This window comes from Arachis ipaensis, chromosome B1, assembly GCF_059453495.1.
Source record: "Arachis ipaensis isolate K30076 ecotype BB chromosome B1, ASM5945349v1, whole genome shotgun sequence".
Lineage (NCBI taxonomy): Eukaryota > Viridiplantae > Streptophyta > Magnoliopsida > Fabales > Fabaceae > Arachis > Arachis ipaensis.
Genome location: NC_142436.1, coordinates 96800125 through 96872213, shown reverse-complemented (window position 1 = coordinate 96872213; position 72089 = coordinate 96800125). Strand labels below are relative to the sequence as shown.

Genomic DNA, 72089 nt, shown 5'->3' with positions numbered 1-72089 from the left:
GGAAGAAGAGGAGTATTTTAAACCAGACATGGATGAGAATATGGAGAACCATCATGAAGAAGAGGCTCACAACCATGGCAGAGAAGGCCTAGTGCATAATGTTGGGCAAGAGAGAAGAGTTCTAGGATCCTACATCAATCCAAACCCAGGAAACTGTGGAAGTAGCATCCAAAAGCCAACCATACATGCCAACAACTTTGAACTAAAGCCACAGCTCATCACCCTTGTTCAGAACAACTGTTCATTCGGAGGAAGTGTTCAAGAAGATCCCAATCAGCATCTAACCACCTTGTTGAGGATATGTGACACTGTGAAGTCTAATGGTGTTCATCCTGACACCTACAGACTACTTCTATTCCCCTTCTCACTCAAGGACAAGGCATCTAAATGGCTGGAATCCTTCCCGAAGGAAAGCTTAACAACCTGGGAAGATGTGGTGAATAAATTCTTGGCAATATTCTATCCTCCTCAAAGAATCAACAGGTTGATAGCTGAGGTTCAAACTTTCAGGCAACAAGATGGTGAGACTCTCTACGAAGCATGTGAGAGGTTTAAGGATCTGACAAGAAGGTGCCTGCCAGATATGTTCAATGAATGGGTACAGCTACACATTTTCTATGAAGGTCTTTCTTATGAATCAAAGAAGGCAGTAGACCACTCATCTGGGGGATCTCTGAACAAGAAGAAGATCATTGAAGAAGCCATAGATGTCATTGAGACTGTAGCTGAGAATGACTACTTCTACGCTTCTGAAAGAGGCAACACTAGAGGAGTGATGGAACTGAACAATGTGGAAGCACTGCTAGCTCAAAATAAGATGATTACCAAGCAGTTGGCTGATCTTACCAAGAAGACGGAGAGGAATCAAGTAGCAGCAATCACCACTTCAGCAGCAACTCAAGAAGGAGTGAATGAAGAGGCAGAGGGTAGTCAGGAGCAAGCCAACTATATTGGAAATTCACCTAGGCAGAACCATGACCCATACTCCAAAACGTATAATCCTGGTTGGAGGAACCACCCAAACATTGGGTGGGGAAACCAACAAGACCAAGGCCAAGATCAGAGATGTCACAACCCCAACAACCATGTGGCTCACCAACATTCCACACAGAGATCATATCAGCACCCACTTAACAACACACCTCAACATCCAAATCAAAGCCAAAATGGCCCTTCTCATCCCTCCAATCTCAACTCACTATCATCGGAAGAAAGACTATCAAGAATTGAGACCTTACTTGAAGTCATATGTAAGGAGGTCCAGGACAGTAAAGTGTTCTGAGAGGAAGTGCGGTCCAACATGCATAATCAAGATGCTGCCATCAAGAAACTTGAGACACAAATTGGCTACCTATTTCAGCACGCTCCCAGCCATGACCTTCGCAGTAACATTGAACCAAACCCAAGGGAGGAGTGCCATGCTATCACCCTCAGAAGTGGAAAGGAATTGAAGGAGGCGTCCAAGCAACCACAAGAAAAAGATTCAATTGGAAGGAAGGAGGAACAAGATGAAGTTCAAGTCCCCACCTCCAATTCACATCAAAAGGGAGAAGAGTTGAAGCCATATGTTCCAAAAGCCCCATATCCTCAACAATTGAGGAAGGATGACAGCCGATTCTCCAGATTTTTAGAAATCTTCAAGAAACTATAGATTAACATACCCTTTGCTAAAGCAATAGAGCAAATGCCGCTCTATGCCAAGTTCTTGAAGGAATTGATGACCAAGAAGAGAAGGTGGAAGAACAACGATACTGTGATACTAACCGAAGAATGTAGTGCCATCATTCAGCATAATTGCCCCAGAAATTGAAGGATCCTGGGAGCTTCTAGATTCTTTGTATTATAGGAGAAATAACAGTGGAAAAGGCTCTATGTGATTTAGGAGCCAGCATAAATCTGATGTCTGTAGCTATGATGAGACAAATAAAGAATGAGGAGGCCAAACCAACAAAAATGACCTTACAACTGGCAGACCGATCATTCAAGTTCCCTCATGGCATAGTGGAAAACTTGCTAGTGAAGGTAAGAGACTTCATCTTCCCAGCAGACTTTATAGTGCTGGACATGCAGGAGGAAGCCAAAGCCTCCATCATCCTGGGTAGACCGTTCTTGGCTACTGCTGGAGCTATCATTGACGTTTAAAAAGGTGAACTCACCCTGAGATTATATGATGAAAAGATGACATTCAATGTGTTCAAGGCCATGAGTTACCCACCAGAACCATTGGGAGAATGTATGAGGTTGGATTCACTGGAAGATGCAGTACAGGAGATTTTTGAAGAAGAAGATCTTGAAGGGTTAACAGAGGAGGAATCAACATCTAGCGAAGAGGCTGCAACAGCAGAGATTCATATACAGGGTGCACCAAAGGAAGAGAATGAAAAGATAGAAGCACCCAAACTTGAACTCAAAGCTCTGCCACCCACTCTCAAAACTGGAATTGAAGCTCCAGACTCATCAATTCTTCAGGCCCAATCCCATAAACCATGATATTCAATTGGGTTTCATACCATAATACGTTTAAGTTAATGTTTGTGCTCAAATGCTAACTTAAACTTAAATATATTTGGCCCAGAAACCCTTTCAAAAAGTGGCGTTTAAGTTGAAGTTTAAGTTTCAGTTTAAGGTTAAACTGAAACTTAAACGTGGAAATGGAAGAAAGCAACCCAGGAGTGTGAAATGTCGAACACGTTTAAGCTTCAGTTTAAGGTTAAACTGAAGCTTAAACGTGGAAATGAAGAAAGCAACCCTGGAGGAGCAATTGGGTCGAACACGTTTAAGCTTCAGTTTAAGGTTAAACTGAAGCTTAAACGTGGAAATGAAGAAAGCAACCCTGGAGGAGAGAAATAGTCGAACACGTTTAAGCTCCAGTTTAAGCTTAAACTGGAGCTTAAACGTGGAAATGCTATTGGTGCCTTTCTTACTTCTGGCGTTTAACCTCCAGTTTAAGGTTAAACTGGAGGTTAAACGTGGAAATGCTTCCTGGTGAGAAATGTGTCGAACACGTTTAAGCTCCAGTTTAAGGTTAAACTGGTGCTTAAACGTGGAAATGCTCCCTTGGTGAAATTCTCATTCTGGCGTTTAACTTCCAGTTTAAGGTTAAACTGGAGGTTAAACGCCAGTTCCAGCATTTCTTAGCCTTCATGATTCTGGCGTTTAAGCTCCAGTTTAGGCTTAAACTGGAAGTTAAACGCCATTTCCAGCATTATATGGTTTGGTAGTTTAAGTTCCAGTTTAAGCTTAAACTGGAACTTAAACTCCACATGTGATATTCAAGCTTCCTTTATTGATTTTGTTGCTTCCTTGCCTAGCCTCTTCTTCCCTGAAATCATCCAAACAATTGCATCAAAGTCTTGCAAAATTTCATGAGAAATCTTCCATTCATAGCATTCAAGTAATATAACTAAAAACTCATGGAATTTGCATCAAAATCATACTGTTTGGATGGTTCATTGCTTTGTTATTCATTTAACCATTCTTGGTTACTTTAAGCTCAAGAAAATGCATAAAACAACTAAAACTAACAGAAAAATGCTAGTGAAACTAGCCTAAGATGCCTTGGCATCACATACTTAGGAAAGAGTGAAAGTTACCCAGTGATCATAAACTCATCCCTCAGCCGAGATCAAGAGGATGAATTACTCTAAGTATTGCGAAAGCATAAGGATGCCATTGGATGGACCCTCGCTGACCTGAAAGGAATCAGTTCGGCCATATGCATGCATAAGATACTGTTGGAAGATGATGCCAAACCATCCATTCAACCCCAAAGGAGGCTAAATCTAGTCATGAAGGAAGTGGTACAGAAAGAAGTTATGAAGTTATGGCAGGGAGGGGTAATCTACCCGATCTCCAACAGCCCATGGGTCAGCCCCGTGCAAGTTGTCCCAAAAAAGGGAGGAATCACTGTATTCCCCAATGAGAAGAACGAACTAATCCCTGCAAGGACCGTCACAGGATGGCGGATGTGCATAGACTACAGAAAACTCAATGAAGCTACAAGAAAAGATCATTTCCCCCTTCCTTTCATGGATCAGATGCTGCAAAGACTTGCAAGACACGCATATTACTGTTTTCTTGATGGTTATTCAGGATATAAACAAATAGTGGTTGATCCGATAGACCAAGAGAAAACCTCATTCACTTGCCCATATGGAGTGTTTGCCTACAGGCGCATGCCATTTGGGCTATGTAATGCACCTGCAACTTTCCAACGCTGCATGCTCTCCATTTTCTCAGATATGATAGAAAAATTCATTGAAGTCTTTATGGATGACTTTTCGGTATTCGGAGATTCCTTCACTAATTGCCTAAATCACTTGGCCCTGGTATTAAAAAGATGTCAAGAGACTAACTTGGTCTTGAACTGGGAGAAATGTCACTTTATAGTGACAGGGGGAATAGTTCTTGGCCATAAGGTTTCTAACCAAGGCATTGAGGTATATAGAGCTAAGGTGGAACTCATTGAAAAATTACCCCCACCAAGTGATGTCAAGGCAATTAGGAGCTTTTTAGGGCATGCCGGCTTTTACAGAAGGTTTATTAAAGATTTTTCAAAGATAACCAAGCCCTTTAGCAATCCCCTTGTATCTGATGCACCATTTGTCTTTGATGAAAAATACATGCTAGCATTCGAAAACTTGAAAAAGAGGCTGTCCTCTGCCCCTATCATTTCCCCACCTGATTGGAACTTACTATTTGAACTGATGTGTGATGCATCTGATTTTGCAGTAGGGGCAGTGTTAGGGCAGAGGAAAGATAACTTAGTCCATGCGATATACTATGCCAGCAAAGTCCTCAATGACACTCAAAGAAATGACACCACCACTGAAAAGAAGTTGCTGGCAATAATTTTTGCATTTGACAAGTTTAGATCATACCTCATTGGTGCCAAAGTGATTGTTTTCACAGACCACATAGTACTTAAATACTTGTTTGCCAAGCAAGAGTCAAAACCAAGACTGATAAGGTGGATCTTATTGTTGCAGGAATTCAATATTGAGATTATAGACAAGAAAGGAGTGGAGAACAAGGTAGCCGATCACCTATCCAGGATCCCTCATGAAAAAGGTAGAACACATGATACAAGTGTAAATGAATGTTTCCCAGATGAGCAGCTAATGACGGTTCACAAAGCACCCTGGTTTGCAAACATTGCTAATTTCAAGGCAACTGGGGCTTTACCTCCAGAGATCAACAAACATCAAAAGGGAAAGCTCATCAATGACACAAAGTATTTTGTTGGGATGAACCATATCTCTTCAAGAAGTGTTCAGATGGAATCCTGAGAAGATGTGTTTCGGAAGAAGAGGGACGAGAAGTCTTGTGGAACTGCCACGGCTCGTGTTATGGAGGCCATTTTGGAGGGGATAGATGTAACAACCCTAGTTTTTGAAAATCAAATAATTAGTTATTTGTGATTTTTTTTAAGAAAATTATTTTGCTAAAGGTAATTAAATGGAGTTTCATGAAAATTGAAGTTTAAATTAATTAGAATTTTTATATAATCTTTATTGGATATTTGGTATAATTGAAATTATAAGTTTGATAATTGAAAAATTAGAATAATTGTATAATTTAATTTAAATAAATTCTATTTTGAATGAATTATATTATTAACTTGAACCCTTAGAAATTATTTTATTAGAAATGATTAGATTGATATTTATAAATACTTTATGTTTAAGTCAATTAATATTTATGTACAAATTTATTATAATTAATTATTTTATAAATTGAAATTAAAGTTTCAGAGATAGAAAAATAATAGAGATTTGTATGATTTAATCTAGAAAATTGATATTTGAATTTAAAATATACTTTACAAAATATAATTAACATATTCATTTTATAATGTAAATTAGAAATAATTGATTGCACTTAGCCATATGTTGATAAATAATATTCCTAAATATTTTTGATAAAGTATATTTGATTTTAAAATTACTTTACTATTCTATTTTATCAAAATATCTATTCATATCTATCCATATTACTTTATAAAATCCTAATTTCTAACCCTAATTTCCCAAATTAGAAATCCTTATTTCAAATACCCTAACCCTAATCCCTTTACCCTCTACAGCCGCCACCCTCAAACCCTAGTTTCCTAATTCCAGTGCTGTCACCCCACCCCTCACAGACAGGAACCTCAGTAAGTAAAAAAAAAAAGAAGAACGGGAATAGAAAGGAAAGGGGGACCGAGGAAGGAAGGAGAAGGGGGGAGAAGAGAGAGGCGGCGCGGTGGGTGCCACTGCCACCGTCGCCGCCGTTGCTAGCAGAGGGGAGGGGAGATCTGAGCGAGGAGAGAGATCGACCCACGCCTCGCCGCCGCGCCAACGTCCCAGTGCCGCCATCGCGTCATTGTCGAACTGGAGGGAAGAGCTGCTGCCGCCACGCCTCGCCGTCGAGCTGCATCATGGCGCCGTCCTGTTCATGGAGCCACAAGCTTGCATCACTGCCGATCCGTCTAGTTGCCAACGCCGTTGCGGGGGAAGACCATAGCCGAGGCAAGGAGCAGCGCCGAGAGGAAGAGAAGGAGCTGCGCCACATCGTCGTCCAGCCACTGTCAGACCCGCCATCACCGGCGTTTCGCTGCCGTCACTGCAGAGGCCAAACGCCATCGAACTTTCTGCCACCAACTTGGGGTCCGTCGTTGTCAATACCTTTAGGAGAGAGAGACAGGGCCGATCCTATGCGTCCGAGAGAAAAGGGTGGATGCTGTTCGCACTGTCGTACCATCACCACGGCCAGGATCCATCGCCACCGCCGTGAGCCGTCCCTGTTGTCTTGGTGGTCGCCATCACCATGAGTAAATTCTGCTACTGGTATTAGTTGAGACTGCCGAAGTTGCTGCTTTGATTCAGATGCAATTGGTGCCAGTTCCTGCTCACCGTTGTCCTTTGTTCTGCCTCTGCTTTTGATTTTTGCAGTACCAGAACCTCTGCCGCCGTGGATATTGCTGTTGGGGTCATTGGGAACCAATGTTGGAGCCGCTCTTGATGATTCTGATGCTGCTACGTAGGTCCCGAGCTGCTGTGTTGTTGCCAGAGGAAGGGAACTCATAGGAAAAACGTCACCGAGGCTGCTGCTTGGTTTAATTGCGTTGTTAATGCGACATTGAGGTAGGGGATTTAACGTTTTTAATTTAGAATGCCTACAAAGATATTGGATAAGTGCAAATGGTTAATAATAGTTAAGAATTTCTTAATTGACAAGAATGACTTAAAATGTGCTTGAGAATGGTTAGCTATTGTGATTTTTCTGAGTTATGATTCGAATTAAATGTGGTTGTGAATGGTGATTAAACTGGTAATATTGATTTTGATTTGAGGCTGTAATTATTACCGATTTTCTAATTGTTTGGAATTATTGAGAATCCTGTTATTTGATTATGTTGAGCTGGTTGCCATAAGCTGTTTTGCTTGATGGTTGTAAACGGACTGAAATTCTTATCTTTGACGGATTTATATTGAATTGAATGATGTGCTGATTATTTGATATAGTGTAACGGTCGTGGATTTGTTGGAAATTCTGATCTTATGTGATATTGCTGAATTGGTTGAAATCTGGTTGTGAATTGTATTTTGGATTACTGATTTTCTTGTGATGAGTTGACTGAGATTTTGATCTTGAATGAATTACTTTGAATTGTTTGATATTGAATTAGAAATTTAATATATTGGGATGGCTGTAAAATGGATTTGTGACAGGTTGGAATTGGTTGAACTGTGGCTGCGATTAGTGGTTTATTTAAGTTTACTTATTAAATTAAGATTTGAAGAGTTAATCATTAAGTGAAATGTATTTGAGAAGAGTTAGTTGTGGTGATTATTCTGAGTTATGATTGGAGTTGGATGCGAATGTGAATTGAGTTTGGGTTATGGCTGTGATATTAACTGGTTTCGTTGTCGTGAGTAATTAATTGATGAGATTTGCTTTAGTTTGAAGCTGTAATTGATATTGGTGTTTTCTGATTTTGATGGGATTATTGAAAAGTTCTGATTCCATGTGAATATACTTAATTAGTTGAGTTGTGTGGCTGTATTCTGGTTATGGAGAGTAAGTGTTTGTTGTTGTTTTTAGTTATTTGATGTTTCGGAATGGCTGTGAAAATGACTTGTGACTGGTTGGAACTGGTTTTGGTAGTTGTTAATGTTGGTTCATGATTAATTAGAATTAAGTTTGAGAACTGTTAACAGATTGAAGCTTGATTATTAAATTTATCTTATGAAATCTGAATTTAAAGATAAGAACAGTAACTCTAAAAGTATAAGGATAACTTGTAATAATTGGGAATTATATGGAGCAGAATTTTTGGGTGAACATATTATAAGAGAACTGGAATTATGTAAATAATACATACTCTGTGTAATTTCTGTTTGATTGAGAATATTCTGTATGATAGTTATTGAGAAAAGGACTGATGAATTGTTGAGAAAGGTTTGATGAGATGTGAAGGAAGAGGGAACCCGTAAGGGTGGTTAAGTCCGAGTTTTAGGGGAGGTGCTGCCAAAATTTTATAAAAATCTGAGGTTTCATTTGAAAAGTTATTTTAGAAGCTTTGAATTTGGAAAATTATATTACTTGAGCTTTATTTAGTAAAGAAAAGAATTATTCTATTTTAATTTTGACTTACCAAAGAAAGGTTTATGTTTCAAAATTAAATTATTTAAGAAAGAAACTATGTTTTGAGATTGATTCAATATGAAAAGAATTATGTTTTGGGCTTGAAATAAAGGGTTACTTTTTAGAAGTTTGATGAATTTATAATATTTGAATTTGAATAGTAAAGAGAGATGATTTTGAATCTTTGGAAAATTAGTAAACTTGAGAAAGAGTTTTATTTGATTACTTCTAATAAAAGGTTGTGTTTTGAAAAGTGTTTAATGAATTTAAAATAAATGATTTTCTTGAGTCTTTGATAGAGAACTAAGCTGAAAGATAGTTTAAAAGTTGGCTTGAGTCAAGATTGCTAAAGTAGAGATTATGACTGGCTTGATGGTTAAGATTTTTATGGATAAATGCCTGAGAAAGTTAAGAAAGGTTTAAAGAAAAATGTTAAGAACTAAAAGGGAAAGAGAGAATGAAGAATTGATATGTGGATTGTTGTGATTTAGAAAGGAAAATGAAAAGTGATAAAATACGGGAAAACCCCACGAACTGTTAGTTGTTTAACTACGAGGAAAACCCATGAATTGATAATTGGTACAATTTGGGAAGTACCCACGAACTGAATGATCATTGATCTCGGGGAAACCTATAGATTATTATTTGATTTATATGCGGGAAAAACCCACGGACTGATAATCATTGATTACGGGAATAACCCATGAATTATTGTGTATTGATCTCGGGTATAACCCACGAACTGAAGATCTCTGTTTGTTTGTGAGTTGATCTCGGGGACGCCCACGAACTGAGAATCACTGTTTCCCCTTGTGCGTATATTATGGGGTCGGGCTTTGCGCCGACTGCCGGTAGTCACGAAGGAGCGGTATTCTTACCACCGACACATATGCACTAAGGACACAAAGGGAAGCCATATCTAGGACTTCTTCCTAGGTAGTGTCGGGCTACAGGGTGTAAACCGACACATGAGCTCATGGCCTGCTTAGGACAGACATGCATCATATTGGTTGTGCATTTGCATTTGGTTGTGTTTGCTTATATTACTTCTCTGTGATTGTGTTGTTTATTTTATTGTGATTTGTTTGTGTGTTTAATTGAGTTTTTTACTTGTGCTAGTAATTTGTGAATGTATAGAGATGATTAATAACTGTTTGTTGTGACTGAGAATCAATTATGTGGCTGAAAGATATTTAATATGTCAAATTTTGTGATTGAGATCTGTTTTGGGTTTAGGAATCTAAAGAAAGTAACTATTTATCTAAAGTAAGATTAAAAAGTATTTCAAAGGGTTGACAAAGAATGTTTATTAAGCAAAGTTAATTATTTGCATGTTAATCATTACTTTTACGGCATTCCCATTTCCTACTGAGAACGTGTGGTTTGTTCTCACCCCAAAATCTTCCACCATTTCAGTGACCCAGGTTCGAAGATACAGTTTGAAGCTGCGGGCGATTATAGAATTTATTCATGAGTTAAGTGTATGAGTTAATTTGCTTTTATAGAGTTCCCTCGCCCTTATTGCTTAAGATTTTTATTTTATACAGAGGGATAGGATTTGTATCTGAGTTTTATTTAAAATATTTTGTATGACAGATATTAATATTAATAATTATGTGATTACTATTGCTTGTTGATTCTTTGACATGATTTTAATAAACAAAAACAAAATTTTTCTAGAATTTTCTACAAAACTGAATCGCGATATCGAACTAAAGGCTCAATAGTAAATAGTTAATAAAGGAAAACAGGTTAGTAACGCCTTACTTTCGGTACGATCATGACGTTCTGGAAGTTGGGTCGTTACAATATGGTATCATAGCAGTTTGTTCCTGTTAGAGCCTTGGGAATGGACTGACTATGCTTCATTGCACACTCTGAGTGTCTGTCATGCTTTGTTACTTGTTCTGATAACAAGAGTTTGAGTTTTATATGCATGACTGTTTGATGATTAACGCTGTTAGTTTACCATTGCACTCCTCATGGTATTAGGTCTGGCCAACTTAATACTAATGATCTATGTACATGGCAACACTAATGGGTTATCATAGACGAAATAGAAGAATAGGTAATGCGATTTATGGGGTGTGGGAGCGTTAGAGGTTATGAAGTTAGCTTCGATTCGACGTATAATCTTTATTCTTGCCACATGAACTCGTGCCATCTTCTTCTTCATTACTTTTATTGGAATTCTCTGGTTTGAATTTCTCCCTAGAAAGTGATATGATTGTTTCCCAACCATACCTTGTCATTCTTGTATACCTTTGCTTGTCTATGAATCTGATTGCTTACTTAACTCTTTGAATATTCATCCTTGACATTGCCTATACTTTTGTCCATATATTCTGCTTTCTTTGATTTCACTTTGAACTTATTTTATTCTAACAATTTTCGAGAGCAAAAATTTTTCTAAGGTAGGTAGAATGTAACAACCCTAGTTTTTGAAAATCAAATAATTAGTTATTTGTGATTTATTTTAAGAAAATTATTTTGCTAAAGGTAATTTAATGGAGTTTCTTGATAATTGAAGTTTAAATTAATTAGAATTTTTATATAATCTTTATTGGATATTTGGTATAATTGAAGTTATAAGTTTGATAATTGAAAAATTAGAATAATTGTATAATTTAATTTAAATAAATTCTATTTTGAATGAATTATATTATTAACTTGAACTCTTAGAAATTATTTTATTAGAAATGATTAGATTGATATTTATAAATACTTTAAGTTTAAGTCAATTAATATTTATGTACAACTTTATTATAATTAATTATTTTATAAATTGAAATTAAAGTTTCAGAGATAGAAAAATAATAGAGATTTGTATGATTTAATCTCGAAAATTGATATTTGAATTTAAAATATACTTTACAAAATATAATTAACTTGTTCATTTTATAATGTAAATTAGAAATAATTGATTGCACTTAGCCATATGTTGATAAATAATATTCCTAAATATTTTTGATAAAGTATATTTGATTTTAAAAATACTCTACTATTCTATTTTATCAAAATATCTATTCATATCTATCCATATTACTTTCTAAAATCCTAATTTCTAACCCTAATTTCCCAAATTAGAAATCCTGATTTCAAATACCCTAACACTAATCCCCTTACCCTCTACAGCCGCCACCCTCAAACCCTAGTTTCCTAATTCCAGCGCTGTCACCCCACCCCTCACAGACAGGAACCTCAGTAAGTAAAAAAAAAAGAAGAACGGGAATAGAAAGGAAAGGGGGACCGAGGAAGGAAGGAGAGGAGGGAGAAGATAGAGGCGGCGCGGTGGGTGCCACTGCCACCGTCGCCGCCGTTGCTAGCAGAGGGGACGGGAGATCTGAGCAAGGAGAGAGATCGACCCACGCCTCGCCGCCGCGCTAACGTCCCAGTGCCGCCGTCGCGTCATCGTCGAACTGGAGGGAAGAGCTGCTGCCGCCACGCCTCGCCGTCGAGCTGCATCACGGCGCCGTCCTGTTCATGGAGCCACAAGCTCGCATCACTGCTGATCCGTCTAGTCGCCAACGCCGTTGCGGGGGAAGACCAGAGAGAGGCAAGGAGCAGCACCGAGAGGAAGAGAAGGAGCTGCGCCACATCGTCGTCCAGCCACTGTCCGACCCGCCATCACCGGCGTTTCGCTGCCGTCGCTGCAGAGGCCAAAGGCCATCGAACTTTCTGCCACCAACTTGGGGTCCGTCGTTGTCAAGACCGTTAGGAGAGAGAGATAGGGCCGAACCTGTGCGTCCGAGAGAGAAGGGTGGATGCTGTTCGCACTGTCGTACCATCACCACGGCCAGGATCCGTCGCTACCGCCGTGAGCCGTCCCTGTTGTCTTGGTGGTCGCCATCACCATGAGTAAAGTCTGCTGCTGGTATTAGTTGAGACTGCCGAAGTTGCTGCTTTGATTCAGATGCAATTGGTGCTAGTTCCTGCTCACCGTTGTCCTTTGTTCTGCCTCTGCTTTTGATTTTTGCAGTACCAGAACTTCTGCCGCCGTGGATATTGCTGTTGTGGTCATTGGGAACCAATGTTGGAGCCGCTCTTGATGATTCTGATGCTGCTACGTAGGTCCCGAGCTGCTGTGTTGTTGCCAGAGGAAGGGAACTCATAGGAAAAACGTCACCGAGGCTGCTGCTTGGTTTAATTGCGTTGTTAATGTGACATTGAGGTAGGGGATTTAACATTTTTAATTTAGAATGCCTACAAAGTTATCGGATAAGTGCAAATGGTTAATAATAGTTAATAATTTCTTAATTGACAAGAATGACTTGAAATGTGCTTGAGAATGGTTAGCTATTGTGATTTTTCTGAGTTATGATTCGAATTAAATGTGGTTGTGAATGGTGATTAAACTGGTAATATTGATTTTGATTTGAGGCTGTAATTATTACCGATTTTCTAATTGTTTGGAATTATTGAGAATCCTGTTATTTTATTATGTTGAGCTGGTTGCCATAAGCTGTTTTGCTTGATGGTTGCAAACGGACTGAAATTCTGATCTTTGACGGATTTATATTGAATTGAATGATGTGCTGGTTATTTGATATAGTGTAACAGTCGTGGATTTGTTGGAAATTCTGATCTTATGTGATATTGCTGAATTGGTTGAAATCTGGTTGTGAATTGTATTTTGGATTACTGATTTTCTTGTGATGAGTTGGCTGAGATTTTGATCTTGAATGAATTACTTTGAATTGTTTGATATTGAATTAGAAATTTAATATATTGGGATGGCTGTAAAATGGATTTATGACAGGTTGGAATTGGTTGAACTGTGGCTGCGATTAGTGGTTTATTTAAGTTTACTTATTAAATTGAGATTTGAAGAGTTAATCATTAAGTGAAATGTATTTGAGAAGAGTTAGTTGTGGTGATTATTCTGAGTTATGATTGGAGTTGGATGCGAATGTGAATTGAGTTTGGGTTATGGCTGTGATATTAACTGGTTTCGTTGTCGTGAGTAATTAATTGATGAGATTTGCTTTAGTTTGAAGCTGTAATTGATATTGGTGTTTTCTGATTTTGATGGGATTATTGAAAAGTTCTGATTCCATGTGAATATACTTAATTAGTTGAGTTGCGTGGCTGTATTCTTATTATGGAGAGTAAGTGTTTGTTGTTGTTTTTAGTTATTTGATGTTTCGGAATGGCTGTGAAAATGACTTGTGACTGGTTGGAACTGGTTTTGGTAGTTGTTAATGTTGGTTCATGATTAATTAGAATTAAGTTTGAGAACTGTTAACAGATTGAAGCTTGATTATTAAATTTATCTTATGAAATCTGAATTTAAAGATAAGAACAGTAACTCTAAAAGTATACGGATAACTTGTAATAATTGGGAATTATATGGAGCAGAATTTTCGGGTGAACATATTATAAGAGAACTGGAATTATGTAAATAATACATACTCTGTGTTTTGGTATCAATATTGCTAAGATTTTGGTCAAGTTAGGTGATAATATATTTTGGGAATTCGGAAAGTGAAAAACTGTTAGTCCTTTGGTTAAAATAATTGATGAATTGATACAATGGAAGTTATTAACGGATTATGTGGAAATTAGTTATGAATTGATAAGAAATGAATTGAATTAATGGATTATGTGGAAATCACAGAGTATAATCGAACTACTATTTATTATGAGATGTGAATTTCTGTTTGATTGAGAATATTCTGTATGATAGTTATTGAGAAAAGGACTGATGAATTGTTGAGAAAGGTTTGATGAGATGTGAAGGAAGAGGGAACCCGTAAGGGTGGTTAAGTCCGAGTTTTAGGGGAGGTGCTGCCGAAATTTTATAAAAATCTGAGGTTTCATTTGAAAAGTTATTTTAGAAGCTTTGAATTTGGAAAATTATATTACTTGAGCTTTATTTAGTAAAGAAAAGAATTATTCTATTTTAATTTTGACTTACCAAAGAAAGGTTTATGTTTCAAAATTAAATTATTTAAGAAAGAAACTATGTTTTGAGATTGATTCAATATGAAAAGAATTATGTTTTGGGCTTGAAATAAAGGGTTACTTTTTAGAAGTTTGATGAATTTATAATATTTGAATTTGAATAGTAAAGAGAGATGATTTTGAATCTTTGGAAAATTAGTAAACTTGAAAAAGAGTTTTATTTGATTACTTCTAATAAAAGGTTATGTTTTGAAAAGTGTTTAATGAATTTAAAATAAATGATTTTCTTGAGTCTTTGATAGAGAACTAAGCTGAAAGATAGTTTAAAAGTTAGCTTGAGTCAAGATTGCTAAAGTAGAGATTATGACTGGCTTGATGGTTAAGATTTTTATGGATAAATGCTTGAGAAAGTTAAGAAAGGTTTAAAGAAAAATGTTAAGAACTAAAAGGGAAAGAGAGAATGAAGAATTGATATGTGGATTGTTGTGATTTAGAAAGGAAAATGAAAAGTGATAAAATACGGGAAAACCCCACGAACTGTTAGTTGTTTAACTACGAGGAAAACCCATGAATTGATAATTGGTACAATTTGGGAAGTACCCACGAACTGAATGATCATTGATCTCGGGGAAACCTATAGATTGTTATTTGATTTATATGCGGGAAAAACCCACGGACTGATAATCATTGATTACGGGAATAACCCATGAATTATTGTGTATTGATCTCGGGTATAACCCACGAACTGAAGATCTCTGTTGGTTTGTGAATTGATCTCGGGGACGCCCACGAACTGAGAATCACTGTTTCCCCTTGTGCGTATATTATGGGGTCGGGCTTTGCGCCGACTGCCGGTAGTCACGAAGGAGCGGTATTCTTACCACCGACACATATGCACTAAGGACACAAAGGGAAGCCATATCTGGAACTTCTTCCTAGGTAGTGTCGGGCTACAGGGTGTAAACCGACACGTGAGCTCATGGCCTGCTTAGGACAGACATGCATCATATTGGTTGTGCATTTGCATTTGGTTGTGTTTGCTTATATTACTTCTCTGTGATTGTGTTGTTTGTTTTATTGTGATTTGTTTGTGTGTTTAATTAAGTTTCTTACTTGTGCTAGTAATTTGTGAATGTATAGAGATGATTGATAACTGTTTGTTGTGACTGAGAATCAATTATGTGGCTGAAAGATATTTAATATGTCAAATTTTGTGATTGAGATCTGTTTTGGGTTTAGGAATCTAAAGAAAGTAACTATTTATCTAAAGTAAGATTAAAAAGTATTTCAAAGGGTTGACAAAGAATGTTTATTAAGCAAAGTTAATTATTTGCATGTTAATCATTACTTTTACGGCATTCCCATTCCCTACTGAGAACGTGTGGTTTGTTCTCACCCCAAAATCTTCCACCATTTCAGTGACCCAAGTTTGAAGACACAGTTTGAAGCTGCGGGCGATTATAGAATTTATTCATGAGTTAAGTGTATGAGTTAATTTGCTTTTATAGAGTTCCCTCGCCCTTATTGCTTAAGATTTTTATTTTATACAGAGGGATAGGATTTGTATCTGAGTTTTATTTAAAATCTTTTGTATGATAGATATTAATATTAATAATTATGTGATTACTATTGCTTATTGATTCTTTGACATGATTTTAATAAACAAAAACAAAATTTTTCTAGAATTTTCTACAAAACTGAATCGCGATATCGAACTAAAGGCTCAATAGTAAATAGTTAATAAAGGAAAACATGTTAGTAACGCTTTACTTTTGGTACGATCATGACGTTCTGGAAGTTGGGTCGTTACAATATGGTATCAGAGCAGTTTGTTCCTGTTAGAGCCTTGGGAATGGACTGACTATGCTTCATTGCATACTCTGAGTGTCTGTCATGCTTTGTTACTTGTTCTGATAACAAGAGTTTGAGTTTTATATGCATGACTGTCTGATGATTAACGCTGTTAGTTTACCATTGCATTCCTCATGGTATTAGGTCTGGCCAACTTAATACTAATGATCTATGTACATGGCAACACTAATGGGTTATCATAGACGAAATAGAAGAATAGGTAATGCGATTTATGGGGTTTGGGAGCGTTAGAGGTTATGAAGTTAGCTTCGATTCGACGTATAATCTTTATTCGTGCCACATGAACTCGTGCCGTCTTCTTCTTCATTGCTTTTATTGGAATTCTCTGGTTTGAATTTCTCCTTAGAAAGTGATATGATTGTTTCCCAACCATACCTTGTCATTCTTGTATACCTTTGCTCGTCTATGAATCTGATTGCTTACTTAACTCTTTGAATATTCATCCTTGACATTGCCTATACTTTTGTCCATATATTCTGTTTTCTTTGATTTCACTTTGAACTTATTTTATTCTAACAATGTTCGAGGGCGAAAATTTTTCTAAGGTAGGTAGAATGTAACAACCCTAGTTTTTGAGAATCAAATAATTAGTTATTTGTGATTTATTTTAAGAAAATTATTTTGCTAAAGGTAATTAAATGGAGTTTCATGATAATTGAAGTTTAAATTAATTAGAATTTTTATATAATCTTTATTGGATATTTGGTATAATTGAAATTATAAGTTTGATAATTGAAAAATTAGAATAATTGTATAATTTAATTTAAATAAATTCTATTTTGAATGAATTATATTATTAACTTGAACTCTTAGAAATTATTTTATTAGAAATGATTAGATTGATATTTATAAATACTTTAAGTTTAAGTCAATTAATATTTATGTACAACTTTATTATAATTACATATTTTATAAATTGAAATTAAAGTTTCAGAGATAGAAAAATAATAGAGATTTGTATGATTTAATCTAGAAAATTGATATTTGAATTTAAAATATACTTTACAAAATATAATTAACTTGTTCATTTTATAATGTAAATTAGAAATAATTGATTGCACTTAGCCATATGTTGATAAATAATATTCCTAAATATTTTTGATAAAGTATATTTGATTTTAAAATTACTCTACTATTCTATTTTATCAAAATATCTATTCATATCTATCCATATTACTTTATAAAATCCTAATTTCTAACCCTAATTTTCCAAATTAGAAATCCTGATTTCAAATACCCTAACGTTAATACCCTTACCCTCTACAGCCGCCACCCTCAAACCCTAGTTTCCTAATTCCAGTGCTGTCACCCCACCCCTCACAGACAGGAACCTCAGTAAGTAAAAAAAAAAAAAAAGAAGAACGGGAATAGAAAGGAAAGGGGGACCGAGGAAGGAAGGAGAGGGGGGGAGAAGAGAGAGGCAGTGCGGTGGGTGCCTGATGAGCGGATAATTTATACGCTTTTTGGCATTGTTTTTAGTATGTTTTTAGTAGGATCTAGTTACTTTTAGGGATGTTTTCATTAGTTTTTATGTTAAATTCACATTTCTGGACTTTACTATGAGTTTGTGTGTTTTTCTATGATTTCAGGTATTTTCTGGCTGAAATTGAGGGACTTGAGCAGAAATCAGATTCAGAGGTTGAAAAAGGACTGCTGATGCTGTTAGATTCTGACCTCCCTGCACTCAAAGTAGATTTTCTGGAGCTACAGAACTCGAAATGGCGCGTTTCCAGTTGCGTTGGAAAGTAGACATCCAGGGCTTTCCAGCAATATATAATAGTCCATACTTTGGCCAAGAATTGATGACGTAAACTGGCGTTCAACGCCAGCCTTCTGCCCAAATCTGGCGTCCAGCGCCAGAAAAGGATCCAAAACCAGAGTTGAACGCCCAAACTGGCACAGAAACTGGCGTTCAACTCCACAAATGGCCTCTGCACGTGCAACACTTAGGCTCAGCCTAAACACACACCAAGTGGGACCAGGAAGTGGATTTATGCATCAATTACTTACTCATGTAAACCCTAGTAGCTAGTTTATTATAAATAGGACCTTTTACTAGTCTTTTTGAGGATCTTGGAACGCATTGTTCTTAGACCATGGGGGCTGGCCACACGGCCATGCCTGGACCTATCACTTATGTATTTTCAACGGTAGAGTTTCTACACTCCATAGATTAATGTGTGGAGCTCTACTGTTCCTCAAAGATTAATGCAAAGTACTACTGTTTTCTATTCAATTCTTCTTATTTCGCTTCTAAGATATCCATTCGCACCCAAGAACGTGATGAAGGTGATGATTATGTGTGACGCTCATCACCATCTCCCCTATGAACACGTGCCTGACAAACACTTCCGTTCTACATGAAATAAGCTAGAATGAATATCTCTTAGATCTCCTAACCAGAATCTTCGTGGCGTAAGCTAGAATGATGGCGGCATTCAAGAGAATCCGGAAAGTCTAAACCTTGTCTGTGGTATTCCGAGTAAGATTCAATGATTGAATGACTGTGACGAGCTTCAAACTCGCGATTGTTGGGCGTTAGGGACAGACGCAAAAGGAGGGTGAATCCTATTCCAGCATGATCGAGAACCGACAGATGAATAGCCGTGCCGTGACAGGGTGCGTGAGCATATTATTCACTGAGAGGAGGGGATGTAGCCACTGACAACGGTGATGCCCTTGCATAAAGCCATCCATGGAAAGGAGTAAGACTGATTGGATGAAGATAGCAGGAAAGCAGAGGTTCAGAGGAACGAAAGCATCTCCATTCGCTTATCTGAAATTCCTATCAATGAATTACATAAGTGTCTCTATCCCTATTTTATTATTCATTATTCGAAAACCATATCACTGTTTTATATCTGCCTGACTGAGATTTACAAGGTGACCATAGCTTGCTTCATACCAACAATCTCCGTGGGATTCGACCCTTACTCACGTAAGGTATTACTTGGACGACCCAGTGCACTTGCTGGTTAGTTGTATCGAAGTTGTGACAATTATGAATTAAGATCAGAGCACCAAGCTTTGGAGCCATTACCAGGATTTGTTCGAGCCTGGAGATCACAATTTCGTGCACCAAGTTTTTGGCGCCGTTGCCGGGGATTGTTCGAGTATGGACAACTGACGGTTCATCTTGTTGCTCAGATTAGGTAATTTTCTTTTTATTTTGTTTTCAAAAATTTTTCAAAAATATTTCTAAAATTTTCTCATCTGTTTTCGAAAAAAAAAATAATAACAATATTTTCAAAAAAAAAAATAATATGTTTTCAAAAATAAATTATTCTATGGTTTCAGAATTTTTAAGAATGAATTCTAGCGTTTCATGAAGCATGTTGAAGCCTGGCTGGCTGTAAAGCCATGTCTCAATCCTTATACCCAAGAGAAGAGCTTCTTTATCTTTCTTAGCCAATTGGCTGTTGAATGTAAGGAATGTCAGGCGTGTCATGTCTGAGTTACATACTAAAGCTTGGCTGGCTATTGAGCCATGCTTGACCCTTTGATTGGAGCTTTAAGACTAACATGGCAAGATTCCTCGAATTCATATTAAAAATTTTGAAATCCTTATTTTTATTTTTCACAATAATTTTCGAAAAAAAAAATAATAAATAAAAATACAAAAAAATTAGAAAATCATAAAAATCAAAAATATTTTTGTGTTTCTTGTTTGAGTCTTGAGTCATGTTATAAGTTTGGTGTCAATTGCATATGCATCTTGCATTTTTTCGAAAATATCATGCATTCATAGTGTTCTTCATGATCTTCAAGTTGTTCTTGGTAAGTCTTCTTGTTTGATCTTGAAGATTTTTTGATTTGTGTCTTTTCATGTTTATCATATGCATTCTTGACTTCTTAGTGCGTAAGTGTTAAAGAATTCTAAGTTTGGTGTCTTGCATGTTTTCTTTGCATTAAAAATTTTTTCAAAATTGTGTCTATGATGTTCATCTTGACATTCAAAGTGTTCTTGGTGTTCATCTTGACATTCATAGCATTCTTGCATGCATCACATGTTTTGATCTAAAAATTTCATGCATTGCATCTTTTTAGTGTTTTCCCCTCTCATCATAAAAATTCAAAAATAAAAAAAAATATCTTTCCCTTTTTCTCTCTCATAAATTCGAAAATTAGATTTGACTTTTTCAAAAATTTTTAAAATCTAGTTGTTTCTTATGAGTCAAATCAAATTTTCAATTTGAAAATCTTATCTTTTTCAAAATCTTTTTCAAAAATCAAATCTTTTTCAAAATTCTTAGTTATTTTCGAAAATTCCAAAAATATTTTTCAAAAAAAAGAAAAAATCTTTTTTTTTTATTTTTATACCAAATTTTCGAAAATAACATAATCAATTAATGTTTTGATTCAAAAATTTGAAGTTTGTTACTTGCTTGTTAAGAAAGATTCAAACTTTAAGTTCTAGAATCATATCTTGTGATTTCTTATGAATCAAGTCATTAATTGTGATTTTAAAAATCAAATCTTTTTCAAAACTAATTCCTATCATATCTTTTCAAAAATATCTTTCTATCTTATCTTTTTAAAAAAAAAAAATATTTGATTTCAAAATATCTTCTCTAACTTCCTAACTTCCTATCTTTTCAAAAGTTGTTTCAACTAACTAACTAACTTTTTGTTTGTTTCTTAACTTTTTCAAAACTACCTAACTAACTCTCTCTCTCTCATTTTCAAAAATATCTTCCCCCTTTTTCAAAATTTCTTTTTAATTTATTAATTATTTTAATTTTTAAATCTTAATTTTCGAAAATTACTAACATTTTTCAAAAACTATTTTCAAAAATTACTAACTCTTTTTCAAAAATTATTTTCGAAAATTCTCTTCTCTCTCATCTCCTTCTATTTTTTTTATTCATCTACTAACATCTCTCCCTCATTCAAAAAAAAAAAAAAGGGATCTCTATTATTATTATTTTTCTGTGCCTTCTTCTTTGTCATATAAGCAGGAGCAAGGACAAGAATATTCTTGTTGAAGCAGATCCAGAACCTGAAAGGACTCTGAATTACAACTAACCAGTAAGCACCTGTTAGGAATTTTCAAACAAGAAGAGGAGATGGCAGTCGAAAATAATAATAATGCAAGGAGGATGCTTGGTGACTTTACTGCACCTAATTCCAATTTACATGGAAGAAGCATCTCCATTCCTGCCATTGGAGCAAACAAATTTGAGCTGAAACCTCAATTAGTTTCTCTGATGCAGCAGAACTGCAAGTTTCATGGACTTTCATCTGAAGATCCTTTTCAGTTCTTAACCGAATTCTTGCAGATATGTGATACTGTTAAGACTAATGGAGTAGATCCTGAAGTCTACAGGCTCATGCTTTTCCCTTCTGCTGTAAGAGACAAAGCTAGATTATGGTTGGATTCTCAACCCAAAGACAGCCTGAACTCTTGGGATAAGCTGGTCACGGCTTTCTTAGCCAAGTACTTTCCTCCTTAAAAGCTGAGCAAGCTTAGAGCTGATGTTCAAACCTTCAGACAGAAAGAAGGTGAATCCTTCTATGAAGCTTGGGAAAGATACAAACAGTTGACCAAAAAGTGTCCTTCTGACATGCTTTCAGAATGGACCATCCTGGATATATTCTATGATGGTTTATCTGAGCTATCAAAGATGTCACTGGACACTTCTGCAGGTGGATCCATTCACCTAAAGAAAACGCCTGCAGAAGCTCAAGAACTCATTGACATGGTTGCTAATAACCAGTTCATGTACACTTCTGAAAGGAATCCTGTGAGTAATGGGACGCCTATGAAGAAGGGAGTTCTTGAAGTTGATACTCTGAATGCCATATTGGCTCAGAACAAAATATTGACTCAGCAAGTCAATATAATTTCTTAGAGTCTGAATGGAATGCAAGCTGCATCCAACAGTACTCAAGAGGCTTCTCCTGAAGAAGAAGCTTATGATCCTGAGAACCCTGCAATAGTAGAGGTGAACTACATAGGTAAACCTTATGGAAACACCTATAACTCATCATGGAGAAATCATCCAAATTTCTCATGGAAGGATCAAAAGCCTCAACAAGGCTTTAACAATGGTGGAAGAAACAGGTTTAGCAACAGCAAGCCTTTTCCATCATCAACTCAGCAACAGACAGAGAACTCTGAACAAAATGCTTCTAATTTAGCAAATCTAGTCTCTGATCTGTCTAAGGCCACTGTAAGTTTCATGAATGAAACAAGATCTTCCATTAGAAATCTGGAAGCACAAGTGGGCCAGCTGAGTAAAAGGATCACTGAAATCCCTCCCAGTACTCTCCCAAGCAATACAGAAGAGAACCCAAAAGGAGAGTGCAAGGCCATTGACATCAGCACCATGGCCGAACCTACAAGTGGAGTGGAGGACGTGACTCCCAAGGAGGAAGACCTCCTGGGACGTCCAGTGATCGATAAGGAGCTTCCCTCTGAGGAACCAAAGGACTCTGAGGCCCATCTAGAGAGCATAGAGATCCCATTGAACCTCCTTATGCCCTTCATGAGCTCTGATGAGTATTCCTCTTCTGAAGAGAATGAGGATGTTACTGAAGAGCAAACTGCCAAGTTTCTTGGTGTAATCATGAAGCTGAATGCCAAATTATTTGGCATTGATGCTTGGGAAGTTGAACCTCCCTTGTTCATCAATGAACTAAGTGATCTGGATCAACTGACATTGCCTCAGAAGAGACAGGATCCTGGAAAGTTCATAATACCCTGTACCATAGGCACCATGATCTTTAAGGCTCTGTGTGACCTTGGTTCAGGAATAAACCTCATGCCCCTCTCTGTAATAGAGAAACTGGGAATCTATGGAGTGCAAGCTGCTAAAATCTCACTAGAGATGGCAGACAGCTCAAGAAGACAGGCTTATGGACAAGTAGAAGATGTATTAGTAAAGGTTGAGGGCCTTTACATACCTACTGATTTCATAGTCCTGGATACTGGAAAGGAAGAGGATGAATCCATCATCCTAGGAAGACCTTTCCTAACCACAGCAAGAGCTGTGATTGATGTTGACAGAGGTGAAATAGTCCTTCAATGGAATGAGAACTCCCTTGTATTCAAAACTCAAGGATCTCCCTCTGCAACCATGGAGAGGAAGCTTGAAAAGCTTCTCTCAAAGCAGAGTCAACCAGAGCCCCCACAGTCAAACTCTAAGTTTGGTGTTGGGAGGCCACAACCAAACTCTAAGTTTGGTGTTTAACTCCCATATCCAAACTCTAAGTTTGGTGTTGGAGAGTCTCAACAAAGCTCTGCACATCTGTGAGGCTCCATGAGAGTCCACTGTCAAGCTATTGACATTAAAGAAGCGCTTGTTGGGAGGCAACCCAATGTTTATTTATCTAACTATATTTTTCTTAGTTATGTGTCTTTATAGGTTCATGATCATGTGGAGTCACAAAATAAATAGAAAAATTGAAAACGGAATCAAAAACAGCAGAAGAAAAATCACACCCTGGAGGAGCATCTGTCTGGCGTTCAGCGCCAGAACAGAGCATGGTTCTGGCGCTGAACGCCCAAAATAGGCAGCTTCTGGGCGCTGAACGCCAGAACAGGCATGGTTCTGGCGTTCAACGCCAGAAATGGCACACAAATGGGCGTTGAACGCCCAAAATGGCCACCAACCTGGCGCTGAACGCCCAGAGTTGGGTACAAAGGCATTTTTACATGCCTAATGGTGCAGGAATGTAAATGCCTTGAACACCTCAGGATCTGTGGACCCCACAGGATCCACTCAGGATCTGTGGACCCCACAGGATCCCCACCTACCTCCACTCACTTCTTCTCACCACTCTCTTTCACACAACCCCATAAACACTCTTTCCTAGAAACCCCTCACCAATCACCTCAAGCTCTCTTCCCCACTAAACCTTCACCACTCACATCCACCCACTCTTCCCAATAAACCTGCCTCATAAACTCCACCTACCTTCAAAATTCAAAACCAATTTCCCACCCAAACCCTCCCATATGGCCGAACCTTAACCCCCCTCTATTCCCTATATAAAGACCTCCATTCTTCACCAAATTCACAAAACACACCACTCTACACTCTCCTTAGCCGAAACCACATCTCCCTCTCCCTCTCCATATTTCTTCTTCTTCTTCTTCTTCTTCTATTCTTTTGTTTATTGCTTGAGGGCGAGCAATATTCTAAGTTTGGTGTGGTAAAAGCATAGCTTTTTTTGTTTTTCCATTACCATTGATGGCACCCAAGACCGGAGAATCCTCTAGAAGAGGGAAAGGGAAGGCAAAAGCTTCCACATCCGAGTCATGGGAGATGGAAAGGTTCATCTCCAAAGCCCATCAAGACCACTTCTATGATGTTGTGGCCAAGAAGAAGGTGATCCCTGAGGTCCCTTTTAAACTCAAAAGAAATGAGTATCCGGAGATCCGACATAAAATTCAAAGAAGAGGTTGGGAAGTTCTAACAAACCCCATCCAACAAGTCGGCATCCTAATGGTTCAAGAGTTCTATGCCAATGCATGGATCACCAAGAACCATGATCAAAGTAAGAACCCGGATCCAAAGAACTATGTTACAATGGTTCGGGGGAAATACTTAGATTTTAGTCCGGAAAATGTGAGGTTGGCGTTCAACTTGCCATACATGGAAGAGAACGCACGCCCCTACACAAGGAGAGTCAACTTTGATCAAAGGTTGGACCAAGTCCTTATGGACATATGTGTAGAAGGAGCTCAATGGAAGATTGACTCCAAAGGCAAGCCGGTTCAACTAAGAAGATTGGACCTCAAGCCTGTAGCTAGAGGATGGTTGGAGTTCATTCAATGCTCAATCATTCCCACTAGCAACCGGTCTGAAGTTACTATAGACCGGGCCATCATGATCCATAGCATCATGATTGGAGAAGAGGTGGAAGTTCATGAGATTATACCTCAAGAACTCTACAAGGTGGCTGACAAGTCCTCCACCATGGCAAGGTTAGCCTTTCCTCACCTCATTTGCCACCTATGCAATTCGGCTGGGATTGACATAGAGGGAGATATCCTCATTAAAGAGGAAAAGTCCATCACTAAGAAAAAGATAGAGCAAGCAAGAGAGCCCGCTCATGGAGCTCAAGAGGCGTATGAAGCTCATCACCATGAGATTCCGGAAATGCCTCAAATGCACTTTCCTCCACAAAACTATTGGGAGCAAATCAACACCTCCCTAGGAGAATTGAGTTCCAATATGGGACAACTAAGGGTGGAACATCAAGAGCACTCCATCATGCTTCATGAAATAAGAGAAGATCAAAAAGCAATGAGGGAGGAGCAACAAAGACAAGGAAGAGACATAGAAGAGCTCAAGGACATCATTGGTTCCTCAAGAAGGAAACGCCACCATCACTAAGGTGGATTCATTCCTTGTTCTTGCTTTCTCTGTTTTTCGTTTTCTATGTTATGTGCTTATCTGTGTTTGTGTCTTCATTACATGATCATTAGTAGTTAGTAACTATGTCTTAAAGTTATAAATGTCCTATGAATCCATCACCTCTCTTAAATGAAAAATGTTTTAATTCAAAAGAACAAGAAGTACATGAGTTTCGAATTTATCCTTGAACTTAGTTTAATAATATTGATGTGGTGACAATGCTTCTTGTTTTCTGAATGTATGCTTGAACAGTGCATATGTCTTTTGAAGTTGTTGTTTAAGAATGTTAAATATGTTGGCTCTTGAAAGAATGATGACTAGGAGACATGTTATTTGATAATCTGAAAAATCATAAAAATGATTCTTGAAGCAAGAAAAAGCAGCAAAGAACAAAGCTTGCAGAAAAAAAAAAAAAATATAGGCGAAAAAAAAAATAGAAAGAAAAAGTAAAAGCAAGCAGAAAAAGCCAATAACCCTTAAAACCAAAAGGCAAGGGCAAATAAAAAGGATCCCAAGGCTTTGAGCATCAGTGGATAGGAGGGCCTAAAGGAATAAAATCCTGGTCTAAGCGGCTAAACCAAGCTGTCCCTATCCATGTGCTTGTGGCGTGTAGGTGTCAAGTGAAAACTTGAGACTGAGCGGTTAAAGTCAAGGTCCAAAGCAAAAGAAGAGTGTGCTTAAGAACCCTGGACACCTCTAATTGGGGACTTTAGCAAAGCTGAGTCACAATCTGAAAAGGTTCACCCAATTATGTGTCTGTGGCATTTATGTATCCGGTGGTAATACTGGAAAACAAAGTGCTAAGGGCCACGGCCAAGACTCATAAGGAAGCTGTGTTCAAGAATCATCATACTGAACTAGGAGAATCAATAACACTATCTGAACTCTGAGTTCCTATAGATGCCAATCATTCTGAACCTCAATGGATAAAGTGAGATGCCAAAACTATTTAAGAGGCAAAAAGCTATAAGTCCCGCTCATATGATTGGAGCTATGTTTCATTGATAGTTTGGAATTTATAGTATATTCTCTTCTTTTTATCCTATTTGATTTTCAGTTGCTTGGGGACAAGCAACAATTTAAGTTTGGTGTTGTGATGAGCGGATAATTTATACGCTTTTTGGCATTGTTTTTAGTATGTTTTTAGTAGGATCTAGTTACTTTTAGGGATGTTTTCATTAGTTTTTATGTTAAATTCACATTTCTGGACTTTACTATGAGTTTGTGTGTTTTTCTATGATTTCAGGTATTTTCTGGCTGAAATTGAGGGACTTGAGCAGAAATCAGATTCAGAGGTTGAAAAAGGACTGCTGATGCTGTTGGATTCTGACCTCCCTGCACTCAAAGTGGATTTTCTGGAGCTACAGAACTCGAAATGGCGCGCTTCCAATTGCGTTAGAAATTAGACATCCAGGGCTTTCCAGCAATGTATAATAGTCCATACTTTGGCCAAGAATTGACGACGTAAACTGGCGTTCAACGCCAGCATTCTGCCCAAATCTGGCGTCCAGCGCCAGAAAAGGATCCAAAACCAGAGTTGAACGCCCAAACTGGCACAGAAACTGGCGTTCAACTCCACAAATGGCCTCTGCACGTACAACACTTAGGCTCAGCCCAAACACACACCAAGTGGGCCCAGGAAGTGGATTTATGCATCAATTACTTACTCATGTAAACCCTAGTAGCTAGTTTATTATAAATAGGACCTTTTACTAGTCTTTTTGAGGATCTTGGAACGCATTGTTCTTAGACCATGGGGGCTGGCCACACGGCCATGCCTGGACCTATCACTTATGTATTTTCAACGGTAGAATTTCTACACTCCATAGATTAAGGTGTGGAGCTCTGCTGTTCCTCAAAGATTAATGCAAAGTACTACTGTTTTCTATTCAATTCTTCTTATTTCGCTTCTAAGATATCTATTCGCACCCAAGAACATGATGAAGGTGATGATTATGTGTGACGCTCATCACCATCTCCCCTATGAACACGTGCCTGACAAACACTTCCGTTCTACATGAAATAAGCTAGAATGAATATCTCTTAGATCTCCTAACCAGAATCTTCGTGGCGTAAGCTAGAATGATGGCGGCATTCAAGAGAATCCGGAAAGTCTAAACCTTGTCTGTGGTATTCCGAGTAGGATTCAATGATTGAATGACTGTGACGAGCTTCAAACTCGCGATTGTTGGGCGTTAGTGACAGACGCAAAAGGAGGGTGAATCCTATTCCAGCATGATGGAGAACCGACAGATGAATAGCCGTGCCGTGACAGGGTGCGTTAGCATATTATTCACTGAGAGGAGGGGATGTAGCCACTGACAACGGTGATGCCCTTGCATAAAGCCAGCCATGGAAAGGAGTAAGACTGATTGGATGAAGATAGCAGGAAAGCAGAGGTTCAGAGGAACGAAAGCATCTCCATTCGCTTATCTGAAATTCCTATCAATGAATTACATAAGTGTCTCTATCCCTATTTTATTATTCATTATTCGAAAACCATATCACTGTTTTATATCTGCCTGACTAAGATTTACAAGGTGACCATAGCTTGCTTCATACCAACAATCTCCGTGGGATTCGACCCTTACTCACGTAAGGTATTACTTGGACGACCCAGTGCACTTGCTGGTTAGTTGTATCGAAGTTGTGACAATTATGAATTAAGATCAGAGCACCAAGCTTTGGAGCCATTACCAGGATTTGTTCGAGCCTGGAGATCACAATTTCGTGCACCAAGTTTTTGGCGCCGTTGCCGGGGATTGTTCGAGTATGGACAACTGACGGTTCATCTTGTTGCTCAGATTAGGTAATTTTCTTTTTATTTTGTTTTCAAAAATTTTTCAAAAATATTTCTAAAATTTTCTCATCTGTTTTCGAAAAAAAAAATAATAACAATATTTTCAAAAAAAAAAAATAATATGTTTTCAAAAATAAATTATTCTATGGTTTCAGAATTTTTAAGAATGAATTCTAGCGTTTCATGAAGCATGTTGAAGCCTGGCTGGCTGTAAAGCCATGTCTCAATCCTTATACCCAAGAGAAGAGCTTCTTTATCTTTCTTAGCCAATTGGCTGTTGAATGTAAGGAATGTCAGGCGTGTCATGTCTGAGTTACATACTAAAGCTTGGCTGGCTATTGAGCCATGCCTGACCCTTTGATTGGAGCTTTAAGACTAACATGGCAAGATTCCTGGAATTCATATTAAAAATTTTGAAATCCTTATTTTTATTTTTCACAATAATTTTCGAAAAAAAAAATAATAAATAAAAATACAAAAAAATTAGAAAATCATAAAAATCAAAAATATTTTTGTGTTTCTTGTTTGAGTCTTGAGTCATGTTATAAGTTTGGTGTCAATTGCATATGCATCTTGCATTTTTTCGAAAATATCATGCATTCATAGTGTTCTTCATGATCTTCAAGTTGTTCTTGGTAAGTCTTCTTGTTTGATCTTGAAGATTTTTTGATTTGTGTCTTTTCATGTTTATCATATGCATTCTTGAATTCTTAGTGCGTAAGTGTTAAAGAATTCTAAGTTTGGTGTCTTGCATGTTTTCTTTGCATTAAAAATTTTTTCAAAATTGTGTCTATGATGTTCATCTTGACATTCAAAGTGTTCTTGGTGTTCATCTTGACATTCATAGCATTCTTGCATGCATCACATGTTTTGATCTAAAAATTTCATGCATTGCATCTTTTTAGTGTTTTCCCCTCTCATCATAAAAATTCAAAAATAAAAAAAAATATCTTTCCCTTTTTCTCTCTCATAAATTCGAAAATTAGATTTGACTTTTTCAAAAATTTTTAAAATCTAGTTGTTTCTTATGAGTCAAATCAAATTTTCAATTTGAAAATCTTATCTTTTTCAAAATCTTTTTCAAAAATCAAATCTTTTTCAAAATTCTTAGTTATTTTCGAAAATTCCAAAAATATTTTTCAAAAAAAAGAAAAAATCTTTTTTTTTTATTTTTATACCAAATTTTCGAAAATAACATAATCAATTAATGTTTTGATTCAAAAATTTGAAGTTTGTTACTTGCTTGTTAAGAAAGATTCAAACTTTAAGTTCTAGAATCATATCTTGTGATTTCTTATGAATCAAGTCATTAATTGTGATTTTAAAAATCAAATCTTTTTCAAAACTAATTCCTATCATATCTTTTCAAAAATATCTTTCTATCTTATCTTTTTAAAAAAAAAATATTTGATTTCAAAATATCTTCTCTAACTTCCTAACTTCCTATCTTTTCAAAAGTTGTTTCAACTAACTAACTAACTTTTTGTTTGTTTCTTAACTTTTTCAAAACTACCTAACTAACTCTCTCTCTCTCATTTTCGAAAATATCTTCCCCCTTTTTCAAAATTTCTTTTTAATTTATTAATTATTTTAATTTTTAAATCTTAATTTTCGAAAATTACTAACATTTTTCAAAAACTATTTTCAAAAATCACTAACTCTTTTTCAAAAATTATTTTCGAAAATTCTCTTCTCTCTCATCTCCTTCTATTTTTTTTATTCATCTACTAACATCTCTCCCTCATTCAAAAAAAAAAAAAGGGATCTCTATTATTATTATTTTTCTGTGCCTTTTTCTTTGTCATATAAGCAGGAGCAAGGACAAGAATATTCTTGTTGAAGCAGATCCAGAACCTGAAAGGACTCTGAATTACAACTAACCAGTAAGCACCTGTTAGGAATTTTCAAACAAGAAGAGGAGATGGCAGCCGAAAATAATAATAATGCAAGGAGAATGCTTGGTGACTTTACTGCACCTAATTCCAAATTACATGGAAGAAGCATCTCCATTCCTGCCATTGGAGCAAACAAATTTGAGCTGAAACCTCAATTAGTTTCTCTGATGCAGCAGAACTGCAAGTTTCATGGACTTCCATCTGAAGATCCTTTTCAGTTCTTAACTGAATTCTTGCAGATATGTGATACTGTTAAGACTAATGGAGTAGATCCTGAAGTCTACAGGCTCATGCTTTTCCCTTCTGCTGTAAGAGACAAAGCTAGATTATGGTTGGATTCTTAACCCAAAGACAGCCTGAACTCTTGGGATAAGCTGGTCACGGCTTTCTTAGCCAAGTACTTTCCTCCTCAAAAGCTGAGCAAGCTTAGAGCTGATGTTCAAACCTTCAGACAGAAAGAAGGTGAATCCTTCTATGAAGCTTGGGAAAGATACAAACAGTTGACCAAAAAGTGTTCTTCTGACATGCTTTCAGAATGGACCATCCTGGATATATTCTATGATGGTTTATCTGAGCTATCGAAGATGTCACTGGACACTTCTGCAGGTGGATCCATTCACCTAAAGAAAACGCCTGCAGAAGCTCAAGAACTCATTGACATGGTTGCTAATAACCAATTCATGTACACTTCTGAAAGGAATCCTGTGAGTAATGGGACGCCTGTGAAGAAGGGAGTTCTTGAAGTTGATACTCTGAATGCCATATTGGCTCAGAACAAAATATTGACTCAGCAAGTCAATATAATTTCTTAGAGTTTGAATGGAATGCAAGCTGCATCCAACAGTACTCAAGAGGCTTCTCCTGAAGAAGAAGCTTATGATCCTGAGAACCCTGCAATAGCAGAGGTGAACTACTTAGGTGAACCTTATGGAAACACCTATAACTCATCATGGAGAAATCATCCAAATTTCTCATGGAAGGATCAAAAGCCTCAACAAGGCTTTAACAATGGTGGAAGAAACAGGTTTAGCAACAGCAAGCCTTTTCCATCATCAACTCAACAACAGACAGAGAACTCTGAACAAAATGCTTCTAATTTAGCAAATCTAGTCTCTGATCTGTCTAAGGCCACTGTAAGTTTCATGAATGAAACAAGATCTTCCATTAGAAATCTGGAAGCACAAGTGGGCCAGCTGAGTAAAAGGATCACTGAAATCCCTCCCAGTACTCTCCCAAGCAATACAGAAGAGAACCCAAAAGGAGAGTGCAAGGCCATTGACATCAGCACCATGGCCGAACCTACAAGTGGAGTGGAGGACGTGAATCCCAAGGAGGAAGACCTCCTGGGACGTCCAGTGATCGATAAGGAGCTTCCCTCTGAGGAACCAAAGGACTCTGAGGCCCATCTAGAGACCATAGAGATCCCATTGAACCTCCTTATGCCCTTCATGAGCTCTGATGAGTATTCCTCTTCTGAAGAGAATGAGGATGTTACTGAAGAGCAAACTGCCAAGTTTCTTGGTGTAATCATGAAGCTGAATGCCAAATTATTTGGCATTGATGCTTGGGAAGTTGAACCTCCCTTGTTCATCAATGAACTAAGTGATCTGGATCAACTGACATTGCCTCTGAAGAGACAGGATCCTGGAAAGTTCATAATACCCTGTACCATAGGCACCATGATCTTTAAGGCTCTGTGTGACCTTGGTTCAGGAATAAACCTCATGCCCCTCTCTGTAATAGAGAAACTGGGAATCTATGGGGTGCAAGCTGCTAAAATCTCACTAGAGATGGTAGACAGCTCAAGAAGACAGGCTTATGGACAAGTAGAAGATGTATTAGTAAAGGTTGAGGGCCTTTACATACCTACTGATTTCATAGTCCTGGATACTGGAAAGGAAGAGGATGAATCCATCATCCTAGGAAGACCTTTCCTAACCACAGCAAGAGCTGTGATTGATGTTGACAGAGGTGAAATAGTCCTTCAATGGAATGAGAACTCCCTTGTATTCAAAACTCAAGGATCTCCCTCTGCAACCATGGAGAGGAAGCTTGAAAAGCTTCTCTCAAAGCAGAGTCAACCAGAGCCCCCACAGTCAAACTCTAAGTTTGGTGTTGGGGGGCCACAACCAAACTCTAAGTTTGGTGTTGAACTCCCATATCCAAACTCTAAGTTTGGTGTTGGAGAGTCTCAACAAAGCTCTGCCCATCTGTGAGGCTCCATGAGAGCCCACTGTCAAGCTATTGACATTAAAGAAGTGCTTGTTGGGAGGCAACCCAATGTTTATTTATCTAACTATATTTTTCTTAGTTATGTGTCTTTATAGGTTCATGATCATGTGGAGTCACAAAATAAATAGAAAAATTGAAAACGGAATCAAAAACAGCAGAAGAAAAATCACACCCTGGAGGAGCATCTGTCTGGCGTTCAGCGCCAGAACAGAGCATGGTTCTGGCGCTGAACGCCCAAAATAGGCAGCTTCTGGGCGCTGAACGCCAGAACAGGCATGGTTCTGGCGTTCAACGCCAGAAATGGCACACAAATGGGCGTTGAACGCCCAAAATGGCCACCAACCTGGCGCTGAACGCCCAGAGTTGGGTACAAAGGCATTTTTACATGCTTAATGGTGCAGGAATGTAAATGCCTTGAACACCTCAGGATCTGTGGACCCCACAGGATCCACTCAGGATCTGTGGACCCCACAGGATCCCTACCTACCTCCACTCACTTCTTCTCACCACTCTCTTTCACACAACCCCATAAACACTCTTCCCTAGAAACCCCTCACCAATCACCTCAAGCTCTCTTCCCCACTAAACCTTCACCACTCACATCCACCCACTCTTCCCAATAAACCTGCCTCATAAACTCCACCTACCTTCAAAATTCAAAACCAATTTCCCACCCAAACCCTCCCATATGGCCGAACCTTAACCCCCCTCCATTCCCTATATAAAGACCTCCATTCTTCACCAAATTCACAAAACACACCACTCTACACTCTCCTTAGCCGAAACCACATCTCCCTCTCCCTCTCCATATTTCTTCTTTTTCTTCTTCTATTCTTTTGTTTATTGCTCGAGGGCGAGCAATATTCTAAGTTTGGTGTGGTAAAAGCATAGCTTTTTTTGTTTTTCCATTACCATTGATGGCACCCAAGACCGGAGAATCCTCTAGAAGAGGGAAAGGGAAGGCAAAAGCTTCCACATCCGAGTCATGGGAGATGGAAAGGTTCATCTCCAAAGCCCATCAAGACCACTTCTATGATGTTGTGGCCAAGAAGAAGGTGATCCCTGAGGTCCCTTTTAAACTCAAAAGAAATGAGTATCTGGAGATCCGACATGAAATTCAAAGAAGAGGTTGGGAAGTTCTAACAAACCCCATCCAACAAGTCGGCATCCTAATGGTTCAAGAGTTCTATGCCAATGCATGGATCACCAAGAACCATGATCAAAGTAAGAACCCGGATCCAAAGAACTATGTTACAATGGTTCGGGGGAAATACTTAGATTTTAGTCCGGAAAATGTGAGGTTGGCGTTCAACTTGCCATACATGGAAGAGAACGCACGCCCCTACACAAGGAGAGTCAACTTTGATCAAAGGTTGGACCAAGTCCTTATGGAAATATGTGTAGAAGGAGCTCAATGGAAGATTGACTCCAAAGGCAAGCCGGTTCAACTAAGAAGATTGGACCTCAAGCCTGTAGCTAGAGGATGGTTGGAGTTCATTCAATGCTCAATCATTCCCACTAGCAACCGGTCTGAAGTTACTATAGACCGGGCCATCATGATCCATAGCATCATGATTGGAGAAGAGGTGGAAGTTCATGAGATTATACCTCAAGAACTCTACAAGGTGGCTGACAAGTCCTCCACCATGGCAAGGTTAGCCTTTCCTCACCTCATTTGCCACCTATGCAATTCGGCTGGGATTGACATAGAGGGAGATATCCTCATTAAAGAGGAAAAGCCCATCACTAAGAAAAAGATGGAGCAAGCAAGAGAGCCCGCTCATGGAGCTCAAGAGGCGTATGAAGCTCATCACCATGAGATTCTGGAAATGCCTCAAATGCACTTTTCTCCACAAAACTATTGGGAGCAAATCAACACCTCCCTAGGAGAATTGAGTTCCAATATGGGACAACTAAGGGTGGAACATCAAGAGCACTCCATCATGCTTCATGAAATAAGAGAAGATCAAAAAGCAATGAGGGAGGAGCAACAAAGACAAGGAAGAGACATAGAAGAGCTCAAGGACATCATTGGTTCCTCAAGAAGGAAACGCCACCATCACTAAGGTGGATTCATTCCTTGTTCTTGCTTTCTCTATTTTTCGTTTTCTATGTTATGTGCTTATCTGTGTTTGTGTCTTCATTACATGATCATTAGTAGTTAGTAACTATGTCTTAAAGTTATAAATGTCCTATGAATCCATCACCTCTCTTAAATGAAAAATGTTTTAATTCAAAAGAACAAGAAGTACATGAGTTTCGAATTTATCCTTGAACTTAGTTTAATAATATTGATGTGGTGACAATGCTTCTTGTTTTCTGAATGTATGCTTGAACAGTGCATATGTCTTTTGAAGTTGTTGTTTAAGAATGTTAAATATGTTGGCTCTTGAAAGAATGATGACTAGGAGACATGTTATTTGATAATCTGAAAAATCATAAAAATGATTCTTGAAGCAAGAAAAAGCAGCAAAGAACAAAGCTTGCAGAAAAAAAAAAAAATAGGCGAAAAAAAAAATAGAAAGAAAAAGAAAAAGCAAGCAGAAAAAGCCAATAACCCTTAAAACCAAAAGGCAAGGGCAAATAAAAAGGATCCCAAGGCTTTGAGCATCAGTGGATAGGAGGGCCTAAAGGAATAAAATCCTGGTCTAAGCGGCTAAACCAAGCTGTCCCTATCCATGTGCTTGTGGCGTGTAGGTGTCAAGTGAAAACTTGAGACTGAGCGGTTAAAGTCAAGGTCCAAAGCAAAAGAAGAGTGTGCTTAAGAACCCTGGACACCTCTAATTAGGGACTTTAGCAAAGCTGAGTCACAATCTGAAAAGGTTCACCCAATTATGTGTCTGTGGCATTTATGTATCCGGTGGTAATACTGGAAAACAAAGTGCTAAGGGCCACGGCCAAGACTCATAAGGAAGCTGTGTTCAAGAATCATCATACTGAACTAGGAGAATCAATAACACTATCTGAACTCTGAGTTCCTATAGATGCCAATCATTCTGAACCTCAACGGATAAAGTGAGATGCCAAAACTATTTAAGAGGCAAAAAGCTATAAGTCCCGCTTATATGATTGGAGCTATGTTTCATTGATAGTTTGGAATTTATAGTATATTCTCTTCTTTTTATCCTATTTGATTTTCAGTTGCTTGGGGACAAGCAACAATTTAAGTTTGGTGTTGTGATGAGCGGATAATTTATACGCTTTTTGGCATTGTTTTTAGTATGTTTTTAGTAGGATCTAGTTACTTTTAGGGATGTTTTCATTAGTTTTTATGTTAAATTCACATTTCTGGACTTTACTATGAGTTTGTGTGTTTTTCTATGATTTCAGGTATTTTCTGGCTGAAATTGAGGGACTTGAGCAGAAATCAGATTCAGAGGTTGAAAAAGGACTGCTGATGCTGTTGGATTCTGACCTCCCTGCACTCAAAGTGGATTTTCTGGAGCTACAGAACTCGAAATGGCGCGCTTCCAATTGCGTTGGAAAGTAGACATCTAGGGCTTTCCAGCAATGTATAATAGTCCATACTTTGGCCAAGAATTGACGACGTAAACTGGCGTTCAACGCCAGCCTTCTGCCCAAATCTGGCGTCCAGCGCCAGAAAAGGATCCAAAACCAGAGTTGAACGCCCAAACTGGCACAGAAACTGGCGTTCAACTCCACAAATGGCCTCTGCACGTGCAACACTTAGGCTCAGCCCAAACACACACCAAGTGGGCCCAGGAAGTGGATTTATGCATCAATTACTTACTCATGTAAACCCTAGTAGCTAGTTTATTATAAATAGGACCTTTTACTAGTCTTTTTGAGGATCTTGGAACGCATTGTTCTTAGACCATGGGGGCTGGCCACACGGCCATGCCTGGACCTATCACTTATGTATTTTCAACGGTAGAGTTTCTACACTCCATAGATTAATGTGTGGAGCTCTGCTGTTCCTCAAAGATTAATGCAAAGTACTACTGTTTTCTATTCAATTCTTCTTATTTCGCTTCTAAGATATCCATTCGCACCCAAGAACGTGATGAAGGTGATGATTATGTGTGACGCTCATCACCATCTCCCCTATGAACACGTGCCTGACAAACACTTCCGTTCTACATGAAATAAGCTAGAATGAATATCTCTTAGATCTCCTAACCAGAATCTTCGTGGCGTAAGCTAGAATGATGGCGGCATTCAAGAGAATCCGGAAAGTCTAAACCTTGTCTGTGGTATTCCGAGTAGGATTCAATGATTGAATGACTGTGACGAGCTTCAAACTCGCGATTGTTGGGCGTTAGTGACAGACGCAAAAGGAGGGTGAATCCTATTCCAGCATGATCGAGAACCGACAGATGAATAGCCGTGCCGTGACAGGGTGCGTGAGCATATTATTCACTGAGAGGAGGGGATGTAGCCACTGACAACGGTGATGCCCTTGCATAAAGCCAGCCATGGAAAGGAGTAAGACTGATTGGATGAAGATAGCAGGAAAGCAGAGGTTCAGAGGAACGAAAGCATCTCCATTCGCTTATCTGAAATTCCTATCAATGAATTACATAAGTGTCTCTATCCCTATTTTATTATTCATTATTCGAAAACCATATCACTGTTTTATATCTGCCTGACTGAGATTTACAAGGTGACCATAGCTTGCTTCATACCAACAATCTCCGTGGGATTCGACCCTTACTCACGTAAGGTATTACTTGGACGACCCAGTGCACTTGCTGGTTAGTTGTATCGAAGTTGTGACAATTATGAATTAAGATCAGAGCACCAAGCTTTGGAGCCATTACCAGGATTTGTTCGAGCCTGGAGATCACAATTTCGTGCACCAGTGCCACTGCCACCGTTGCCACCGTTGCTAGCAGAGGGGAGGGGAGATCTGAGCGAGGAGAGAGATCGACCCATGCCTCGCCGCCGCGCCAACGTCCCAGTGCCGCCGTCGCGTCATTGTCGAACTGGAGGGAAGAGCTGCTGCCGCCACGCCTCGCCGTCGAGCTGCATCACGGCGCCGTCCTGTTCATGGAGCCACAAGCTCGCATCACTGCCGATCCGTCTAGTCGCCAACGCTGTTGCGGGGGAAGACCAGAGCCGAGGCAAGGAGCAGCGCCGAGAGGAAGAGAAGGACCTGCGCCACATCGTCGTCTAGCCACTGTCCGACCCGCCATCACCGGCGTTTCGCTGCCGTCGCTGCAGAGGCCAAACGCCATCGAACTTTCTGCCACCAACTTGGGGTCCGTCGTTGTCAAGACCGTTAGGAGAGAGAGACAGGGCCGAACCTGTGCGTCCGAGAGAGAAGGGTGGATGCTGTTCGCACTGTCGTACCATCACCACGGCCAGGATCCGTCGCCACCGCCGTGAGCCGTCCCTGTTGTCTTGGTGGTCGCCATCACCATGAGTAAAGTCTGCTGCTGGTATTAGTTGAGACTGCCGAAGTTGCTGTTTTGATTCAGATGCAATTGGTGCTAGTTCCTGCTCACCGTTGTCCTTTGTTCTGCCTCTGCTTTTGATTTTTGCAGTACCAAAACCTCTGCCGCCGTGGATATTGCTGTTGGGGTCCTTAGGAACCAATGTTGGAGCCGCTCTTGATGATTCTGATGCTGCTACGTAGGTCCCGAGCTGCTGTGTTGTTGCCAGAGGAAGGGAACTCATAGGAAAAATGTCACCGAGGCTGCTGCTTGGTTTAATTGCGTTGTTAATGCGACATTGAGGTAGGAGATTTAACGTTTTTAATTTAGAATGCCTACAAAGTTATTGGATAAGTGAAAATAGTTAATAATAGTTAAGAATTTCTTAATTGACAATAATGACTTGAAATGTGCTTGAGAATGGTTAGCTATTGTGATTTTTCTGAGTTATGATTCAAATTAAATGTGGTTGTGAATGGTGATTAAACTGGTAATATTGATTTTGATTTGAGGCTGTAATTATTACCGATTTTCTAATTGTTTGGAATTATTGAGAATCCTGTTATTTGATTATGTTGAGCTGGTTGCCATATGCTGTTTTACTTGATGGTTGCAAACGGACTGGAATTCTGATCTTTGACGGATTTATATTGAATTGACTGATGTGCTGGTTATTTGATATAGTGTAACGGTCGTGGATTTGTTGGAAATTCTGATCTTATGTGATATTGCTGAATTGGTTGAAATCTGGTTGTGAATTGTATTTTGGATTACTGATTTTCTTGTGATGAGTTGGCTGAGATTTTGATCTTGAATGAATTACTTTGAATTGTTTGATATTGAATTAGAAATTTAATATATTGGGATGGCTGTAAAATGGATTTGTGACAGGTTGGAATTGGTTGAACTGTGGCTGCGATTAGTGGTTTATTTAAGTTTACTTATTAATTGAGATATGAAGAGTTAATCATTAAGTGAAATGTATTTGAGAAGAGTTAGTTGTGGTGATTATTCTGAGTTGTGATTGGAGTTGGATGCGAATGTGAATTGAGTTTGGGTTATGGCTGTGATATTGACTGGTTTCGTTGTCGTGAGTAATTAATTGATGAGATTTGCTTTAGTTTGAAGCTGTAATTGATATTGGTGTTTTCTGATTTTGATGGGATTATTAAAAAGTTTTGATTCCATGTGAATATACTGAATTAGTTGAGTTGTGTGGCTGTATTCTGGTTATGGAGAGTAAGTGTTTGTTGTTGTTTTTAGTTATTTGATGTATCAGAATGGCTGTGAAATTGACTTGTGACTGGTTGGAACTGGTTTTGGTAGTTGTTAATGTTGGTTCATGATTAATTAGAATTAAGTTTGAGAACTGTTAACAAATTGAAGCTTGATTATTAAATTTATCTTATGAAATCTGAATTTAAATATAAGAACAGTAACTCTAAAAGTATAAGGATAACTTTTAATAATTGGGAATTATATGGAGCAGAATTTTTGGGTGAACATATTATAAGAGAACTGGAATTATGTAAATAATACATACTCTGTGTTTTGGTATCAATATTGCTAGGATTTTGGTTAAGTTAGGTGATAATATGTTTTGGGAATTCGGAAAGTGAAAAACTGTTAGTCCTTTGGTTAAAATAATTGATGAATTGATACAATGGAAGTTATTAACGGATTATGTGGAAATTAGTTATGAATTGATAAGAAATGAATTGAATTAATGGATTATGTGGGAATCACAGAGTATAATCGAATTACTATTTATTGTGAGTTGTGAATTTCTGTTTGATTGAGAATATTCTGTATGATAGTTATTGAGAAAAGGACTGATGAATTGTTGAGAAAGGTTTGATGAGATGTGAAGGAAGAGGGAACCCGTAAGGGTGGTTAAGTCCGAGTTTTAGGGGAGGTGCTGCCGAAATTTTATAAAAATCTGAGGTTTCATTTGAAAAGTTATTTTAGAAGCTTTGAATTTGGAAAATTATATTACTTGAGCTTTATTTAGTAAAGAAAAGAATTATTCTATTTTAATTTCGACTTACCAAAGAAAGGTTTATGTTTCAAAATTAAATTATTTAAGAAAGAAACTATGTTTTGAGATTGATTCAATATGAAAAGAATTATGTTTTGGGCTTGAAATAAAGGGTTACTTTTTAGAAGTTTGATGAATTTATAATATTTGAATTTGAATAGCAAAGAGAGATGATTTTGAATCTTTGGAAAATTAGTAAATTTGAGAAAGAGTTTTATTTGATTACTTCTAATAAAAGGTTATGTTTTGAAAAGTGTTTAATGAATTTAAAATAAATGATTTTCCTGAGTCTTTGATAGAGAACTAAGCTGAAAGATAGTTTAAAAGTTGGCTTGAGTCAAGATTGCTAAAGTAGAGATTATGACTGGCTTGATGGTTAAGATTTTTATGGATAAATGCCTGAGAAAGTTAAGAAAGGTTTAAAGAAAAATGTTAAGAACTAAAAGGGAAAGAGAGAATGAAGAATTGATATGTGGATTGTTGTGATTTAGAACGGAAAATGAAAAGTGATAAAATACGAGAAAACCCCACGAACTGTTAGTTGTTTAACTACGGGGAAAACCCATGAATTGATAATTGGTACAATTTGGGAAGTACCCACGAACTGAATGATCATTGATCTTGGGGAAACCTATAGATTGTTATTTGATTTATATGCGAGAAAAACCCACGGACTGATAATCATTGATTACGGGAATAACCCATGAATTATTGTGTATTGATCTCGGGTATAACTCACGAACTGAACATCTCTGTTTGTTTGTGAATTGATCTCGGGGACGCCCACGAACTGAGAATCACTGTTTCCCCTTGGGCGTATATTATGGGGTCGGGCTTTGCGCCGACTGCCGGTAGTCACGAAGGAGCGGTATTCTTACCACCGACACATATGCACTAAGGACACAAAGGGAAGCCATATCTGGGACTTGTTCCTAGGTAGTGTCGGGCTACAGGGTGTAAACCGACACGTGAGCTCATGGCCTGCTTATGACAGACATGGATCATATTGGTTCTGCATTTGCATTTGGTTGTGTTTGCTTATATTACTTCTCTGTGATTGTGTTGTTTGTTTTATTGTGATTTGTTTGTGTGTTTAATTGAGTTTCTTACTTGTGCTAGTAATTTGTGAATGTATAGAGATGATTGATAACTGTTTGTTGTGACTGAGAATCAATTATGTGGCTGAAAGATATTTAGTATGTCAAATTTTGTGATTGAGATCTGTTTTGGGTTTAGGAATCTAAAGAAAGTAACTATTTATCTAAAGTAAGATTAAAAAGTATTTCAAAGGGTTGACAAAGAATGTTTATTAAGCAAAGTTAATTATTTGCATGTTAATCATTACTTTTACGGCATTCCCATTCCCTACTGAGAACGTGTGGTTTGTTCTCACCCCAAAATCTTCCACCATTTCAGTAACCCAGGTTCGAAGACACAGTTTGAAGCTACAGGCGATTATAGAATTTATTCATGAGTTAAGTGTATGAGTTAATTTGCTTTTATAGAGTTCCCTCGCCCTTATTGCTTAAGATTTTTATTTTATACAGAGGGATAGAATTTGTATCTGAGTTTTATTTAAAATCTTTTGTATGACAGATATTAATATTAATAATTATGTGATTACCATTGCTTGTTGATTCTTTGACATGATTTAATAAACAAAAACAAAATTTTTCTAGAATTTTCTACAAAACTGAATCGCGATATCGAACTAAAGGCTCAATAGTAAATAGTTAATAAAGGAAAACAGGTTAGTAACGCCTTATTTTTTGTACGATCATGACGTTCTGGAAGTTGGGTCGTTACAATAGAACTGTTGCCAAGGTGTTACAAAGCGGATTATTTTGGCCCACCCTTTTCAAGGATAACAAAGAACTAGTAAAGAACTGCAATGAATGTCAAAGTGCTGGAAACTTACCCAAAAAAAATGAGATGCCACAGAATTTCATCTTAGAACTGGAACTGTTTGATGTGTGGGGAATCGATTTCATGGGACCATTCTCAACCTCATATGCAAACAAGTACATCTTGGTAGCAGTGGATTACGTTTTCAAGTGGGTAGAGGCTATTGCAACCCCAACGAATGACAACAAGGTAGTCATGAACTTCCTCAGAAAGAACATCTTTAGCCGGTTCAGAGTCCCCCGAGCACTCATCAGTGATGGAGGGAGCCATTTTTGTAACAGACCACTAGAAACACTCCTCCTATGACACGGGGTGAAACACAAGATTGCCACACCTTACCACCCCCAAACAAGTGGGTAAACTGAGATATCTAACAGAGAGCTAAAAAAGATTCTGGAAAAGACTGTAGGAGCATCAAGAAAGGATTGGTCGAAGAAGCTGGATGATGCTCTTTGGGCATACAGAACGGCATTCAAAACACCAATCGGGATGTCCCCATATCAACTGGTGTATGGAAAAGCTTGTCATTTACCATTGGAGCTGGAACACAAAGCCCTCTGGGCTCTCAAGCTACTAAATTTTGATAGCATTGCTGCTGGTGAAAACAGGGTCTTGCAGCTGCAGGAAATGGAGGAGTTCAGATCTCAAGCCTATGAAAATGCCAAGATTTATAAAGAAAAGGCAAAGAGAAGGCACGACCTCTATCTGGCACCCAGGAACTTCGAAAAAGGACAGCAAGTGCTCCTCTACAATTCCAAATTAAGACTTTTCCCTGGAAAACTCAAATCAAGGTGGTCAGGACCCTTTCTTGTAACAAAGGTCTTGTCGTATGGACACATAGAAATCATGGAAGAAAGTTCAAAGAGGACGTTCACTGTGAACGGACAAAGGCTCAAGCACTACATGGGCAACATGGGGGAAAGCCCCAAAATGAAATATCATCTCAACTGATGGAGAAATCGTCGAGCTAGCGACGCTAAAAGAGCGCTTTGTTGGGAGGCAACCCAACGTAAGGTAGTTTCCTTTCCATGATCATCTCAATAAAGGATATAAGCAGTTTCCCTCGTATTGTGAGGAGCCAAGTTTGGTGTTGCACACCAAACCAATCCAAGAGTGAATGTGTAATTCTAAGTTTGGTGTTCCACCAAAGATTTCAGTTAGAATCACATTACACCTCCTCAATGGCAAGTTGCTAGCCCCAACCAATCAGGAAAACCACTTAACAATAGTTTAGTTTCTATTTCATAGTTGTTTTATCAATAAAAGCACATGAGGTTCTGCATTAGGCAATGAACTATGTTTGGTGTTCACACACCAAATTAAGTCCAAAAATTTACAAGCATACATGCAAGCTAACTATTCCTCAAGTGCTTGGGGAATAAGCAACTTCTAATAACTTTGCAGGAATTCAATCAACCTTCTAGAAAAACAGTGCACCACCATCCAAGGAGGCGAAGAAGGACGCAGAAGCTATGGATGATGACAACAAAGAGATAACCAGAAGGCACCACAAAAAGGTTGTATTGCTACTTGATCCCATATGCTTGGAGATGTAAAAAAAAAATTGGAAGTCTGAATGTGCCCTTGATTAATAGTTACTCTATAGCTTAAATCACTAGAATTTAATATTTGCTTTCATTGCCTTTGTCATATGTGTGCTGGTTCAAGTTACTTGTCTTCATTTTCACCTTGCTTACTTGTATGCCTGTCCTTTTAAGCCAAATAAAAAGAGATGTTATGAAAAGACCAGAGTGATGTTCAAGTTGTGGAGTAGGTCCTTAAATTTGTGGTGTAGTAATCACTTAGCTAAGTTGGTTCACAACAAGGTAGGAAGGCAACTATCTGTCCTGAAGTTATATGCTTGAAATACACCCCATGAGACTAGCTAAATAACAAGATCCTAATAAGAAAAAGGAAAAGAACAATAAGAGTTGAAAAAGAAAGAAAAGTAATAAAGAATAAGGCTAGGCACCAAGGGCTTGAATCTTGAGGGATGTGTCTGTGGTGCTCTTGTACCAAGGATTTGCTTGGATGAATAAGTTCTTAGGAGTGCTTCATCACTTGGTAACTTGGGTTAACTAACCCGGGATTATCAACTAAAAATCCACTATTAAGAGCAACCTTGCTACAGAACATTTAGTAACCCAAAGAGGTGCTGGACACCAAGGCCTCAAGGAAAGAAAATAACAAACCATATGCCTGTGATGTGCATGTATGGGGGAGAGAGACTTGAGGGAGTAAGTCCTTAGGGGTGAATCAACACCTAGCACCTTGAACCAACCGGTTCGGGAGTGTTGGCTGAAAGCTTATTTTAAAGAGTCGCCCCCTCACAGAGCACTTAGCCTAAGGATGCAATAAACCTTGAAAAGACAAAGGGGTCAACAAATAAAAGTCTAAAAGGGTGCAATCAAGTGAGTACTCCAAGGCATGATAAAGGTCTGAAAGCCAGTAAAGGAATGAACCTAAGTTGCTATGCATGAAACCCCATAACCAAGGACATGACTTCCACAATAATGATTCATTTCTCTTGTCATTTCATTCATCATTCTCTTGTTCTAGTACTTGCTTATGGACAAGCAAGCTTTAAGTTTGGTGTTGTGATGCCAGGGCATTTTCGCTAGTTTCACTGACCTTTTCTTTACTGTTTTAGGGTAGTTTCATGCATTTTCTTAGGAAATAAGCAAGTTTTGGGTAGAATTATAGTTACATCTTGATTCAAGCAAACATTGTGAATTTTATATGATTTCATGAGAATTATGCTTGAATTTAATGACAAATTGGATGATGCATGACTCATAACTTGGATTAGAGCTTTGATGCACTTTATTTGCTTGATTTCAGGACAAAGTGATCAAAAATAACGTCTTTGAAGCCATCATAGCCCATGTTATATACCACGTTAACTACATTAATGTGGTAGTTAATGTGGAAGAAAAGGAAGCTCCAAGCGTTAGTGGTAAAAGTAAGTGCCACTAACGCTCCAAAAGGGCAATTGGCCACGTTAAAAGTCACGTTAACTCAGTTAACATGAACTCTAACGTGGAAGGGAAAGATAATGCCAACGTTAGTGACACTCACCTTTGTCACTAACGTTGGACTAAGCCCATATTGGCTACGTTAAGAGCCACGTTAACTTGGTTAATGTGAACTCTACCGTGGAAGGAGCAAGGAATTGCCAACGTTAGTGACACTCACTTTTGTCACTAACGTTGGACTAAGCCACTATGAGTGGTGGGCGAAGTTGTGATCATCAATGGCGCCATCAACATGGTACGCTCAATTGTAATCTTAACTCTTTATCACAACTCCGCACAACTAACCAGCAAGTACACTGGGTCGTCCAAGTAATAAACCTTACGCGAGTAAGGGTCGATCCCACGGAGATTGTTGGTATGAAGCAAGCTATGGTCATCTTGTAAATCTCAGTCAGGGGAATTCAAATGGTTATGGAGGATTGATAATTAAAAGATAAATAAAACATAAAATAAAGATAGAGATACTTATGTAATTCATTGGTGAGAATTTTAGATAAGCGTATGGAGATGCTTTGTCCCTTTCGTCTCTCTGCTTTCCTACTGTCTTCATCCAATCCTTCTTACTCCTTTACATGGCAAGCTGTATGTTGGGCATCACCGTTGTCAATGGCTACAGTCCCGTCCTCTCAGTGAAAATGTTCAACGTACTCTGTCACAGCACGGCTAATCATCTGTCGGTTCTCGATCATGTCGGAATAGAATCTAGTGATTCTTTTACGTCTGTCACTAACGCCCCACAATCACGAGTTTGAAGCTCGTCACAGTCATTCAATCCTTGAATCCTACTCAGAATACCACAGACAAGGTTTAGACCTTCCGGATTCTCAAGAATGCCGCCATCAATTCTAGCTTATACCACGAAGATTCTGATTAAGGAATCCAAGAGATAAACACTCAATCGAAGGTAGAACAGAGGTGGTTGTCAGGCACACGTTCATAGGTGAGAATGATGATGAGTGTCACGGATCATCACATTCATCAAGTTGAGGAACAAGTGATATCTTAGAACAAGAACAAGCTGAATTGAATAGAAGAACAATAGTAATTGCATTGATACTCGAGGTACAGCAGAGCTCCACACCTTAATCTATGGTGTGTAGAAACTCCACCATTGAAAATACGTAAGTGATAATGGTGTTCATTGGCTTCGGCCCCAGAGAGGGAACCAGAAGAACCAAGACGAAAATACAATAGCAAAAGGTCCTATTTATAGAGAACTAGTAGCTTAGGGTTTACAGAAATGAGTAAATGACGTAAATATCCACTTCCGGGCCCACTTGGTGTGTGCTTGGGCTGAGCATTGAAGCATTTTCGTGTAGAGACTTCTCTTGGAGTTAAACGCCAGCTTTTGTGCCAGTTTGGGCGTTTAACTCCCACTTTGGTGCCAGTTCCGGCGTTTAACGCTGGGAATTCTGATGCTGACTTTGAACCCCGGATGTCTACTTTCTAACGCACTTGAGATCGCGCCAATTGGGCTTCTGTAGCTCCAGAAAATCCACTTTGAGTGCAGGGAGGTCAGAATCTAACAGCATCTGCAGTCCTTTTCAGCCTCTGAATCAGATTTTTGCTCAGGTCCCTCAATTTCAGCCAGAAAGTACCTGAAATCACAGAAAAACACACAAAATCATAGTAAAGTCCAGAAAAGTGAATTTTAATTAAAAACTTATAAAAATATAATAAAAACTAACTAAAACATACTAAAAACATACTAAAAACAATGCCAAAAAGTGTATAAATTATCCGCTCATCAATGAGCCACGTTAGTTACCACGTTAAGTGCATTAACGTGGAGGAAAGAATTGATGAGCCAACGTTAGTGACACTCACCTTTCTCACTAACGTTGGAGATGGCAATCACCACCACGTTAGTGGCCACGTTAAGACAATTAACGTGGGGCACTAACGTGAGAAGGGGCGTTTGGAGCGTTAGTGACAAAGATAAGTGTTACTAACACTCTCGAGGCTAAGGCATGCCCACGTTAAGAGCCACGCTAGTTATACTAACGTGGACTCTAACGTGAGAAAAAGGGGCTAAGGGCAACGTTATTGGCAAAGGTAAACGCCAATAACGCTCGCGATGGACCAAGAGGCAACGTTAGTGTTCACGTTAGTGCCACTAACGTTGAAGTTAACGTAACTCATCTTGGGCTAGGAACGTTAGTGCAAAAGGTGATCATCACTAACGTTCTCGAACCCACATTTTTACTTAACGTTAACGCCACTAACGTCCTAGCCAAAGTCCATGCCTACTTCACACTTTCTCTGCAAGTAAAGCTGAGCCCACTAAAGATTCCAAACTACTTCAACTCAAGATCCAAAGGCCCATATCCAAGACTTGAAGAGCAAACTGGAAGATCAGAAGAATAGTATATATAGGAGTAGTTTTGAACTAGAGAAGAGCTTTTGGATTGAGGGGACTATTCTCTGTATAATTTTACTTTCTCTGCAACTTCTAGTTTTACTTTCAGAATGCATTCTCCATCTTTGTTTTCCATTCCCAGAGCCATGAACAACTAAACCCCTTTCATTGGGTTAGGGAGCTCTGTTGTAATTTGATGGATCAATAATAGTTTTCATTATTCTTCTTCTTTCTTTTCTCTTGATTTTATTAGAAAGCTTTCCATCTTCATCCAATTGGGTATTTGTCTTGGAAAAGAAGCTATTCATACTTGGATCTCTTCGGAACCTTGGAAGAGGAATGAAGGGATCATGCTAGAAATGCTTTCTCTTGTTGGACCAAATTGGGGGTTGGGCGGATATGGTGACATATAATTCTCCCAATACTTTGATTTGGAAATACATGTGGTACAATCAGTGACCATACTTCATCTCTTCTCATGAGCAATTAGACCAAGGAATTGGCTATTAATCAAGATTTGAGAGATTGAATTACCAAGGAATTGGAATTCAATCACTTAAGATTGCCAAGGAGATCAATGAATGCGTTGATTGAGGAAGAGATGAAAATGAACTTGATCCGGAGAATGCAACATCTCCTAAGCCCAATGAATCCCCCATTTCTGATCTTACCCATTCTCTTTAATTTATGCAATTTACTTTCATGCTAAATTCCCCATTCCCCATCTAAGATTCTGTACTTTACTTTCCGTCATTTATATTCAGCTCTTTCTTTCCAGCATTTACATTTTCTGCTATTTACTTTCCGCCATTTAATTTCCTACAACTCTCACATCAAATTCTGCTTAGCTCAACTAGAATATTCCTATAATTAAAGTTGATTGACCAATCAATCCCTGTGGGATTCGACCTCACTATATTGTGAGTTTTTACTTGACGACAATTCGGTATACTTGCCGAGGGAAATTGTCGAGAGACAAGTTTCCGTGCATCACACGCCAGTTCAATTATCCAGAGAAGAAGAATCAAGCACACATAGTGGGCGTGGCACGCCAAAACCTGGGCGTGCCACGCTAGTTCAATGGACCAGAGAAGAGCATCAAGCATGCATAGTGGGCATGGCACGCCAGACCCTGGGCGTGCCACGATAGTTCAACTTTTCAGAGAATACAAGAAGAAGAAAAAGGGCTGGGCGTGCCACTTGGGTTCGAAGGTGTGGCACGCCAAGTCAACACCAACACTTAAGATGACCCTAGGCATGCCACCTAGGCTCGAAGGCGTGGCACGCCAGCGATATCAGCACATGGGGCGTGCCACTTGAAGAGCTTGGCGTGGCGCACCAAGCCAAATTGGAGGCTGGGCATGGCACGCAACTCAAACGCCTGTCACACGCTGATGGATATTTTTGTGGAAAAACGAATTTCTCCAAAACACCCAAAACTAACCGGCAAGTGCACCGGGTCGCATCAAGTAATAATAACTCACGGGAGTGAGGTCGATCCCACAGGGATTGAAGGATTGAGCAATTTTAGCTTAGTGGTTGATTTAGTCAAGCGAATCATGATTTGGTTGAGAGATTTGTGATTAACAAAATTTAAATTGCACAGAAAGTAAAGGGAATGGGAAATTTGCATGAAATTAAAGAGAACAGGAATTAGAGTGCTGAATCTTAAAGAACAAGAAATTAAATGGCAGAAACTTAGAATGCAAGAAATGTAAACTGCAGAATCTTAAAGTACAAGAAATGTAAATGGCTTGAATTGTAAAGGGGATTGGGAATTGGATTTGCAGAAATTAAACAAGGAAAAGTAAAATTCAACAAACAGAAGAGTAGAAGATAACTTGAATTGAATCGGATCTAAAACGGAATTGTAAACGGGCTTGAAAAGCATTAAACAGAGAATCGAAAATGGGAAATCCAGATCTCAGGACTCAAGAGACTAGATAACCAAGTCTAGATCTCAATGCCTTCCTAGATCCAGCAAGAACAATTGCAAAGGAAATGAAGAAATGTAAATTGCAGAGAAAGTAAAAGAAGAAGCAATTAACAGAAACTGAAATTCAATGATGCGGAAAATTAAACAAGATCCCAAGGTGAGATTGAAACAGAATTTCTTCAATTCTCCACCCAAGATCCGAAGCAAGAAAAGCAAAAAGTATTCAAGCAAGAACAAGGAAGAAGAGAGATCAATTCTCCTCCCCAAATTCTCTTGAATTAAAACAACAATACCAAAAATGTAAAGGTGAGCTCTCTACAAAACTACCTAATCAAAACCTAAAAGAAAATCTCCCTAGAAACTTAAATCCTAATCTATTTATACACTTTCTTCAAATGGTCTTCAAGCCTTGAATTGGGCCTTTGCTCTTGATGGAATTGGGTTGATAGAGGCCTTGGTTGATTGCTCTTGGAGTTGGAGAGAGAACCAATGTGAACCGGGTTGTGAATCTTAAAAGCTTGAGTAAAAGTTTGAGTAAAAGTTTGAGGCAAACTTTTACTCAAACTTTTTACATCAGCTGCCCCATTCTTGCTGCTACCAACGTTTGAGCCAAAGTTTGGGGTCAAACTTTTGCTCAAACGTTGGTCCCCTAGTGCATATATGTGGCGCCAACGTTTGCCAAAAAGTTTGAGGCAAACGTTGGTGCAAACTTTTTCTCTCCAGGGTGTGTTGCTGATGGCGCCAATGTTTGCCAAAAAGTTTGAGGCAAACGTTGGCGCAAGCTTTTGTCCTCCAGGGTGTTGATTTTGTGATGCCAACGTTTGCCAAAAAGTTTGAGGCAAACGTTGGCTCAAGCTTTTCTCCTAAAAGTTTGAGCTAAAGTTTGAGGCAAACTTTTGCTCAAACTTTTTGTTCTCTCTTGCTCCTAGCCATTCCTTCTTGCTTCAACCTTTCTCCAAGCTTTCTTCACCTATCATCAATCAATCAAACACATCAAAGCTATGCTCCAAATCATGAGATTGTGTTTCTTTCATAATATATGACAATTATAGCATAAAATCTCATGAAAGTGCATGAATTCATACATGGTTGATTGAATCAAAGGAAACATGGAAATCTACCCAATTGGCTTGCTTATGGCTCAAGAAAGTGCATAAATCAATTGAAAACAAAAGAAAAAGGCTAGTGAAACTAGGCTAAGATGACTTGTCATCACACGCCAGCTGGAAGGTCATGCTTATTGAGTTTTTTCCCTCCAAATTGTATTTTTCTTTTCTCTTTTGTATTTTCTTTATTCTAGTGCTAGGAGTATTATAAATAACCCCTAAAAGTACTGAGAAAGGGGTTAAGCAGTAGCGAGTTGGGTTATTGAGTAGAGTTTTAGTTAGATTTACTTTTTACTTCATCATTTCTTCCATCTCTTGTACTTTTCTATGAGCTATGAGTAGCTAAATTCCCTCTCATTGACAGAGTAAGCTCTATTGTACTTTATGGATTAATGATAGTTAATTTCTTCTTCTCTTCATTTTCTCTTTGATTTTCTAGAAGGAATTTCGTTTTAATGTTAGTGTTCAATTATCTTGGAAAAGATATTGAATGCAAAATTGGTTTCATGGGAACCTTGGAAAAGGAAACATGAAACCAAGCTAGAAATCCCTTCTCACACTTGAGTAGGATCTGGATTTTGGTGTTTGGATATAGTGACATATAATCCTCCCACTACTTGGACCTATGATGATGTGTGGTATAATCAGGGACCAAGCATATCTCTCTTCATGAGCAATTAGACCAAAGAATTGGCTATTGATTAAGATCTGAAAGATTGAATCACCAAGGAATTGGAATTCAATCAATCACGATTGCCAAGAGGTCAATGAGTTGCATGATTGAAGATGATATGAATTGGATTTAATCCAAAGAGAACAACATCTCCTGATCTCAATGATTTCTTGCTATTCTTATCCTCCACTTTCTTTATAGCTTTCTTTACATTCTGTCAAATCCCCATTCCCATTTACAATTAAGTCATTTATATTTCTGCACTTTATATTATTGCCATTTCCTTTTTTGCACTTTACTGCTTCTCTTTACTTTTGAGTCATTTATGTTTCTGCCCATTTAGAATTCTGCAATCATAATCTATTTTGCTTAGCTTAACTAATTCACCAATTGATTAAAATTGGTCAAATATAATAATCTCTGTGGATACGATCCCACTCCACTGTGGGTTATTACTTGACGATAATTTTGGTGCGCATGCCAAAAGAACGGATTCATCATTTTTATATGGGGTGTGAATTCCGGCCATCATGGACTTGCTCCTTGTTTATCATATTCAATAAAGAAAGAACATGTCCGTTTTAGTTGATAGTCAACTTTTAGTTTAAGTCATCTTGCATTCATTTGTGTTTAATTTTGCAATAAGTGTGCTAGCCTAGTGATAAACCACTATTTTATGGTTTATATTGTGCTTAATTGTATGGTTTTATCAATTCTTTACCCACTTATTCATATGATTGGCATGCATTTATATTTCCTTCCTAAAATTATTACATGATTGAATATTTGCTTCCTAAAGACTTTTAATTACGTATTTTAATTCTCCTTCATTCCATTAGATGCCGTGATCTGTGTGTTAAGTGTTTCAGGCGTTATAGGGCATGAATGACTTGGAGATTGGAAAGGAAGCTTGCAAAAATGGAAGGAACACAAGAAATTGAGGAGATGACCAGCGAGAAGTGACGCGGACGCATGGCTCACGCGACCGCACGACATAGAAGAAATCGCAGTGACACGGACGCATGGCTCACGCGACCGCGTGGATTGGAACTGCACAAGTGACGTGGAGGCGTGGACGACGCGCCCGCGTGGCAAGGCAAAACGCCGAATGACGCGTCCGCATGAATGACGCAATCGCGTGACATACACGATCTGCAGAATCTGCAGAATTCGCTGGGGGCAATTTTGGGCCCTGTTTTGACCCAATTTTCGGCCCAGAAAAGCAGACTAGAGCCAAGGAACATGGAAAAACGAAAAACAAGAATTCATTACAGACAATTCTCAGTTTTACATCTAGTTTTTACTCCTCCTCTAGGTTTTCTCTCTACACATTCATAGTTCTTAGGATTTATTTTTATTACTTTTCGCATTGGGATATTGAGAAGAGTTATTACCTCAGCAAGACTTCGTCATTCTAGTTTGTTTTCTTTACTTGTCTCTTACTCTTCCATGTCCTTTGTTTACTCAGAAATATTATTGGATTATTTTTAGAATTTATTAATACAAGAACTATTTTTATTTTTAATTGATCCCTTTGATTATTACTTATCATGTCTTTCTATATTTCCCTTTTCTATGTTATGAATTCTACATTTACAATGAGCGAGTAGTTCCATAACTTGGATGGGAGTTGATTGAAGGGAAGAACTTAAGTTGGAATGCTTAAAAGAAAAATTGTAATTGGGTTTATTGTTGGATTGCCCTCTAGTCACTGACACCAATCCTTCTCAATTGAGCGGATTGGAACTTGTGAATAGAAACAACTTTCCAACTTGCTTGACTTTTCCTTACCTAGTAAGGGATAACTAAATAGAACAACCCTCAATTATCAATTAATCTTGAGAGTACTTCAATAGGAATAGGGCTTCCAACTAATCTACTCCCAGCCAAGGCTTTTATTTAAATTTACACAAATTCTCAAATTTAATTTCCTGTTATTCAACTCAAACCATTTTTTGAAAACATCTAATTAATAAAATAGCACACCTTTCTGCAACTCGTTGGGAGACGACCTGGAACTCATACTCCCATTATTTTAATTTAAATTTTGTGACAACCCTTCTAAATTGATAAGCGGATTTCTGGTTGGTTAAGAACTGTACTTGCAACGTATCTCTTCTAATAATTTTTTAACTCGCCAATTTTTGCCACGCCAATTTTTGGCGCCGTTGCCGGGGAGTTGCAATAGAGTGCTAAAGTTATTAATTGGAATTTATTTATTTGTATTTTATTTTATTTTGCTACTATGAGCTTCATATTTCTTTCATTAAATGATGCGTTCACTTTCTGATCCAGGCTTGCCAGTATTCGATCCTGAGATTGAAAGAACTATTTCACGAATAAGGCAAGCTTGGCGTCGGTTAGTCCTCTCTGAGGGCGGATCTGAAACGTCACTTGAGGAAGAAACAGGCTCCCTTTCTGCTGATTCAGTTGATTTACGTGCAGGTGACATGGCAGCACCTAGGAGAATTACTATCCAGGAGACTGGAGCCCCTGATTTTTCAATGCAACCGTTTCAAGTGCATCACCCAGCGGTGGCTAGAGTGTTTGAAATAAAAACAGCACTGCTCAATTTGATGCCCAAGTTTCATGGCTTACCTACTCAAGAGCCTATCAAGCACCTTAGAGACTTCCAAGCAGCCTGTTCTACTGTCAGGCGTGATGGTGCAGATGAAACTTTAATTTTGTTAAAAGCCTTCCCATTCTCTCTTGAGGAAAAGACGAGAGAGTGGTACTACACTAAACCCGCAGCAACTGTATCCGACTGGGATACACTTAGAAGAGAATTTTTGGAAAAATTCTTTCTAGCTGAAGTTACTGATAAACTGAGGAAAGGCATTTCCATGATTGTTCAGGATAAATCCGAGACTCTCTATGAATATTGGGAGCGCTTCAACAATCTTCTGGAAGCTTTCCCGTACCATATGATTGACAAGATAGTGTTGCTCGGCTATGTAACACAGGGCATGAGGCCCCAAGATAAGACTACATTGGAAAGTGCTAGCAATGGGTCTATGAAAAAGTATAAGACCACTGATGAGGCATGGCAATTGATCAGCGACTTAGCTGAATCTACAAGGAATCACAGGTAGAAACAAGGCCGGTTAAAAGCTGTTGCAGAGGTATCCTCTAGCAAGGAAACTACTGCTTTGGCTCAGAGTATAAGTGAAATGACCACCTTACTGAAGTAGATGCAGTTGAGTCAACAACAAGCGCATCAAAGCCAACAGCTAGTCCCACAGAGAGTGTGCGGATTATGTGATGATTACAGCCATTATACTGATAAATGTTCGCAGCTCCAAGAGGAAGACAACACCGTGGCAGCCACTCATAACTTCTATGACCGCCCCAACCAAGGATACAATCAAGGTGGCAGTTGCAACCATGGATGGCAGGACAATTCCAACCAAGGTTGGAGAGATAATTCTAACCAGAATTGGAGGGACAATAATAACAGAGGAGGCAGAGATAATCAAGGATATCAGAGGTGGAATAATAACAACAACAGACAGCAGAACCAGAACCAGCCTTACAGAGCACCTCACCTGAGGCAGTCCTAAGGGCCACAGCACAACCAACAACAAGTTCCGCAGATCACTCAATCTAATTCCTCTCCGAGTAAAGAGGCCATTCAATCCATTGCAAAAGGACAAAGGAACATGGAAAGTTCACTTAATGGCCTAGCATCCGCCATACAAGCTCTCATCTCTCAGCTGGCACCACCCAATACATTAAACACTCAACAGGCAAACTCCAGTGGAATTCCTTCTCAACCCTTGTCCAATCCGAAGGGTGGCATCAATGCCATTACCCTATGGTCTAGAACTACACTGCAAGAGAGGAATCAGGAGGAACCAAACCCCCTAGAACATGCCTCAACTGAAGAGATAGTGGAAGTAGAAGATGTTGAAGAGGAAGAGGACATACAGGACATGGTTGAAAAAGAAGAAGCTCAATCACAGGAAGAAGCACCAGAGGACGCTGAAGCTGTGAAGGACGCTATTCTTATTCCATTTCCACAAATTGCAAGGAAGGCCAAGAAGCAGTTGGAACCCGACCCCAAAATGGTAGAGATACTCAAAAAGGTTGAGGTAACTGTTCTCCTTTTTTATGTTATTCAGCAGGTACCTAAGTATGCAAAGTTTCTAAAAGATTTATGTATACATAAAGACAAAATTAATGAATTAGAAACTATTCCTTTAGGTAGTTCTATATCTGCTTTAATGGGAGGTATACTTGAAAAGTGTAGTGATCTAGGTCCATGTATGGTTAATTGTATTATTGGTGGTGTGATATTTTCTGACTACATGTGTGATTTAGGAGCATGTGTTAGTATAATGCCTTTGTCTATATATGATAATTTGAGGCTCCCTCCCTTAAAAAGGTCGGCAGCTCATTTTGTGTTAGCAGATAAAAGCATTATTACAGTGGCTGGAGTTGCTGAAGATGTGTTAGTGGGCATTAAGGGGCTCACCTTCCCCATTGATTTTTATATCCTGGAGATGCCCTAAAATGACTCAGAGAAGCCATCATCAATCTTGCTCGGAAGACCATTCCTGAAAACCTCAAAGTTCAAATTAGATGCTTTTTCAGGAACATACTCTTTTGAAATAGATGGCCGAGTAGTAATCTTCAATCTGAATGGAGCTATGAAGCATCCTCTGGAGGATCATTTTATCCTCCAGTGTGACATCATAGATGAAACCGTGGCTGAAATTCACCAGGAGGAATTTGAAGAGAAGTACATAGGACAAGGTCCGAGTGTGGGGACACTTTCTGAGGACAATAGCAGTGCTTTACCATTGTTACCAGCTCCAGATAACCCAGAGCCTAACCATGAGCAGAAGTTAAAATTGAAACCCCTCCCTCCACACCTCAAATATGCTAACCTTGAGGAGAAACAGAAGTTTCCAGTTATCATTGCAAGGGAACTCACTTCTCAACAAGAAGAGCAGCTACTTTGTGTGCTGAGGAGGCACAAGAAGGCAATTGGTTGGAGTTTAGCAGATATAGTAGGCATCAACCCTCATGTCTGTGAGCACAGAATATTCTTAGAAGAGGGAGCAAGACCTGTCCATCAACCCCAGAGAAGACTGAACCCCACTATCTTAGAGGTTGTCAAGAAGGAAGTGACCAGACTACTGGAGGCAGAATCATCTAGCCCATCTCAGACAGTGAATGGGTAAGCCCAATACAAGTGGTGCCCAACAAGTCTGGAGTCACTACAGTGAAGAATGAGCATGGAGAGCTCATGGCAACCAGAGTTCAGAACGCCTGGAGGGTCTGCATTGACTACAGACGCCTAAACCAGGCCACTCGTAAGGATCACTATCCTCTTTCATTCATTGATCAAATGCTGGATCGCTTGTCAGGTAAATCATGTTATTGTTTCTTAGATGGTTACACAGGCTTTTTCCAGATTCATATAGCTCCAGAAGATCAGGAAAAGACCACTTTTACATGTCCTTTTGGGACTTATTCTTATAAGAGAATGCCCTTTGTCTTGTGTAATGCACCAGCTACTTTCCAAAGGTTCATGATGAGTCTTTTCTCTGATCTTATTGAGGACTGTATGGAGGTTTTTATAGATGACTTTAGTGTATATGGTGATTCCTTCAATATTTGCTTGGATAGTTTATCTAGAGTGTTAGATAGATGTGTCAATACAAACCTTATATTGAATTTTGAAAAATGTCACTTTATGGTTAAACAAGGGATTGTACTAGGACATGTTGTGTATAATACTGGCATTTCTATAGATCCAACAAAGGTGGATGTTATTTCTAGTTTACCTTACCCCTCCTCTGTGAGGGAAGTCCGTTCGTTTCTTGGCCATGCAGGTTTTTACAGGAGATTCATTAAGTACTTTAGTAAGGTAGCACTTCCCTTATCCAGACCACTGCAAAAAGATATTGAATTCGAGTTCAGAGAGGATTGCAAACAAGCGTTTGATAAGCTAAAGACCGCCCTGATTCAAGCTCTAATTGTGAGAGGACCAGACTGGAGCCAGCCATTTGAAATAATGTGCGATGCCTCCAACCATGCAATAGGTGCAGCACTGGCTCAGCGTGAAGGTAAGGACCCTTTTGTAATTGCTTATGCATCTAAAACTATAGATGTCGCTCAGTCTAATTATACTATTACTGAGAAAGAGCTTCTTGCTATTGTTTTTGCTCTGGATAAATTCCGAGCCTATTTACTTGGTACGAAAGTAGTAGTGTACTCAGACCACGCAGCTCTAAAGTATCTATTAGCTAAAAAAGAATCCAAACTAAGGCTTATACGTTGGATACTGCTGCTACAAGAATTTGATTTAGAAATTAAGGATAGGAGTGGTAACCAGAATCTAGTGGTAGACCACTTGAGTTTCCTTGAGCACATTAAGCATTACTCCACTGCTATAGCTGATAATTTCCTATTTGATAACCTGCAAGCAGTATCTGAGGTAGTCCCTTGGTATGCACCTATAGCTAGTTATCTAGTTAGCCACACCTTTCCTCCAAACTTTACTAAGCATCAAAGAGACAAGCTGAAAAGCGAGTCTAAATATTATATATGGGATGACCCATATTTTTGGAGATGTGGCGCTGACCAGGTAATTAGACGGTGTGTGCCTCAATCAGAATTCCAGTCTATTTTAGAGGCCTGCCACTCATCTAAGAGTGGAGGACACTTTGGCCCTCAAAGAACAGCTAGAAACATCCTAGACTGTGGATTCTGGTGGCCTACTCTTTTTAGAGACGCTGCTGAATTTTGTAAATCCTGATTCCCATGCCAAAAATTTGGTAATATATCCAAGAAGGATGAGATGCCTCAACAAATTATGCCTTTCTGTGAAGTTTTTGATGTTTGGGGCATTGACTTCATGGGTCCATTTCCAAATTCTAATGGTCATTTTTATATATTGTTAGCTGTGGATTACGTTTCCAAATGGGTGGAAGCAATTCCTACCCGCACTGATGATGCTAACATTGTTGTTTTCTTTGTTAGAAACCACATTATTTGTCGCTTTGGATCCCCACAAGCAATCGTGAGCGATCAAGGCACCCATTTTTGTAACAGGAAACTAACAGGATTACTGGTATGCGAAATTGTTACTCAAATTTGCAAAATTATTTGTTCGTTCTCTCCCTGGCAATGGCGCCAACAAACTGGTGCACAATACCATGGTCTAAACATAACTTCACAACTTCGCACAACTAACCAGCAAGTGCACTGGGTCGTCCAAGTAATAAAACCTTACGTGAGTAAGGGTCGATCCCACGGAGATTGTTGGTATGAAGCAAGATATGGTCATCTTGTAGATCTCAGTCAGCCAGATATCAAATAGTTATCGAGTTTTCGAATATTAATAATAAATAAACATAAAGTAAAGATAGAAATACTTATGTAAATCATTGGTGAGAATTTCAGATAAGCGTATAGAGATGCTTTTCGTCCCTCTGAACTTCTGCTATCCTGCTATCTTCATCCAATCAGTCTTACCACTTTCCATGGCAAGCTTTATGTAAGGGCATCACCGTTGTCAATGGCTACATCTCATCCTTTCTGTGAAAATGGTCCGATGCACTGTCACTGCATGGCTAATCATCTGGAGGCATCACCGTTGTCAATGGCTACATCCCATCCTCTCTGTGAAAATGGTCTGATGCGCTATCACTGCATGGCTAATCATCTGGAGGTTCTCGATCATACTGGAATAGGATTTACTATCCTTTTGCGTCTGTCATTACGCCCAGCACTCGCGAGTTTGAAGTTCGTCACAGTCATTCAATCCCTGAATCCTACTCGGAATACCACAGACAAGGTTTAGACTTTCTGGATTCTCATGAATGCCGCCATCAATCTAGCTTATACCACGAAGATTCTGATTAAGAGATCCAAGAGATACTCATTCAATCTAAGGTGGAATGGAAGTGGTTGTCAGGCACGCGTTTGTGGGGGAATGATGATGATTGTCACATTCATCACATTCATATTGAAGAACGAATGAATATCTTAGAAGCGGAATAAGTTGAATTGAATAGAAAAATAGTAGTAATTTGCATTAATTCGTGAAGAACAGCAGAGCTCCACACCTTAATCTATGGAGTGTAGAAACTCTACCGTTGAGAATACATAAGTGAAAGGTTCAGGCATGGCCGAGAGGCCAACCCCCAACGTGATCAATATGATCTAAAGATGAACTAAAAATCATAAGATGATCCGAAGATGTAAATACAATAGTAAAAAGTCCTATTTATACTAAACTAGCTACTAGGTTTTATAGAAGTAAGTAATTGATGCATAAATCCACTTCCGGGGCCCACTTGGTGTGTGCTTGGGCTGAGCTTGAAGTTTACAAGTGTAGAGGCTTCTTCTGGAGTTGAACGCCAAGTTGTAACGTGTTTTTGGCGTTCAACTCTGGTTCGTGTTGTGTTTCTGGCGTTTAACTCCAGACTGCAGTGTAGAACTGGCGTTCAATGCCCTTTTGCGTCGTCTAAACTCGGACAAAGTATGAACTATTATATATTGCTGGAAAGCCCTGGATGTCTACCTTCCAACGCAATTCGAAGCGCGCCATTTTTAGTTTTGTATCTCCAGAAAATCAACTTTGAGTGCAGGGAGGTCAGAATCCAACAGTATCAGCAGTCCTTCTTCATCCTCTGAATCTGATTTTTGCTCAAGTCCCTCAATTTCAGCCAGAAAATACCTGAAATCACAGAAAAACACACAAACTCATAGTAAAGTCCAGAAATGTGAATTTAGCATAAAAACTAATGAAAACATCCCTAAAAGTAACTAGATTCTACTAAAAACAATGCCAAAAAGCGTATAAATTATATGCTCATCACAACACCAAACTTAAATTGTTGCTTGTCCCCAAGCAACTGAAAATCAAATAGGATAAAAAGAAGATAATATACTATAAATTCCAAACTATCAATGAAACATAGCTTCAATCAGATGAGCAGGACTTGTAGCTTTTTGCCTCTTGAATAGTTTTGGCATCTCACTTTATCCATTGAGGTTCAGAATGATTGGCATCTATAGGAACTCAGAGTTCAGATAGTGTTATTGATTCTCCTAGTTCAGTATGTTGATTCTTGAACACAGCTACTTTATGAGTCTTGGCCGTGGCCCTAAGCACTTTGTTTTCCAGTATTACCACCGGATACATAAATGCCACAGACACATAATTGGGTGAACCTTTTCAGATTGTGACTTAGCTTTGCTAAAGTCCCCAATTAGAGGTGTCCAGGGTTCTTAAGCACACTCTTCTTTTGCTTTGGACCTTGACTTTAACCTCTCAGTCTCAAGTTTTCACTTGACACCTTCACGCCACAAGCACATGGTTAGGGACAGCTTGTTTTAGCCGCTTAGGCCAGGATTTTATTCCTTTAGGCCCTCCTATCCACTGATGCTCAAAGCCTTGGGATCCTTTTTATTTACCCTTGCCTTTTGGTTTTAAGGGTTATTGGCTTTTTGCTCTTGCCTCTTGGTTTTAAGAGCTTTTGGCTTTTTTTGCTTGCTTTTTCTTTTTCTATTTTTTTTTCGCCATTTTTTTTCTTTTCTCTCTTTTTTTTTTCTGCAAGCTTTTGTATTCACTGCTTTTTCTTGCTTCAAGAATCATTTTTATGATTTTTCAGATTATCAAATAACATGTCTCCTTGTCATCATTCTTTCAAGAGCCAACATATTTAACATTCTTAAACAACAACTTCAAAAGACATATGCATTGTTCAAGCATTCATTCAGAAAACAAGAAGCATTGTCACCACATCAATATAATTAAACTAAGTTCAAGGATGAATTCGAAACTCATGTACTTCTTGTTCTTTTGAATTAAAACATTTTTCATTTAAGAGAGGTGATGGATTCATAGGACATTCATAACTTTAAGACAAAGTTACTAAATACTAATGATTATGTAATAAGACACAAACATGGATATGCACTTAACATAAAGAAAACGAAAAATAGAGAATTTAAGAACAAGGAATGAGTCCACCTTAGTGATGGTGACGTTTCCTTCTTGAGGAACCAATGATGTCCTTGAGCTCTTCTATGTCTCTTCCTTGTCTTTGTTGCTCCTCCCTCATAGCTCTTTGATCTTCTCTAATTTCATGAAGGATGATGGAGTGCTCTTGATGTTCCACCCTTAATTGTCCCATGTTGGAACTTAATTCTCCTAGGGAGGTGTTGATTTGCTCCCAAAAATTCTGTGGAGGAAAGTGCATCCCTTGAGGTATCTCAGGGATTTCTTGATGATGAGCTTCCTCATGTGTTTCTTGAGCTCCATGAGTGGGCTCTCTTGTTTGCTCCATCCTTTTCTTAGTGATGGGCTTCTCTTCCTCAATGGGAATGTCTCCTTCTATGAAAGCGCCAGCTGAGTAACATAGATGGCAAATAAGATGAGGAAAAGCTAGCCTTGCCAAGGGAGAGGAGTTTTCGGCTATTTTATAGAGTTCAAGGGAGATGACTTCATGAACTTCTACTTCCTCACCAATCATGATGCTATGAATCATGATGGCCCGATCCACAGTAACTTCAGATCGGTTGCTAGTGGGAATGATGGAGCGTTGGATGAACTCCAACCATCCTCTAGCTACAGGCTTAAGGTCCAGTCTTCTAAGTTGAACCGGTTTGCCTTTTGAGTCAATCTTCCATTGAGCTCCTTCAACACATATGTCCATGAGGACTTGGTCCAACCTTTGATCAAAGTTGACCCTTCTAGTGCAGGGGCGTGCATCTCCTTGCATCATAGGCAAGTTGAACGCCAACCTCACATTTTCCGGACTACAATCTAAGTATTTCCCCCGAACCATTGTAATATAACTCTTTGGATTCGGGTTCTTACTTTGATCATGGTTCTTAGTGATCCATGCATTGGCATAGAACTCTTGAACCATTAGGATGCCGACTTGTTGGATGGGGTTTGTTAGAACTTCCCAACCTCTTCTTTGGATTTCATGTCGGATCTCCGGATACTCATTTCTCTTGAGCTTGAAAGGGACCTCGGGGATCACCTTCTTCTTGGCCACAACATCATAGAAGTGGTCTTGATGAGCTTTGGAGATGAATCTTTCCATCTCCCATGACTCGGAGGTGGAAGCTTTTGTCTTCCCTTTCCCTTTTCTAGAGGATTCTCCGGTCTTGGGTGCCATCAATGGTAATGGAAAAACAAAAAGCTTATGCTTTGACCACACTAAACTTAGAATATTGCTCGCCCTCGAGCAAGAGAAGAAAGAATAGATGAAGAAGAAGAAGAAAATATGGAGGAGAGGAGGGAGAGGTGTATTCGGCCAAGAAGGGGAAGAGAGAGTTGTGTTGTGTGAAAATGAGGAAGAATGGAGGGCTTTATATAGGGAGGGGAGGGGGGTTTAGTTTCGGCCATATAAGGTGGGTTTGGGTGGGAAATTGATTTTGAATTTTGAAGGTAGGTGGAGTTTATGAGGTAGGTTTATGGGGAAGAGTGGATGGATGTGAGTGGTGAAGTGGTAATAGGGAAGAGAGATTGAGGTGGTTGGTGAAGAGTTTTGGGGAAGAGTGTTTATTGGGAAGAGAGGATGAACATTGAGAAGAGGGAAGGTGGGGATCCTGTGGGGTCCACAGATCCTGAGGTGTCAAGGATTTGCATCCCTGCACCCATTAGGCATGTAAAATGCCTTTGCATGCAATTCTGGCGTTTAAACGCCGAATTGATGCTTGTTCTAGGCGTTCAGCACCCAGATGCAGCATATTTCTGGCGTTGAACGCCAGCTTTATGCTTGTTTCTGGCGTTCAACGCCAGCTTTCCTCACTGTACATTTCTGGCGTCTGAATGCCAGGATGCTGCTTGTTTCTGGCGTTCAACGCCAGATCCATGCTCTGTTCTGGCGTTGAACACCAGCCAGATGCTCCTTACTGGCGTTTAAACGCCAGTAAGATCCTCCTCCAGGGTGTGATTTTTCTTCTGCTGTTTTTGATTCTGTTTTCAATTTTTATATTTATTTTGTGACTCCACATGATCATGAACCTAATAAAACATGAAATAACAATAAAAATAAATTAAAATTAGATAAATAAAAATTGGGTTGCCTCCCAACAAGCACTTCTTTAATGTCAATAGCTTGACAGTGGGCTCTCATGGAGCCTCACAGATGTTCAGAGCATTGTTGAGACTTCCCAACACCAAACTTAGAGTTTGGATATGGGAGTTCAACACCAAACTTAGAGTTTGGTTGTGGCCTCCCAACACCAAACTTAGAGTTTGACTGTGGGGCTCTGGTTGACTCTGCAGTGGGAGAAGCTTACTGTGCCTCTTTTCCATGTTTACAGAAAGATAACCTTGAGTTGTAAACACAAGTGAGTCCTCATTCAATTGAAGGACTAATTCACCTCTGTCAACATCAATCACAGCTCTTGCTGTGGCTAGGAAGGGTCTTCCAATATCTAGGATTATGAAATCTGCAGGGATGTAAAGGCCTTCAACCTTCACTAACATGTCCTCTACTTGTCCATAAACCTATTTTCTGGAATTGTCTGCCATTTCTAATGAGATTTTAGCAGCTTGTACCTCAAAGATTCCCAACTTCTCCATTACATAGAGTGGCATAAGGTTTATTCCTGACCCCAGGTCACATAGAGCCTTCTCAAAGGTCATGGTGCCTATGGTACAAGGTATTAGGAACTTTCCAGGATCCTGTTTCTTCTGAGGCAATCTCAGTTGATCCAATGCATTTAGTTCATTGCTGAATGATGCCGAGGCATCTTAGGCTAGTTTCACTAGCATTTTTCTGTTAGTTTTAGTTGTTTTATGCATTTTCTTGAGCTTAAAGTAACCAAAAATGGTTAAATGAAGAACAAAGCAATGAACCATCCAAACAGTATGATTTTAATGCAAATTCCATGAGTTTTAGTTATATTACTTGAATGCTATTAATGGAAGATTTCTCATGAAATTTTGCAAGACTTTGATGCAATTGTTTGGATGATTTCAGGGAAGAAGAGGCTAAGCAAGGAAGCAACAAAATCAATAAAGGAAGCTTGAATATCACATGTGGAGTTTAAGTTCCAGTTTAAGCCTAAACTGGAGCTTAAACGCCAGAATCAGGAAGGCTAAGAAATGCTGGAATTGAAGTTTAACCTCCAGTTTAACCTTAAACTGGAGGTTAAACGCCAGAATGATAATGCCACTCAGGAAGGAGTTCCACGTTTAACCTCCAGTTTAACCTTAAACTGGAGGTTAAACGCCAGAATGGGAAAAGCACCAGGGAGCCATTTCCACGTTTAAGCTCCAGTTTGACCTCAAACTGGAGCTTAAACGTGTTCGACCAAGTTTTCTCCTCCAGGGTTGCTCTCTCCATTTCCACGTTTAAGCTCCAGTTTGACCTCAAACTGGAGCTTAAACGTGTTCGACACCTCCAAGGCTACCCTTCTAAGCTTCCACGTTTAACCTCCAGTTTAACCTTAAACTGGAGGTTAAACGTGTTCGACCTCCAGGATGCCTCCTTCCATTTCCACGTTTAACCTCCAGTTTAACCTTAAACTGGAGGTTAAACGTGTTCGACCTCCAGGGCTGCCCTTCCTATATCCACGTTTAAGCTTCAGTTTAACCTTAAACTAAAGCTTAAACGTGTTCGACTACATGACTCTCCAGGGGCTGCCTTCTTCCATTTCCACGTTTAAGCTTCAGTTTAACCTTAAACTGAAGCTTAAACGTGCTTCTACAAAAGGCCTCACTGGAAGTGTCTGGCGTTTAAGCTGCAGTTTAAGCTTGAACTGCAACTTAAACGCCACTCTTGGAAAAAGGTTTCTGGGCCAAAAATAGTGCGGTTTAAGTTAGTCTTTGAGCACAAACATTAACTTAAACTTACTCTGGTATGAAACCCAATTGAATATCATGGTTTATGGGATTGGGCCTGAAGGATTGATGAGTTTGAAATCTCAATTTATTGAGTCATGTGTCATTATTTGATTATCACTAAGTTGGCTCAATGAATGTTACAGAATTTGGATCAACAGCCTCATCAAGATTATGGATCATAAACCCAAGGCAAAAGGAAAGCAGGGAGAGGCCTCAAAGCCCAAGAAACACAACAGAAGCTCAATATAGAAAGTGTATAAATAGGATAGAATTGAAGTTAAGGAGGACTTTTACCTTCACTTTTAGCTAGTTTTCATATCTTTGTAATTGAATTCAGAGCTATGACTCACTAAACCCCCTTTCATTGGGTTAGGGAGCTCTATTGTAATTCAATGAATCAATAATAGTTTATCTTCTTCTTCAATCTTTTCTCTTGAATTTTGTTAGAAAGCTTCTCGATCTAATTCCATTGGGTAGTTGTCTTGGGAAAGAAACTACCCATAATTGGAATCCTTCGGAACCTTGGGAAAGGAATGGAGGATTCATGCTAGAGAAGCTTTCTCACAGTGAATTGGATTGGGGTTTGGATGGATATTGTGACATGTAATCCTACCAAATTGTGGTTCATGAAACTGTGTGGTATAATCAGTGATCGAGCATCATCTCTTCTTATGAACATTTAAACCAAGGGATTGGGAATTTGTTCATTTTTAGAGAGAATTGGTGAACCAAGGGATTGGGATCCAATCATATAAGATTGCCAAGCAAAATTCAATGAACGCATTGCTTGAGGAAGAGATAAACATGTTTTGATTCGGAGATCTCAATATCTCCTATAACCCAATGAATCCCCCAATTCTGATTTCCATCTTCTCTTTACATTCTGCAACTCAATTCATGCAATCACCCCCATTCCCTTTTAATTTCAGCAATTTAGCTTCTCGCTCTTTAATTCATGCAATTTTACATTCCGCAATTCTCATCTAAATTTTGATTCCGCTCAACTAGAACATACTTCTAATCCGAATTGCTCACTCAACCAATCCTTGTGGGATTCGACCTCACTCTATTGTGAGTTTTTACTTGACGATAACCGGTGCACTTGCCGGAAGGAATTTTGCCGATCGTGCAATTTCCTAAATCGTAGCATAACAAGTTTATGCGCATCAAGTTTATGGCGCCGTTGCCGGGGATTGGTTTTCGATTGACAATTCTCCAATTGGAAGCTAACTAGATTGAGTAATTTCTCTTGCTTTGTTAATTCTGTTCAAGTTACTTGTTGAATTTTAATTTCTGCACTCGGTTACATGCTTTCTTTCTTTATGCCTTTAAATTCAAGCAACTAACTCACTGACTCACTAACTGTTTGAATTAATTCCTCAATTGCTCTAACCATACTCTTCCATTAACCAAGAGTATTTCACTTGTTTGTGCCTGTGCTGTGTTCTTGTATGACAGGTAGGAGAGGAGAGACATCAACTCCTCCATATACCGAACCAGAGAGGACCCTTCATAGACTGAGAAGGGAAGCAAGAGGGAAGAGAGTAGTGGGAGAAGAGGAATCTGAAGGAGAATCTGAGGACAATTTTGAGGAAGCTTTAGATCTCAACATGGATAGAGAAGTTCACAACCATGAGAGAGCTGATGGAAACAATGCCATTCCTGAGAGGAGGGTTCTTAGTTCATACATAAACCCAACCTCTGGGAATTGTGGTAGTAGCATCCAGAAACCACCCATTCAGGCCAACAATTTTGAACTCAAACCACAGCTAATATCACTTGTGGAGAATCATTGTTCATTTGGTGGAAGTGCTAATGAAGACCCAAACCAACATCTCACAAAATTCCTGAGAATTTGTGACACTGTGAGGTCCAATGGAGTCCAGGAAGATGCATATAAACTGCTTTTGTTCCCATTTTCACTTAGGGACAAAGCAGCTAAGTGGCTGGAATCATTCCCAAGGGGGAGTCTAACAACATGGGATGAGGTGGAAAGCAAGTTTCTGGCACGTTTCTACCCCCCACAAAAGGTCAATAGGCTTCGATCTGAGGTTCAGACTTTTAGACAACAAGATGGTGAAACTCTCTACGAGGCATGGGAGAGATTCAAGGACTTGACAAGGAAATGCCCACCAGACATGTTCCATGATTGGGTGCAATTGCATATTTTCTATGATGGACTCTCTTATGAATCAAGGAAGGCTGTAGACCATTCATCAGGAGGTTCATTGAACAGGAAAAAGACTGTGGAAGAGGCCATTGAGGTGATTGAGACAGTGGCTGAGAATGAGTACTACTATGCATCAGAAAGGCACAACACTAAGGGAGTCATGGAGCTGAACCATGTTGATACAATTCTAGCCCAAAACAAGGTGTTTGCCAAGCAACTAGCAGAGCTTACCAGGCAATTAGAAACAAAGCAAGTGGCTGCAATACACACACAAGATCAAGAGGAAGTAAGCATTGAAGGAGGTGATTGGGAAGAGGCCAACTATGTGGGAAACCAACAAAGGCAATCATATGATCCACACTCCAACACTTACAACCCAGGATGGAAAAATCACCCAAACTTTGGGTGGGGGAACCAACAAACCCAACCACAAAACCACAAACCTTACAACCATAACCAACATAACAATTCCACATACCAAAACTCCAACCAAAGATCATACCAAGCCACACAAAACACTTACCCCCAACCATCATATCATGGCCAAAATAATCAACCTACCCAACTTAATCCGAACCAACAATTTCAAGATCAATTAAACCGGATAGAAGGAATGATGGCAACCATGAGTCAAGACATAACCGAATTGAAAAGCTTCAGGGATGATGTGAGAGCTACCTTAAGAAACCATGGTGAAAAACTCAAGAGGATGGAGTCTCAAGTAGGAGAGCTATCTCAACAGGCCGTCAAATCAACTGCAGTGTTCCCTAGTGACACAGAAAAGAATCCTAAAGGGGAACAAAAGAGAGTGAGATGGGAAGAATGCAAGGCCATCACCATATTGAAGGAAGTTTCAGAAGAAGAAGGAATCAGGCCCTCAGAGCAGGAGCCAGAAATCTTGAAGGAAGGTGTGGAAGAAGTTAAGCAGGAAAGTGGAACTGAGCAAGCCAAGGAACTGCAAAAAGGCATGCTGGAAATATACCAACCAAAAGCACCATTTCCTCAGAGGTTAGGAGGAGGTGAAAAAGGGAAAACCTATTCAAGGTTTTTAGAGACATTTAACTCTCTCCATGTCAATATTCCCTTTCTTGAGATTCTCCATCAAATGCCTACACACATCAAGTATTTAAAGGAATTGTTAAGCAAGAAAAGAGTTTTGAAGGGAGGACAAACGGTAACAATGAACAAAGAATGCAGTGCTCTCATCAAGAAGGACACACTCTCTAAGAAAACGGACCCAGGAAGTTTTCATATCCCTTGCATCATAGGGGAAACAAAAATTGACAGAGGATTCTGTGATCTAGGAGCTAGCATAAATGTGATGCCTCTAACTCTTATGAAGAGGCTACAACTGAATGAGGTGAGATCCACTGATGTAATCATACAACTGGCTGACAAAACTCAGAAGCAAGCTGAAGGGGTAGTTGAAAATGTGCTGGTGAAAGTGGGGGATTATTACTTCCCCACAGACTTTGTCATTGTGGACATGGAGGAAAGCTACTTACACCCTATCATTCTGGGCAGACCATTTCTAGCCACTACTAGAGCGCTCATAGATGTAGAACAAGGAGAGCTAATTCTGAGAATACATGATGAACAGCTCATTTTCAAAGTTTTCAAACCTGCATCTGAGCCTGAACCAGAACCTGAAAAGCCTAAGGATGATAGTAGCCATCTGTGTTTGGAGGAGAGTAATCCAGCAGCTGAAACTCTAAAACAGTCCTTGGAAGGCAAACAAGAGTTGCAAGAGTTAAAGCCACAAGAATCAGTGGAAACAGATCAGAAGGATCCTCCTGACATAAGGGTCAATGAAGAAATCCTCAAGAGAAAGGGAAGAGTGATAGGGAGATTGCCAAGAGGGTGGAGAAACAAGAAAATTCCCACTGAAGGTTTTTCTCCGGGAGATAACGTGATATCAAGTCATTATCTGCCAATCCCACCTGGCCTCAAAACCATTCCTTCCCAGCTCCTTCAAGTGTTCACAATCAGGAAAGTTCTTTCTATGGAACATTTAGAGGTCATGAATGAATCAAGTGGGGACGTTTTCATAGTGAGAGGAGAAGACGTCAAGCACTACAATCCACCCTAACAAGGGACAACCGTCAAGCTAGTGACGTGAAAGAAGCGCTTCATGGGAGGCAACCCATGTTTTAATACCCTTACTTTTTTTGTTTTGTTGTGCATCTAATAAAGCATGGTTTCTTATGCATGAACTTGAATCCTCAGGACAACTGCTGAAAGAGTGCACTAAACATTGCATGTAAAATGCAATTTGCCTCTAAGTTTGGTGTGCCTGAAGGCACCCCAAATTTTATTCAAAATGCATTCAATTTTTAGTGCACAACCAAAGATTAAGTTTGGTGTTCCTCTTTGAACACGGTTCATGAAAAGCACGAAGTTCCTCTGGATTTCGAAATTCATGACAAGTATACCATTCGCATGTTTTAATGCTTTGGTTTCAATTACTTAGGGTAGTAAATTTGTTTAGAATCAAAGAGCCAAGGTGACTATGATTTATTAGAATTAAGCACATTCATTAAGGACAACCAATATGGATTTCATGTCATCAGGAGACTTGACCAAACACTAAGTTTGGTGTCCAAATAATAAGTGTGCATACATGTAGAAGTCACGGCTATAAGCTCATAAAGACAATCATTGATTTACATGTGCAAGTACTATTCATAATTCACATGGACCGAAAAATAATAGCAAACTTGTTTGTTTGTGCAGGTACAAAAGAAAAGACAAAAATGGAGGAAAAAGACAAAGGGAGGTACGATGCTTGGTCAAAAAGAAAATTCACAAGTCTTTGAAACTAACACATGGGAAAAGGAAGTTCTGCAAGAAAAGATAGCTACATGTACAACCTAATGCACCCAGAATACTTCCAAGAAAATGAAAAGCAATTCGTCCTTCTCCCTAATTCATATATTTACCATCAAGCCACCCTGCACAAATCACCCTAGCCGTCCATTTTGCACTTACGGGCACTATAAAGAACCACTTGGGGAACAAGTTCAACACCACCAAATCTCCTTCATGCACATTTCCTTCATCATAGCATAAACTATCTCTTGCCGAAAACAACCTCCCCACACTTCCAACAACACTTCTTGCTTCACCTTGTCAACTTCAGCTTGTCACTTACCAAAACTAAAGAACCAATGGCAGCTTCATCTAGCCACAAAAGGAGAAAAGACAAGCAGCCAATGGAGGAAAACAGGGAATTCGATGCATGGAGATACAGATCAGTTTTCCATGAGATTCAAGCCGAATAGATGAGACCTAAAACGGTACTAGCTGAGGTTCCCTTTGACCTTGAAAAGGATGAGTTCCCAGGTGTTTGGGAAAAGATCAAAAAGAGGAAGTGGGAGCTCCTGACTAAGCCAATCACTAAAATCAACATCAACTTGGTGAAAGAGTTTTATGCAAATGCAGTAAGGGAGGATCCAACCAAGAAACCCACATACAAAAGCTATGTGAGAGGGGTGGAAGTTGACTTCAGTCCCAAAGCAATCATGAAAACCCTTGGCCTGAAAAACATACATTTCAGCCAAGCAAGTTATGAAGAAAGGATGATAGGAGAACCTGACTATGCAACTATTGCTGAAGACCTTTGTGCCATCAGAGCTGAATGGGTGAGAAAAACAAGAGGGGCTCCAAGAGTCTTGAGAAGGGGAGACCTAACACCTGAAGCTAAAGGGTGGTATGCAATAGTTAGGAGATCCATCCTACCCACTGCAAACTCTTCAGAAATAGTCCCTAAAAGAGCCATCTTGCTACATTGCATTATGGTGGGAGGGGAGATCAAAGTTCATAAACTCATTGCTGAACAGATACAAGAGTTTAGTTAGAAAAGTGACCCTGAATCCTGGCTCCACTTCCCTAGCACTATCATTAGACTATGCATCGATGCCCAAGTACCACTTGAGGATGAAAGACCTAATTGGCTATATCCTGGATTGGCCATAACTGCGTACAGAATGACTCTTGGCCCAACTCCTCCAAGACATACAAGAAGAAGAAATGAAGAAGGGCAACAAGTGGAAGCCGAGCAAGAAGCAGAACAAGAAAGACAGGAAGGAGAAGACAGAGAAGAAGAGCAAGAAGAGCAAGCAATTCCAGAAAGAAGACAACGAATTCCCAGAGACCCCATGGATATGAGCAGAATGCAGGAAATCATGGAAGGAATGTCTCAACAATACATGAGGTCTCAGGAGAGACAAGAGGACTTTCACCTAAAAATGATGGATATGCAAAGGAACTTTGAATCAAGATTCTTCGATCTGCAAAGGGAACAGAATTTACACTTACAGGAATCCTTCAGCCACATATGCCAACACCAAGATGCCAATGTCTTGGCAATCAAGGAAGCCACCACTTTACAGAATGCAAGATACTCAGTCCAAGCTGATTACAACATCAGTTCGCAAATCAAGCTTAACTACATAGGGGAACATCTACACAAGATGGACCCAGCATTCCCAGCTTTTGATGAGTATTTCAAAGGGAGGAAAGAAGGAGAAATAAACAAGGCAATGATCCTTGAAAAAGGAGTGGAAGAAACGATGAAAAAGGCTGGATTCTGGAAAAAGCTCATAAGAAAAGACAAAGGAAGCACAAGTGGTCAAAAAGAGGCAGGAAGCAAGAAGAAGCAGGATCCCAAGAATTAAGAAGAACCAAGCAATAAATAAGAGGTGGTCTCGTTCCTTAATAATCAAATGATCATTGGTGGATTGTCTTTATGAGCTTTCTTTCATCATAAGTCATTTAAGTGTTATGTGGAGTTTTTTTTTTTTTTTTTAGTATGAGTGTCTGTTTATTGCTTTGAATAAAGTGAATGCCTAGATGTTTGGATATAACTTCACCTTCTTAAACGAGTGCTTGCCATGCTTGTTCTATTTCCAAAAATAAAAGAAAAGTTTGAACAAAAGTAACTTGGCT

General features: G+C 38.9%; 3 non-coding genes across 3 annotated transcripts; all 3 read right to left on the bottom strand.

Moving 5' to 3' along the window:
* Positions 1 to 21866: 21866 nt before the first annotated feature.
* Positions 21867 to 21974, bottom strand: LOC148577575 (small nucleolar RNA R71). The gene has a single exon (XR_015902838.1). It is a non-coding gene; the product is annotated as a small nucleolar RNA R71 (small nucleolar RNA).
* An 8912-nt stretch (positions 21975 to 30886) lies between these two features.
* On the bottom strand, positions 30887 to 30994 carry LOC148577574 (small nucleolar RNA R71). The gene has a single exon (XR_015903921.1). It is a non-coding gene; the product is annotated as a small nucleolar RNA R71 (small nucleolar RNA).
* A 36014-nt stretch (positions 30995 to 67008) lies between these two features.
* LOC148577573 (small nucleolar RNA R71) lies at positions 67009 to 67112 on the bottom strand. Its single transcript, XR_015904404.1, has one exon. It is a non-coding gene; the product is annotated as a small nucleolar RNA R71 (small nucleolar RNA).
* Between the last annotated feature and the right edge of the window lie 4977 nt (positions 67113 to 72089).